The sequence below is a fragment of the Monodon monoceros genome, unplaced genomic scaffold, assembly GCF_005190385.1.
Source record: "Monodon monoceros isolate NGI ecotype Baffin Bay Population unplaced genomic scaffold, NGI_Narwhal_1 Super_Scaffold_18, whole genome shotgun sequence".
In the NCBI taxonomy this organism is placed as follows: Eukaryota; Metazoa; Chordata; class Mammalia; order Artiodactyla; family Monodontidae; genus Monodon; species Monodon monoceros.
The window spans coordinates 76,063,517-76,135,605 of NW_021703774.1; the positions used below are offsets into that span (position 1 = coordinate 76,063,517).

Consider the following 72,089-nt stretch of genomic DNA (forward strand, 5'->3'; position numbering starts at 1 on the left):
GGTGGAGAAAGGAAGAGAGTGGATCTGGAAGGTGCAAACACAACATTATCCAAAACATTTTCCCTCCAATGATAATATTTCTAAAAAACTCCTATTGACAGCCTGCCATTGATATGGGAAGGCAGGGAAATTATGTACTGATAATCCTGACTTAACTTCTTTTCCTGATCAACTAGTGTGTTTCTTCACCGCCTTGTCTTTGAGCACCCGGACTGAAAATAATCACCAGCAGGAGGATGGATAAACTACGGTGCTGTCACCCTATGGGATACTGCCCAGAAATGGAGAAGAATAGCATGCAGCAATAGAAAGAGGTGTCATTGAAAAAAAAAAAAAAAAAAAGAAAGAGGTGTCACTGGCATAACGTTGAGCAAAGTAAGCTGGACACTAAAAAATACATTCTGTCTGATTCCATTATATAAGTCAGAAAAGCAAACAGCTGATAAAGATCTGAATAGTGGGTACTTTGGGGGGATGGGGGTCTTGACTGAGAAGACTGCAAGAAAAATCTGTTTGGAGACAGAAAATACCTTGACTTTGGTGGTGATTTCATGAATGTATACATAAAATTTCATGTAAAATTTACTTAAGATTTGTGAACTTTACTAATGTGAGTTATACTTCAATAAAATGTATCTATAATACTGACAGAAATGTATAAACACCTAATATTGTAAATACTGTAGTGTATAACTATAATTTTATCTTTTAAAATTATAGTACATTAATATTTTTTCATATTTGTTTCAGATGTTCAAAAATGAGGTAATACAGGTGAGACTCCTATATCCTCCATTCCCCTCCCTTCCTTCCTCCCTCCTTCCTTTTCCAGTTATTTGCTTTCATAAATTTAATTGGTGGAGATTATTTTATGCTTAACAACATTGCTATTTGCAATAGGTGATCCATGAAGCAAATATATTTTCAAATTCAGTTGTATAAATTGTGAGACCACAGAATTGCAAAATTACTTAAAAGAGCAAGGCAAGCCAGCTATTGGCTAGCTGGGTAGGAGTTCTGGAGTCCAGCAGGATGGTCCCTACCTGTTTGGGCCCTGGCTGCTGTTTGGTACTACCTGGTGGCCCTTAGCTGCTTCAGCGTAAACATATTAGGATTGAGTCTGGGTTCTGTAATGAGACAGGGCTTGGCGAGCTCTTCATTGTAAATCATCACCTGCTTCTTCTGCCTATTTCAGACCGTTTAGACCAGCAAATACTGGGATGGAAGAACCCAGCTTGTGTCTTTCTGTAGTGGAATTGTCTCATTTTTCTCTCTCCCTCTCCTCAATCACCCCTTTCCCTTCACTCCGGGAAAAGATTTAAGAATAAGGATCTGGAAGACGATGGTCACCAACCAGTAATCATGTTACATCAGAATCTTGTTACTATGGTTATTGCAGGATTTTACATATAAGAATTGGAAAGGAGGAAGAGAAGATATCTTCATCTGAGATTAATAAGACTATATACCTGGACAACCCAAGAAAATATACTAAAAACCTACCCTAGGTTTCAGTAAATAAAACAATGTAAAATTACTTTATAGAAAAACTTTGTTATAAACAAAATCCAGTTTGGGGATGTAATGAAAGAGAAGAGCACATTTCATCTGATCATGCCTGCAACTTTGATAATATTCATTAAGATACTCAATTTTTTAAACCTCTCTCAATATCAACTAACACAAGTACAATCCCATAATAAGCCCTTCCTAACACTCACTTACTGAGATACCACATTTCCCCTTAGTGTGTAATTTTCCCTGCAGCAAAAAGCATCAGTGACTCCATTTTTGTTTGACTCACCAGGGTGCTCCTTGTGGTTTGACTAAAGGACATCAAGAGGCCTCCAAGACAGGAAGAATACCTTCTCAACACCCCGTTATATACAGAGCACTGACTTCACAATAACAGTTAATGAATTTTCCAAGAATATCTGGAACATTCATAAAAATTATACCTAGGTAAAGCCATCTTAAAATCTTAGTGTAGTTTCAAAGAATCAGTATCATATAGACAGTAATCTCTGAACATGGCACTATCAAATTAGAAACAAAAAATCTAACCAACACCCCTATATCTATGAAAAAAATTTAATGTATAAATGTCAGTTATTAATAAAATATGTTAGAAGATATTTAGTAACTATACAAAAATTCTTATCAAATGCTACCACTAATTTTGAAATAGTAATTATTAGAACTATGGAAAGCAACCAAAGTTTTTAAGTAGAAAAATTCTCGTCTAAATATTTATGCCACAGCAGACTGAATCAATAACATAAGCACTTAAAAATGTTTAATTGACATATAGTTAATTTACAATGTGTTGGTTTCAGGTATACAGCAAAGTGATTCAGTTATACATATATATATTCTTTTTCAGACTCTTTTCAATTATAGGTTATTACAAGGTATTGAATATAGTTCCCAGTGCTATACAATAGGTCTTGTTGTTTATCTATTTTATATTTAGTAGTGTGTGTATGTTAATCCCACAATCCTAATTTATCCTCCCCCACCCCTCTATCCTCCTTGGTAACCTTAAATTTGTTTTCTATGTCTGTGAGTCTATCTCTATTTTGTAAATAAGTTCATCTGTATCATTTTCTTAGATTCCACATATAAGCCATATCATATGATATTTGTCTTTCTCTGGCCTACTTCACTTAGTATGATAACATCTAGGTCCATCCATGATGCTGCAAATGGCATTATTTCATTCTTTCCTACGGCTGAGTAAAATTCCATTGTATGTATATACCACATCTTCTGTATCCATTCAACAGTCAATGGGCAGTTAGGTTGCTTCCATGTCTTGGGTATTATACATAATGCTGCTATGAACATTGCAGTGCATTATCTTTTAGAGTTTTCGCCAGATATATGCCCAGGAGTGGGATTGCAGGATCATATGGTAACTACTTTTTAGTTTTTTAAGGAACCTCCATATTGTTCTCAATAGTGGCTGTACCAATTTACATTCCCACCATCAGTGTAGGAGGGTTCCTATTTCTCAACACCCTATCCAGCATTTATTATTATTATTTTTAACATGTTTATTGGAGTATAATTGCTTTACAATGGTGTGTTAGTTTCTGCTTTATGACAAAGTGAATCAGTTATACATATATATATGTCCCCATATCTCTTCCCTCTTGCGTCTCCCTCCTTCCCACCCTCCCTATCCCACCCCTCTAGGTGGTCACAGAGCACCGAGCTGATCTCCCTGTGCTATGCGGCTGCTTTCCACTAGCTATCTATTTTACATTTGGTAGTGTATATATGTCCATGCCACTCTCTCACTTTGTCACAGCTTACCCTTCCCCCTCCCCATATCCTCAAGTCCATTCTGTAGTAGGTCTGCATCTTTATTCCCGTCTTGCCCCTAGGTTCTTTATGACCATTCTTTTTTTTTTAGATTCCATATATATGTTAGCACACGGTATTTCTTTTTCTCTTTCTGACTTACTTCACTCTGTATCACCGTCTCTAGGTCCATGCACCTCACTACAAATAACTCAGTTTCGTTCCTCTTTATGGCTGAGTAATATTCCATTGTATATATGTGCCACATCTTCTTTATCCATTCATCTGTTGACGGACACTTAGGTTGCTTCCAAGTACTGGCTATTGTAAATTGAGCTGCAATGAATATATTGGTACATGACTCTTTTTGAATTATGGTTTTCTCAGGGTATATGCCCAGTAGTGGGATTGCTGGGTCATATGGTAGTTCTTTTTGTAGTTTTTTAAGGAACCTCCATACTGTTCTCCATAGTGGCTGTATCAATTTACATTCCCACCAACAGTGCAAGACGGTTCCCTTTTCTCCACACCCTCTGCAGCATTTATTGTTTGTAGATTTTTTGATGATGGCCATTCTGACTGGTGTGAGGTAATTGTAGTTTTGATTTGCATTGTAGTTTTGATTTTCATTTCTCTAATGATTAACGATGTTGAGCATTCTTTCATGTGTTTGTTGGCAATCTGTATATGTTCTTTGGAGAAATGTCTATTTAGGTCTTCTGCCCATTTTTGGATTGGGTTGTTTGTTTTTTTGATATTGAGCTGCATGAGTTGCTTGTAAATTTTGGAGATTAATCCTTTGTCAGTTGCTTCATTTGCAAATATTTTCTCCCATTCTGAGGGTTGTCTTTTCATCTTGTTTATGGTTTCCTTTGCTGTGCAAAAGCTTTGAAGTTTCATTAGGTCCCATTTGTTTATTTTTGTTTTTATTTCCATTTCTCTAGGAGGTGGGTCAAAAAGGATCTTGCTGTGATTTATGTCATAGAGTGTTCTGCCTGTGTTTTCCTCTAAGAGTTTGATGGTGTCTGGCCTTACATTTAGGTCTTTAATCCACTTTGAGTTTATTTTTGTGTATGGTGTTAGGAAGTATTCTAATTTCATTCTTTTACATGTAGCTGTCCAGTTTCCCCAGCACCACTTATTGAAGAGGCTGTCTTTTCTCCACTGTATATTCTTGCCTCCTTTATCAAAGATAAGGTGACCATATGTGCATGGGTTTATCTCTGGGCTTTCTATCCTGTTCCATTGATCTATCTTTCTGTTTTTGTGCCAGTACCATACTGTCTTGATTACTGTAGCGTTGTAGTATAGTCTGAAGTCAGGGAGCCTGATTCCTCCAGCTCTGTTTTTCTTTCTCAAGATTGCTTTGGCTATTCAAGGTCTTTTGTGTTTCCATACGAATTGTGAAATTTTTTGTTCTAGTTCTGTGAAAAATGCCAGTGGTAGTTTGATAGGGATTGCATTGAATCTGTAGATTGCTTTGGGTAATAGAGTCATTTTCACAATGTTGATTCTTCCAATCCAAGAACATGGTATATCTCTCCATCTATTTGTATCATCTTTAATTTCTTTCATCAGTGTCTTATAATTTTCTGCATACAGGTTTTTTGTCTCCTTAGGTAGGTTTATTCCTAGGTATTTCATTCTTTTTGTTGCAATGGTAAATGGGAGTGTTTTATAAATTTCACTTTCAGATTTTTCATCATTAGTGTATAGGAATACAAGAGATTTCTGTGCATTAATTTTGTATCCTGCTACTTTACCAAATTCATTGATTAGCTCTACTATTTTTCTGGTAGCATCTTTATGATTCTCTATGTATAGTATCATGTCATCTGCAAACAGTGACAGCTTTACTTCTTTTCCAATGTGGATTCCTTTTATTCCTTTTTCTTCTCTGATTGCTGTGGCTAAAACTTCCACAACTATGTTGAATAAGAGTGGTGAGAGTGGGCAACCTTGTCTTGTTCCTGATCTTAGTGGAAATGCTTTCAGTTTTTCACAATTGAGGATGACGTTGGCTGTGGGTTTGTCATATATGGCCTTTATTATGTTGAGGAAAGTTTCCTCTATGCCTACTTTCTGGAGGGTTTTTATCATAAATGGGTGTTGAATTTTTTCGAAAACTTTCTCTGCATCTATTGAGATGATCATATGGTTTTTCTCCTTCAGTTTGTTAATATGGTTTATCACATTGATTGATTTGCATATATTAAAGAATCCTTGCCTTCCTGGAATAAACCCCACTTGATCATGGTGTATGATCCTTTTAATGTGCTGTTGGATTCTGTTTGCTAGTATTTTGTTGAGGATTTTAGCGTCTATGTTCATCAGTGATATTGGCCTGTAGTTTTCTTTCTTTGTGACATCCTTGTCTGGTTTTGGTATCAAGGTGATGGTGGCCTTTTAGAATGAGTTTGGGAGTTTTCCTCCCTCTGCTATATTTTGGAAGAGTTTGAGAAGGATAGGTGTTAGCTCTTCTCTAAATGTTTGATGGAATTCACCTGTGAAGCCATCTGTTCCTGGACTTTTGTTTGTTGGAAGATTTTTAATCACAGTTTCAATTTCAGTGCTTGTGATTGTTATGTTCATATTTTCTATTTCTTCCTGGGTCAGTCTCAGAAAGTTGTGCATTTCTAAGAATTTGTCCATTTCTTCCAGGTTGTCCATTTCATTGGCATATAGTTGCCTGTAGTAATCTCTCATGATACTTTGTATTTCTGCAGTGTCAGTTGTTACTTCTCCTTTTTCATTTCTAATTCTATTGATTTGAGTCTTCTCCCTTTTTTTCATGGTGATTCTGGCTAATGGTTTATCAATTTTGTTTATCTTCTCAAAGAATCAGCTTTTAGTTTTATTGATCTTTACTATCGTTTCCTTCATTTCTTTTTCATTTATTTCTGATCTGATCTTTATGATTTCTTTCCATCTGCTAGCTTTGGGGGTTTTTTGTTCTTCTTTCTCTAATTGCTTTAGGTGTAAGGTTATGTTTTTTATTTGAGATGTTTCTTGCTTCTTAAGGTAGGATTGTATTGCTATAAAATTCCCTCTTAGAACTGCTTCTGCTGCATCCCATAGGTTTTGGGTTGTTGTGTTTTCATTGTCATTTGTTTCTAGTTTTTTGTTTTTGTTTTTGTTTTTTTTTTGTGGTACGTGGGCATCTCACTGTTGTGGCCTCCCCCGTTGCAGAGCACAGGCCCCGGACGTGCAGGCTCATTGGCCATGGCTCACGGGCCTAGCCACTCTGCGGCATGTGGGATCTTCCCAGACTGGGGCATGAACCTGTGTCCCCTGCACTCAACCACTGTGCCACCAGGGAAGCCCATGTTTCTAGGTATTTTTAAATTTCCTCTTTGATTTCTTCAGTGATCTCTTGGTTATTAAGTAGTGTGTTGTTCAGCCTCCATATGTTTGTATTTCTTACAGATATTTTCCTGTAATTGATATCTAGTCTCATAGTGTTGTGGTCGGAAAAGATACTTGATATAATTTCGATTTTCTTACATTTACCAAGGCTTGATTTGTGACCCAAGATATGATCTATCCTGGAGAATGTTCCATGAGCACTTGAGAAGAATGTGTATTTTGTGTTTTTTTGGCTGGAAAGTCCTATAAATATCAATTAAGTCCATCATGTTTAATGTATCATTTAAAGCTTGTGTTTCCTTATTTATTTTCATTTTGGATGATCTGTCCATTGGTGAAAGTGGGGTGTTAAAGTCCCCTACTATGATTGTGTTACTGTCGATTTCCCCTTTTATGGCTGTTAGTATTTTCCTTATGTATTGAGGTGCTCCTATGTTGGGTGCAAAAATATTTACAATTGTTATATCTTCTTCTTGGATTGATCCCTTGATCATTATGTAGTGTCCTTCTTTGTCTCTTGTAATAGTCTTTATTTTAAAGTCTATTTTGTCTGATATGAGAATTGCTACTCCAGCTTTCTTTTGGTTTCCATTTGCATGGAATATCTTTTTCCATCCCCTCACTTTCAGTCTGTATGTGTCTCTAGGTCTGAAGTGGGTCTCTTGTAGACAGCATACATACGGGTCTTGTTTTTGTATCCATTCAGCCAGTCTATGTCTTTTGGTTGGAGCATTTAATTCATTTACATTTAAGGTAATCATCGATATGTATGTTCCTATTACCATTTTTTAATTGTTTTGGGTTTATTATAGTAGGTCTTTTCTTTCTCTTGTGTTTCCTGCCTAGAGAAGTTCCTGTAGCATTTGTTGTAAAGCTGGTTTTGTGGTGCTGAATTCTCTTTGCTTTTGCTTGTCTGTAGAGCTTTTAATTTCTCCATCAAATCTGAATGAGATCCTTGCTGGGTAGAGTAATCTTGGTTGTAGGTTTTTCTCCTTCATCACTTTAAATATGTCCTGCCACTCCCTTCTGGCTTCCAGAGTTTCTGCTGAAAGATCAGCTGTTAACCTTATGGGAATCCCTTATGTGTTATTTGTTGTCTTTCCCTGGCTGCTTTTAATATTTGTTCTTTGTATTTAATTTTTGATAGTTTGAGTAATATGTGTCTTGGCATGTTTCTCCTTGGATTTATCCTGTATGGGATTCTCTGTGCTTCCTGGACTTGATTAACTATTTCCTTTCTCATATTAAGGAAGTTTTCAACTATAATCTCTTCAAATATTCTCTCAATCCCTTTCTTTTTCTCTTCTTCCTCTGGGACCTCTATAATTTGAATGTTGGTGCATTTAATGTTGTCCCAGAAGCCTCTGAGATGGTCCTCAGTTCTTTTCATTCTTTTTTCTTTATTCTGCTCTGCAGTAGTTATTTCCACTATTTTATCTTCCAGGTCACTTATCCGTTCTTTTGCCTCAGTTATTCTGCTCTTGATTCCTTCTAGAGAATTTTATATTTCATTTATTGTGTTGTTCATCACTGTTTGTTTCCTCTTTAGCTCTTCAAGGTCCTTGTTAAACGTTTCTTGTATTTTGTCCATTCTATTTCGAAGATTTTGGATATCTTTAGTATCATTATTCTGAATACTTTTGCAGGTAGACTGCCTATTTCCTCTTCATTTGTTATGTCTGGTGGGTTTTTGCCTTGCTCCTTCATCTGCTGTGTGTTTCTCTGTCTTCTCATTTTGCTTAACTTACTGTGTTTGGGGTCTCCTTTTCACAGGCTGCAGTTCGTAGTTTCCATTGTTTTTGGTGTCTGTCCCCAGTGTCTAAGATTTGTTCAGTGGGTTGTGTAGGCTTCCTGGTGGAGGGAACTAGTGCCTGTGTTCTGGTGGATGATGCTGGATCTTGTCTTTCTGTTGGGCAGGTCCACGTCAGGTGGTGTGTTTTGGGGTGTCTGTGGCCTTATTATGATTTTAGGCAGCCTCTGTGTTCATGGATGGGGTTGTGTTCCTGTTTTGCTAGTTGTTTGGCATAGGGTGTCCAGCACTGTAGCTTGCTGGTCGTTGAGTGGAGCTGGGTCTTGGCGTTGAGATGGAGATCTTTGGGAGATTTTCGCCGTTTGATATTACGTGGAGCTGGGAGGTTTCTTGTGGACCAGTGTCCTGAACTTGGCTCTCCCACCTCAGTGGCACAGCCCTGACTCCTGGCTGGAGCACAAAGAGCCTGTCCTCCACACAGCTCAGGATAAAAGGGAGAAAAAAAAGAAAGAAAGAAGATAAAATAAAATTAAAAAAAATAAAAAATAATTATTAAGAAAAAAAATTTTTTTAAGTAATGAAAAAATTAAATGGGCAGACAGAACCCTAGGACAAATGGTAAAAGCAAAGCTATACAGACAAAATCACACACAGAAGCATACACATACACACTCACAAAAAGAGAAAAAGGGGAAAAAAAATATATCATTGCTCCCAAAATCCACCTCCTCAATTTGGGATGATTCGTTGTCTATTCAGGTATTCCACAGATGCAGGGTACATCAAGTTGATTGTGGAGGTTTAATCCGCTGCTTCTGAGGCTGCTGGGAGAAATTTCCCTTTCTGTTCTTTGTTCACACAGCTCCCGGGGTTCAGCTTTGGATTTGGCCACGCCTCTGCGTGTAGGTCGCCTGAGGGCGTCTGTTCTTTGCTCAGACAGGACGGGGTTAAAGGAGCCGCTGATTCGGGGGCTGTGGCTCACTCAGGCCGGGGGGAGGGAGGGGTATGGATGTGGGGCGAGCCTGAGGCTGCAGGGGCCGGCGTGACGTTGCACCAGCTTGAGGCGCGCCGTGCGTTCTCCCCGGGAAGTTGTCCCTGGATCACGGGACCCTGGCAGTGGCGGGCTGCACAGGCTCCCGGGAGGGGAGGTGTGGATAGTGACCTGTGCTTGCACACAGGCTTCTTGGTGGCGGCAGCAGCAGCCTTAGCGTCTCATGCCTGTCTCTGGGGTCCACGCTGATAGCCGCGGCTCGCGCCCGTCTCTGGAGCTCCTTTAAGCGGCGTTCTTAATCCCCTCTCCTCGCGTACCAGGAAACAAAGAGGCAAGAAAAAGTCTCTTGTCTCTTCGGCAGCTCCAGACTTTTTCCTGGACTCCCTCCCGGCTAGCCGTGGTGCACTAACCCCTTCAGGCTGTGTTCACGCAGCCAACCCCAGTCCTCTCTCTGTGGTCTGACCTCCGAAGCCCGAGCCTCAGCTCCCAGCCCCCGCCCGTCCCGGCAGGTGAGCAGACAAGCCTCTTGGGCTGGTGAGAGCTGGTCAGCACCGATCCTCTGTGCAGGAATCTCTCCGCTTTGCCCTCCGCACCCCTGTGGCTGCGCTCTCCTCCGTGGCTCCAAAGCTTCCCCCCTCCGCCCCCCGCAGTTTCTGCCCGAGAAGGGGCTTCCTAGTGTGTGGAAACCTTTCCTCCTTTACAGCTCCCTCCCACTGGTGCAGGTCCCGTCCCTATTCTTTTGTCTCTGTTTTTTCTTTTTCTTTTGCCCTACCCAGGTACATGGGAAGTTTCTTGCCTTTTGGGAGGTCTGAGGTCTTCTGCCAGCGTTCAGTAGGTGTTCTGTAGGAGTAGTTCCACATGTAGATGTATTTCTGATGTATTTGTGGGGAGGAAGGTGATCTCCGTGTCTTACTCTTCTGCCATCTTGAAGCTCCTCCCAGCATTTATTATTTGTAGACTTTTTAATGATGGCCATTCTGACTGGTGTGAAGTGAACCTCACTGCAGTTTTGATTTTCATTTCTCTAATAATTAGCGATATTGAGCATCTTTTCATGTGCCTATTGGCCATCTGAATGCCTTCTTTGGAGAAATGTATCCTGCCCATTTTTTGATTGGATTGCTTGTTTTTTTATATATATTAAGCTATATGAGCTGTCTGTATATTTTAAAGTTTAATCCCTTGTCCATAGCATCGTTTGTAAATATTTTGTCCCATCCCACAGGTTTTCTTTTGTTTATGTTTTTCTTTGCTGTGCAAGAGCTTTTAAGTTTAATCAGGTCCCATTTGTGTATTTTTGTTTTTATTTCCATTACTCTAGGAGATGGATCCAAAAACATACTGCTGTGATTTATGTCACAGTGTTCTGTCTATGTTTTCCTCTAGGAGTTTTACAGTATCTGGTCTTACATTTAGGTCTTTAATCCATTTTGAGTTTATTTTTGTATATGGTGTTAGAGAATGTTCTAATTTCATTCTTTCACATGTAGCTGTCCAGTTTTCCCAGCACCACTTATTGAAGAGACTGTCTTTTCTCCATTGAACTTTCTAGCCTCCTTTGTCATAGATTAATTGACCATAAGTACATGGGTATACTCCTGGGTTTTCTATCCTGTTCCATTGGTCTATATGTCTGTTTTTGTGCCAATACCATACTGTTTTGATTACTGTAGCTTCGCGGTATAGTCTGAAGTCAGGGAGCGTGATTCCTCCAGCTCCGTTCTTCTTTCTCAAGATTGTTTTGGCATAGCATTTTGTTTAAGAAATTAGACAAAGAACCACAGAATAAATCCAAAGAAATAGAAAGTAGGAAATAACCAAGACAAGCAGAAATTAATGAAATAACTAAAAGAAGGTAATAAAGATAGTTAAATTAAATAAAAATATAAAGAACGCACAACTAACAAGTATTAGGGAAATAAAAGTAGGATGTTTTGGCAGATACAGTAGATAAAAAATTATGAATGTAAACGAATTCGTTCTAATATGTTTGGGAAAAATCAGGCCTAGCTGCTATAATAATACACTGAAATTTAAAATAGCAGTCTATCATAAACCTTCCAGAGAATGAAAAATAAAACACTCCTCAACTCAATATATGCATCTAATTTGACTCTGATAGAAAAACCCTACAAGGATAATACAAGTAAGGAAAATTATAGATCTAACTTACCTAGAAACATAGAGGCAAAAATTGTAAATCAATTATTACCAAACTGAAACTAGAAGCAAGTTCATAATGATGAATACAAATACACTATGACTAATAATTTTCTCCTCATAAAAGAAAAGATGGTTAACAGTAAATCAATTACTAGATATCACACCTTAAGAAGACTCATACAATCATTTCAGTAGAATCAACAAAGTATTTGGGAAAATTACATCTTCATGTTAAAAATTATGAAATATAACAGCAGTTAGAAATAGAAAATTTCTAAAACTAATAAAGGGTATCTAATCTATAGAAAACATCATACTTAATAATAAACGTATAAATTTGTTTCCTTTAAAGCTAGGAATAATGCAGATGCCAGCTCTCATATATTCTCAATCTGAAGTTGATCTGGAAGTCCTAGTTCTAGCAAGGAGAGAAAAAAAAATAAATAGAAACACACAGTCATTGCTTGTAGACCAACTAATTATATGCATAAAAAGTCCAAAGGCTAATATAAACTTTTAGAGCTTGTTGCAATTAAAGAGGACAAGAGAACATTTTAAAGAAATTGGAAACTTTTCTATTAGTGATTAGTTGAATTCAACCAAATTGTGAAGGAAATTACATGTATTCTGGTCATAGGGTTCAGAAGTGTATCTACCCAAGTCAATTAAGAAAAACTGGATAATTGAGGGGTATGGGTTGGAAGACCTCTGTTGACCAAATGGAGAACATTGGTGGGGGAAATAAAACAGTTTGCCTATTCCATCTGTGCCTCAGGAAGAATCATCCTTTAAGGGTGCCATCCTCACACCTTGTTCCAGCCTCAAACATCTGGGTGAAAGAAAATAGAGCTCTAACTAGAATTCTTTGATCTTGCCTGTCCTGACTAGCAAATCTAGTCCCTCATAGCGGACTTAGTAGATTATCAATTTATGACCAGTTAGCTCTGAAATCACCCTTTCTGCCTGTGCAAATGAGTCTGGGCCCTTAAGCATCTTAGCTTTGTTAGCTGGCACTAAGTTAAGCTTTATCAGTAGAGGGTGCTGGAGAGAAATTTTAGGAGTAAGAGATTTGTTTTTCTTGTTCCAGTGACTCTCTAGACAGGCTTCTCCTGCAGTTGAAGTAACTTCCCCAGGTCAAACTTCTGAAGTGCAGGCAGCCTCTCTAGGGCCCCACATCTGCAGTGTAGGCAGCCAGAGGCACCCAGCAACCAGTAGCAATCCCAGGCACCCACTTTTCCCCAGGTGGTTCTGTAGTAGAGTGTATTAGAGTGCCCCGGTGACATACCTCCCCATGAACAACTTTCTCCAGTGCCCTGCAGTGCCTCAGTGAGACACATTCCTGTGAACAGTTTTCCCCAGGACATGAGAGGTTGGATTTCTGGCAAGACCTACCAGAGTGTACCTCAGTGATTTCTCTGCCATTCAGTGACCTAAAGCTGTGCCCTCCAACGAGATCTGGATCTCAGCCCTAGGAGGAGGTTAAGTCTTCCTGCCACAGATGCTCTAATTCACCCCTGGGAGTGGTGGCTATATCATATATCATATATTTTATCATATATGATATCATATATATCATGTCATCTATCATATCATATCTGCTTTATTATATATCCACTGTTTCAATATTCTTTAGAGTTCTCTTTATACATGTTAATAGCCAATCTCTAGTTATTCCATTCTCTTGTTACAGTTAATATTTGTTTTATATTACATTTTCCTGTTTCAATTACTGTAGGGTTTCTTTCTACTGACTGAACCCAAATGGATAGATTCAGAAGGTAACTTTAAAGAGAAATAAATGCTGTTCTTTGTTGTGCTTAGCTGTATCTTCATATGAATAATGCAGAGGCATTTTAGAATCCATATAATAACCATTTCATTAATTCACTAGCAAAAGGGATGTAATGAATCATAATGGCCATCTCAAAAAATTGAAACTATTTTTTTATCTTTTAGGAGAAAAAAATGGGAGGGACACAGTGCACCCGTGATAGTTTTTTCAATGTAAGTAAAAATACCAGCCATATTTAATCTACCAGCACTATCCCTTCAATGATATCTTTATGAGTCTATGCTAATCTGTCAACCTAAAGATTAATGATAAAAAAGCATATGTAATTGTCACATCTTAGAAAGAGACAAAAAATTTACAAAAACTTTTTTTTCACCATGAAATATAATATATACACAAAAGAGCTTGAAATCTCAGGAATGTTTTAACAAATATGTACAGGAAACAGTAGTACTGAAGAAATGTATTACCAACACCAGAGCTCCCTGGAAGCTACATGAACCATACCCTGCCCCTACCCCATTATTTCCTGATTAGAGCCCTTTCCCTTCACCCCAGAAGTAATAACTTTCCTGACAGTTCTGCTCATAATGTCCTTGATTTATTTTTATCAATTATGCATGTACACCTAAAATTAAAGTTCAGTTTTGCCTGATTTTGACTTATATGTTCATTTGTGTTTTGTTTGTAATATCAATGTTGTTGCATACAACTCAGATTCATTAGCTCCATTGCTGCAGTCACCACTGATGGAAATTAGGCTTCTTTTCAGTTTTGGGGAGTACTGTTACATCCATGTATCCTAGTGTACATATGTACACATTTCTGTAGGGTAGAGATGGAATTTCTGGATCATAGAGACTATTTTCAACTATATGAGATAATGTCAAACAGGTATCTAAAGTCATTTTATTGATTTATTGCCACTGAAGTGTAAGAGAGGTCTTATCATTCTATATCCTCACCAAAGCTTCATATTATTAATTTCTTGAATCATTGCTAAACCTGATGGGTGTAGCATCAGATAGCAGCTTTAATTTGCAGTATTCTGTTTAATAATATGATTGAAACCTTTCCATCTGTTTATTGGCTACCTGAATTTTCTCTTATATGATGTGCCTGTAGAAACCTTTTGCTCATTTTTCTATTAGATTATCTGTCTTTTTCTAATTGATGTGTTAAAAACATTTAGAGTGCCCTTTGTCAGTTATAGGATTATTCAGTACTTGATCCAATAATAAGACAGAACAGAATCATACCACACCTGGAAGACAGTATTGGGTTCCATACCAAAAAAAAAAAAAAATCAGAGATGTACTAAGAGAAATTTGTTAAAGCACATATTAGACAGACATTTTTACAATCATAGAATGAGGAAGAACAAAAGAATGGCATGAAACCCAGAAGGCAGAAGACCTTTAAATATTTCGTATGGTGAAAGACACTGTATAGGTTAATGACAAATAACAGATTGGCCAAATTAATTTGCAATATATTAGTAGCGCCCACAAATCAAAAAGCAGAGCAAAGCATGTAAGAGAAGAATGGGCAAAGGATACAAAGAGGCAAATGTAAGAATAATTTAATCGTGTATTGTACATTTGAAAGTGGCTAAGACAGTAAATCTTATAAGTTTTCATCACAGGAAAAAAAGTATAACTATGTGTAGTCATGCATGTTAGTTTGACTTATTGTTGTGATCATTTAGCAATACATAAATACAGTAGTCTTCCATTTTTCACAGTTTCACTTCCCATATTATTAGTTGCCTGCAGCCTACTGTAGTCCAAAAATATTACAGTTGTCCCTTAGTATCCACGGGGGGTTGTTTCCAGGATCCACCACAGACACCCAAAGCCTTGGACGCTCAAGTCCGTTAGTCTGCTCTCTGGATCCTCGGTTCTGCACCTGTGGATTCAACCGACCACAGATCATGTAGTACTGTATTTATTTTGCAGCAATCTTGTATTAGCCAATAGTTCAAACACGTGCTGTTCAAGGGTCAACTGTAAAGGAGAACTCCCTTCAGAGTGCCTACATCATTCACCTCACTTCATCTCATTGCATTGGTATTGCGTCATCTCAGAGGTTCACGAGATGAAGTAGGGTGAGAACAGGACAGTAAGATATTTTTATTTATTTATTTATTTATTTTTTGCGGTACGCGGGCCTCTCACTGTTGTGGCCTCTCCCGTCGCGGAGCACAGGCTCCGGACACGCAGGCTCAGCGGCCATGGCTCACGGGCCCAGCCGCCCCGCGGCATGTGGGATCTTTCCAGACCGGGACACGAACCCGCGTCCCCTGCATCGGCAGGCGGACTCTCAACCACTGCGCCACCAGGGAAGCCCGACAGATATTTTGAAAGAGAGAGAGGACCACATTCACATAACTTTCATAACAGTATATTCTTGTAATTATTGTATTTTAATATTAGTTGTTTTGGTTAATCTTTTATTGTGCCTAATTCATGACTTAAAATTTATCATAGGTATGTATGTATAGGGAAAAGCATAGTATATGCTCTACTACTACAAACCAACAAAATACCTCTGTGAGAAATCCAGAAACCAGTAAAAAGACAACCACACCCCACAGGAGCGTGAAGCCATCTTCATGAAAGTTGGCTACAGAATTTGCAGCTCTATCCACTTTCTCTCACCAGAGAACCTCTCCATCATCCCTGGATCCACAAATACACATATGCAGCACGTTTGGGAGGAAACACTCAACTCCCATCTTCTCCTTGGGAAGGGAAAGGAGTAGAATGTAAGTACAAATGACCTTTAGGGGACAGTCCAAGGCACAAGTGTCTGTCTTGCCTGTACTCCAGTACTGACAGGAACAAAGGTGCCATGTTGAGGCATTTCAGAGCAAAGATATAAACCATGTACCAGGGTGTGCAGCACTACAGACAGAAACTAGGTGGAGCCCCAGGATGGTGATTTACTACAACACCAGATAAGCTTCAACGTTGCAGTGGGAGCTTCTGAATAGAAACAGGCAAATCACTTCAAAAAAAATTGCATAAACAAGCCCAGAAAGGACACATAGACATTATACATTAAACACACACACACACACACACACACACGCAGAGAAAATACTTGAGACGTCTCCAGACTGTCTTGCCTGGCTGTGTGGAGAAAAACCGCCCTGTATGACACCAGACTGGGAGAGCTGACTGATGCTTTAGATGCCAAAATCTAAAATAGAACAACAACGATAGCAACAAAACAAGACATACAAACCGACAGGCAACCATGACATGTTTAAGGAAACAATTTCATCTCTAGATAATAAACCTAAAGAAAGGGAGATATATGAATTGCCAGACAAAAATTCAAACTTACAGATCAATGAATTAACGGAGAGCACAGATAGACAACTATACAAAATCAGGGAAATGATGCATGAACAAATGAGAATATCAACAAAGAGATAGAAACCACGAGGAAGAACCAAACGGAAATTCTGGAAATGAGGAATACAATACTTTATTTGAAAAGTTCACTGGAGGGACTCACCCAGGCAGAAGAAAATATCAGAAAATTAAAAGATAGGGCTTTCATCATTAGTGAAACAGAGGAAGAAAAAGTCAAAAGAATGAAGAAAAATGAAGAGAGTCTAAGGGAATTAGGGGATACGATCCACTGAAACAACATATACAAATGGGAATCCCAGAAAGTGAGGAACAGAGGAAGGATCAGAGAAACTGTTTGAAGAAAAAATGGCCAAAGGTGTCCCAAATCTGAGGAGAGAAATAGACATACAAATTTAAGAAGCTCAATAAACTCTAATGTGGATATATCTAAAGAGACCTACATTAAGATATATGATCATCAAACTGTCAAAAGTCACAAATCAAGAGGGACTCTTGAAAGCAGAGGGAGAAAAGTGAGTGTTACATACAAGGGAGCTCCCACTAGATTGGTCAGCAGATCTCTCAGCAGAAATCTCTGAGATATAGAGAGTGGAATGATATATTAAAGTTATTGAAAGAAAAAAGTGTCACCATGAATATTACACCTGCCCAAACTATCCTTAAAAACAGAGGAGAACTTAAGACTTTCCCAGATAAGCAAAACCTGAGGGAGTTCATCACCACTAGACATATCTTTTTTTTGTTTGTTTAGTTTTGTTTTGTTTTGTTTGTTTTTTGCGGTACGTGGGCCTCTCACTGTTGTGGTCTCTCCCGTTGCGAAGCACAGGGTCCGGACGCGCAGGCTCAGCGGCCATGGCTCACAGGCCCAGCCGCTCTGCAGCATGTGGGATCTTCCCGGACTGGGGCACGAACCCGTGTCCCCTGCATCGGCAGGCGGACTCTCAACCACTGCACCAGCAGGGAAGCCCTAGACATATCTTAAAAAAATTCTGAAAGACGTTCCACAAGTTGAAGTGAAAGGATGATAAATAGCAATACAAAAACATACAACAATATATAATTCCCTGACAAATGTAAATATTTAGACAAATAAAGAGTGCCATAGTATTGTGATGTAGGTGAGTTAACAACTTGTAAGTCTGGTATAGACTTTTCTTAAAAACAATTATAAATTTTTTTAAGGATAAGCAATATAAAAAGAGGTAATTTGTGTCATAAATAAGATAAAGTGAGAGGGGGTAGGGATGTAAAAGAGTAGAGTGCTTACATATGATTTTTTCTTCCATTTATATTTAGTAACATGGGGGCAGGAGAAGTGGCTTAGCTGCTCACACCAAGATTCCTTTTACAGAGACAGACTATCTGAGCAGAGCTCTGAGATGAAAGGGAATTTGAGCTGGGGAAGGCACCACTTCAGCTACTCCATACAGCAAAGGAGAGAGAGAGAACACCCGAATTACATTTAAGCCTGTCAAACTTACCTCCTTGATTAATTTACAAAGTATTTTTCCTCTAAGATTGTATATAATTTTATTACATACGATTGAATTTAAGTTGTTATTAGTTTAAAATAGGTTGTTACAGAGTGGGGGAATGAAGATGGCAGAGAAGAGGATGTGGAGCTCGCCTTCCCCAACACACCAAAAATATATATACATGTGGAACAATACTAATGGAAAACTAACTGGAAACTGGCAGAACTGGTCCTATATGACCAAGGCTGCAGGAAAAAATTCCCATGTAATCAGGTGGAAGAAAAGCATCGCATTGGGTTGAGACCTGTGCCCTTGGGAGGGGACTAAGAGGAAACGGGAGATCACAGGGGCAGGCATTTGCCCTGGGGAGTGAGTGGATTGAGCCATAGAGTGGGCATCTCAGTCCTGGGGTACTCCAGGGAGGAGACAAGCCCCCTTGGCTACTTGGAGAACTGCTGGGACAGGTAGAAAGGCTGGAGGAGCCTAGACTCTACTCGGGAGGAGTGTGCAGGTGCTGGCTTGCCACCAGACTGGGCGGAGAGAGGTCTGCCCTAGGGACTGCCCCCTCTCTGGACCCCTCAGTCTGAGCTGAGGGAACACGCTGGACCCACTCACTCCAAGCCACAGCTTGGCACTCGATCTGGGACAACAAGGTCCCGGGAAAAGACTCCATCTAAAAGACACAGAGGAGACTCACAGGCCCAGGGAGAGGTCCAGTTGTGATGGCAGCAGCCGTTGTTGGTGCTTTCTCAAACAGTGCCATAGAAGCAGCCCCGACTTCTGACAGCAACCCAGCTGCTTCCATTACCACAGCCACAACACTGGGATCCCAGGCCCAGGTGAAGAAATGCTCCAACCCTGCCCACCTCATGCCACAACCTTGCACTAAATCTGGGAAGACCACAACAGGGGAAAAGACTCGATCTTGGGTTTTGTCTGAACAGAGCTGTAGAAACCTGCACAGACAGCACATCAGACCTTGGTAAGTGCACAGGCACATGAAAAGAGACTCAATGTTGCTAATTATTATAGAAATGCAATTCAAAACAACGAGATACCACCTCACACCTATCAGAATGGCTATTATCAAAATGTCTACAAATAACAAGTGTTGGTGAAGATGTGAAGAAAAGGGAAATTTTATACACTGTTGGTGGGAATGTAAGTTAGTGCAGCCACTATGGAAAGCAGTATGGAGGTTCCTCGATAAACTAAAAATAGAACTACCATATGATCCAGCAATTCCACTCCTGGGTGTATATCTGGAATAAATGAAAATACTAATTCAAAAAGATACATGCACCTCAATGTTCACAGCTCCACTATGTACAATAGCCAAGGCATGGCAGCAACCCAAGTGCCCATAAACGGATGGTTGGCTTAAGATGTGGGATATGTATATGCAATGGAATATTACTCGGCTGTTAAGAGGAATGAAATCCTGCCATTTGCAACAATGTGGACGGACATAGAAAATATTATTCTTTGTGAAATAAGTTAAACAGAGAAAGATAAATACTGTATTCTATCACTTATATGTGGAATCTAAAATATAATACAAATGAATGTATGCTTAAAACAGAAACAGACTCATAGGTATAGAAAACAAGCTAGTGCTTACTGAAGAGGAGAGGGAAGGGAGGCGGGGTAAATTAGGCGTAGAGGGTTAAGAGATACAAACTACTATGTATAAAAGAGATAAGCAACAAAGATATATTGTACAGCACATGGAATTATAGCTCTTATCTTGTAATAAATTTCAATGGGATACATTGTGTAAAAACACTGAATCACCCACCATGCTGTACACCTGGAAATAATATAATATTGTAAATCAACTATACTTTTCAATTAAAAAATTTTTTTAAACTAGCTGAAGGAAAACAGAAAAATCCACAAAAATGTGGAATGAAACCATGTACTCTTTAAAAGCCAGTGTGTTAAAGAAAAAATTATAAGAGAATTTGGAAAATATCTTGAGATAAATGAAAATGAAGCCACAACATCCCATCTCATGGGATGTAGCAAAAGGAGCACAAAGAGAGAAATTTATAGAAGTGAACACTTACGTTAAAAAGGAAGCAAAATCTCAAATAAATAACTTTACCTTACATTTCAAGGAATTACAATAAGAAGAAAAAAAAACTAAACCCAAATTCAGCAGACAGAAGGGAAAAATAAAGATTAGAACAGAAATAAATGAAATAGAGAATCGAAAAATAGTAAAAAAAAAAAAAAGTCAATGAAACTGAGTTGGTTTTTTGAAAATATCAACAAAATTAACAAACCTTTAATGAGACATAGTAAGAAAAAAGAGAAGACTCAAATATCTAAAATACAAATGAATGAGGAAACATTACAACTAATGTCATATAAATAAAAAGAATTACAAAAGACTACCATGAATAATTATATGCTAGCAAATTGGATGACCTAAGAAATGGATACATTTCTAGAAATAAACAACCTACCAAAGATGAATCACAAAGAAATAAAAGATATAAATGGGCCTATAACTAGTGGGGAGATTGAAAATTAAAAGCCTGTCAACAAAGGAAAGTTCAGGATTAGATGGTTTCACTGGAGAATTCTACCAAATATTTAAAGAATAATTAACATCAAGACTTCTTAGACTCTTTCAAAGAATTAAAGAGGCAGGGACACTCTCAAACTCATTCTATGAGGCCAGCATTACCATAGTACCAAAACCAGATAAAAGGTAACAAGGAAAGAAGACCACAGAGCAATATCTCTCATAAATATTGATACAAAAATCCTAAAGAAAATACTAGCACACTGAATTCAACAACACATGAAAGGGATCATATTCCATGACCAAATGGGATTTATACTGAATGTAAGGATGGTCCAAAACGTGAAAAATCAATCCATGTACTAAACCTCATTAAGAGAACAGAGGACAAAAGCCATATGAGTATCTCAATTGATGCAAACAAAGCATTTGAAAATATTCAACACACTTTCATGACAAAAATGCCCCACAGACGAGGGAGGGAAGAAAACTACTTCAACATAATAAAATCCGTGAATAAAAAGCTAACAGTTAACATCATACTCAATGGGAAAGCTTTCCCTTTAAGGTCAAGAACAAGTGGACAAAGATGTTCACTCTTGTCATTACTATTCAACATAGTACAGAACCTTTAGCCAGAGCAATCAGACATGAAAAAGAAATAAAACACATATAAAATGGATAAGAAGAATTAAAATAATCTCTGTTTGCAGAAGATATGGCCTTATATACAGAAAATCCTAAGAATTCCACCCACACACACAAAAAAACCCAAACCCTGTTAGAACTAATAATGAATTCATCAAAGTTACAGCATACAAAATCAACACTCAAAAATCAGGGGCATTCTTATATGTTAATAATGAGCAAACTGAGATGGAAATTTGGGAAATATTCCCACTATACTACAATACTATAGCCTTAAAAAGTATAAAATTCTTAGGAATATACTTAACAAAGGAGGTGAAAGACTTAGACGTGGAAAACTGCAAAACATTGCTTAAAAAATTCCAGAGATGCTTCAGATTAATGGAATGACATCCCAGGGTCATGGAATGGAAGACTTAATATTGGTAAAATATAATAATTGATAGTCATTATGATGGTTTAGTACTGGCATAAAGATAGATATATAGACCAATGGTATAGAATTGAGAACCCAGAGATAAACCTTTCTATATATGGCCAAGTGATATTCAAAAAGAATGTCAAGACTACACAATAAGAAGAATACAGTCTCTTTAACAAATGTTATATGCTAACAAATATGTTAACATATGTTATGATATGTTAACAAATGTTATGATACCCATATGCAAAAGAATAAAGCTGGACACTTACCTTACACATGTACAAAAATTAACTCAAAATGGATTAAACAGCTAATTGTAAGAACAAAAACTATTAAATTCCTAGGGGTAAAGCTTCAGGACACTGGATTTGGGAATGATTTCTTGGATATGACACTAAAACCACAGGTAACAAAGTAAAAAATTGATTAAAAAGATGACAACAACAGGGCTTCCATGATGGCGCAGTGGTTAAGAATCCGCCTGCCAATGCAGGGGACAAGGGTTCGAGCCCTGGTCTGGGAAGGTTCCACAAGCCGCGGAGCAACTAAGCCCGTGCGCCACAACTACTGAGCCTGCGCACTAGAGCCCGCGAGCCACAACTGCTGAAGCCCGCATGCCTAGAGTCCGTGCTCCTCAACAAGAGAAGCCACCTCAATGAAAAGCCCGTGCACCGCAACGAAGAGAAGCCCCCGCTCACTGCAACTAGAGAAAGCCCGTGTGCAGCAACGAAGACCCAACGCAGCCAAAAATAAATAAATAAAATTAATTAATTAAAAAAAAAAACCCTAAAGGAGGAAGAAATACTACATATTACGCGATTTAAAAAAGAAAAAAGATGACAACAACACATTTTAAATCTGCACACCAAAAGATACACTCAAGAGAGTGAAAAGGCAATCTGCAGAATGGGAGAAAAATAATTGCAAATCATATATCTGAGACAGGGTAATATTCAGAATATCTAAGAAACTTCTTCAACTCAGCAATAAAAGTTAAATAATCTGGTTTAAAAATGGGCCAAGAGGTCGAATAGATATTTCTCCAAAGAAGATATACAAATGGCCAATAAGCATATAAAAGAATCTCAGTATAATCAGCAAGGAAATGCAGATCAAGCCACGATGATTTACCACCTCACACCCATCAGGATGGCCACTATTAAAAGTCCAGAAAATAAGCGTTGGTAAGGATGCAGAGACGTTGGAACCCTGTGAACAGTTAGTAGGAATGTAAAATCGTGCAGCTATTAAGGAAAGAAATATGGAATTCCTCAGAAAGTTAAAAATAGAATTACCATATATCTAGCAATTGAGTTTCTGGATGTATGTCCTAAAGAACTCAAAGCAGGATCTTCAGGAGATATTTGCACACCCATTTTCATTGCAGGATTATTCACAATAGTCAAGAGGTTGAAGCGACCCAAATGTCCACCAACAGATGAATGACTAAGGAAGTGTGGTATATACATATATGGAAGAGCATGCATGCTTAAGAAAGGAAAATCCTGTCACAGGCTACAACATGAAGAAACTTTAAGGATATTATGCTAAGTGAAATAAGCCAGTTACACAAAGACAAACACTGTATGATTCTACTCATACTCAATATTTTAAGTAATCAAAATCATAGAAATAGAAAGTAGAAAGATAGTTTCTATGTGTAGGGGACAGGGGGTAGAATTAGCGATTTTTAGGTATAGTTTTAGTGTTGCAAGATGGAAAAGTTCTAGAGATCTGTTGCACAAAAATGTGAATATAGTTAACACTATGGAAATGTACATTTTAAAATGGTTAAAACGGTAAAGTTAATGTTATGTTTTTTTAACCACAGTGTTTAAAACGTGTTATTGAACAAACTGTTTTACAAGAAAATTTGTAAACCAATACAGGATTTTTAGAGTTCTGTCTGATTTTTAGAGGGCTCAATCAATTTGAGCACCTGCATTTTCTTTGATCTAACACAATTCTAAGAATCCACCAGAAGTGGCAAAAAGGTGTGTATGTGCATCTATATATTTACATATAAATAAATAATATTTAATGTGTACATATATTTATCTTAATCACCATAATAGAACATATTTATCAACAAGAAAAATGTAAAAATTTGAAACAATGGTTATACCATGAATACATAAAGGAAATGTTTAAATAAAGAATTATGTGAATACTATAGAATATTATGTATCCGTTAGTAGGCAATGATCTACATCTGTTATTATCAATGGCCTAGAAAATTATTTACAATATATTGTGTACTGAAAAATGGCAGTGTCAAAAATATATGAATAGTATGTACTACTTTTAAATATGATATACTTTCTATATTTTAATGGCATGTCCTAAGATGGAAAAAGCATCATACCTAAGAATTCTGTCTAAGTGTTGGGAAGAGTTTATTGGAGACATATGCAGATTGAGGATAAAGGAAAGGCTTGCATTTTCTACTCTATGTAATTCAGGGTTATTTCCACCTTTTACAATATATGTGCATAATTTTTGTAAATAAGGGGAAATAGGTCAAAGCAGACTATTTCCACAAAGCTTTGTGTTAACAAACAGATGCTGTAGAGTTTAGCCCAAAGACAATTTTGTTGCAACAGGAGTTGCAGAATTAGTGTTTTAATCAAGAAATACTCCAGGGACCTAAAGGAAAATGGTATTGATGTGAAAATGATGATAAAATAGAATGAATACAGGAGATAGATCCCAACTGCCCTCCCCAGTTTAGGCTGCTGGGGGCTTGAGAAAATCACAGACTGAGGAAACTGTAATTTCTGATTTCCAATCTGAACTAGGAGCTCAACACATTTGGTGACACCTTCATTTGTCCCTAGTCAGCTCTCTGCTGAGTTCTTCTCTTCTTCATCTCCTTTACCTCCACTGTCCCTCACCTCAGCAGCTGACTTTACTGGGACCCTGAACCTTCAGACTGGCCCTGCCTTACTGGCTACTAACTACACTCACTGCTTCTCCTGCCTGCCAACCAGGTCATCTCCACTGTACACAGGCTCCTCCTTTGCTCCCCCCTGAGTGGGCCCCCTTTGAAGGACCCCCCCATCCTTTCCTGGAGGCTGAGCCAGGCTGTATATGGGGGTTTTCCTAACAGTGCTTGAGAATGGCCAGGACCCTTCCATCTAACAATCCTTCTTTTTTTTTTTAATTTATTTATTGAATTTTTTTTAACTTTTTATTTTATATTGGAGTATAGTTGATTAACAATGTTGTGTTAGTTTCAGGTGTATAGGAAAGTGATTCAGTTATACCTATTCATGTATCTATTATTTTTCAAATTCTTTTCCCATTTAGATTGTTACATAATATTGAGCAGAGTTCCTGGTGCTATACAGCAGGTTATCTATTTTATATATAGCAGTGTGTTCATGACAATCCGAAACTCCCTAGAACCCTCCAGCCACTGTTGTGTTTCTTCCCTCTCTTTCACATCCAACTTCTTGAACATGTGGTCTGGATTTGTGATCTCCCTTCTGAATCCCCCTTTCACATCACAACCTTCTGGCATGTGGCTCCTCAGCAGTTCCCCTAACCGTTCACACTAAAGTGACCAAGACCTCCTTTTGTTAAATTCAGCATTTATTGAACTCTGCTCGGTATTTCACCTGTTGACCACAGGTGCTGCCCGGGGTGGGGGTGGGGAGGTGGAGTCTCCTCCGATTTTCTCAGGCTCTGGTGATACTCTTGCTGGCTCCGGTGATCTTTCCGTTTGCCTCAAGCGAGCCCAGGAGAAAAGTGGAAATGATAAATGATGTTAACTGTGAAGTGGACACAGCGGGCTTTAAAATATCCCACTCAACCCATGGAAAAATCAGGTGTGTCCTAAGGCCTATAGAAACAGAAGAAATGGCTCAAGATACAGTAAGCCTTTAACAAGTGCTCTGTAGTTCCTCTTATTCTTTATTCCTTCTCCTTTTCCCCAACCGGTTCTCTGTCCTTCTCCACCCCTCGTGCAAATAGCCTCGCTTTTCATTTTATTCTCACGAACCTTCCCTGGATTCTTGCATGTGAGCCCAACGGCACCGCCCAGAAAACGAACTAGATGCGTTGGACAGGGCGTGCACCTGCTGTGGAAATCCGCTGGACTGAGCCTGACCCAGCTTGAACCGAGGCTGCCCTCCCACACAGGGGCTCAGGGAGCTCCGCACTCACTAGTCCCGCGCCTCTAGCGGCGGTCCCTGGAAGTCTTAGTCGCAAGGCCCCAGTGGCAGGGACTGACTCACTTGGGAACAGGCTCTGCCATGAGGTCAGTGAGGGCCCTCCTCTCCCCAGGCCGTTCGCTCCCCTTGCTAGTCCTGCCGGTGCTCCTGGTTGACTCTCTTGGCAAGGATTTAATTTTTCACCCCGAATGGGGCTTTGACTCCTATGAAATCACCATCCCCACGAAGCTGAGCTTCCGTGGAGGGGAGCAGGGTGTGGCCAAGCACGTGTCCTACCTCCTGCAGGTAAAAGGCAAGAACCACGTCCTCCACCTGTGGTCCAAGAGGTTTCTATTGCCCCGGAATCTACAGGTTTTCTCCTTCACAGAACACGGGAGGCTTTTGGAGGATCACCCTTATATACCCAGCGACTGCAACTATATGGGCTTGGTTGAAGGAAATCAGGATTCTAAAGCTATTTTAAGTACATGCATGGGGGGGTCTCCGAGGCATACTGAAAGTTGATGCCAACCATTACCAAATCGAGCCCCTCAGAGCCTCTTCCAATTTTGAACATGTCATATATCTCCTAAAGAAAGAGGAGGAATTTCCCAATCAGATCTGTGGCTTAACTGATGGTGAAACAGTAAAGCAGTTGGCCGAGCATAAGAACAGGGCTAGGATACATGACTTTAGTGAGGCATGTATGCACCCAAAGTACTTGGAATTAGCCCTGGTCTTTGATAACAGTAGGTATTTATATTTGAACTCCAAACTTACTCAAGTCATAAATGATGCCATTCTTCTGACTGCAATTGCAGACCCTTACTTTCAAGGTGTCCGTACGAGAATACAACTATTAGCTATGGAAGTATGGACAGACAGAGACAAAATAGCACTTAATGCCCCAGTGATATCACAAGTTTTAGGCCAGTTTGTGCAATACAGATCACGTGACCTGAGTCGTCGGATTCCAGCAGATCGGGCACACCTATACCTTAAAAAACAGTTTAGTGATGCGCTTTCACAGCACTGGGGAAGTGTATGTAGTACATTGCCTTCTGGATCTACAAGTTCTATTCTAGATAAAAATATCCTTGGACCTGCCACTTGGACTACTCATGCTCTGGGCCATAGTGTGGGAATGATGCACAGTTACAAATACTGCCAATGTAAGGGTAGGCATAGTTGCATCATGGGCACTGCACGAACCGGGTTTAGTAATTGTAGTTATGCCGAATTTTATTTGCATGTAAGTTCAGGATTAAACTGTCTAACGGATATCCCAGGATTAGGTTATGTGGTAAAGAGATGTGGAAACAAAATTGTGGAAGAGAATGAGGAATGTGATTGTGGTTCAAGAGAGGACTGTAAAGAAGACCAGTGTCGTCAGCCAGATTGTAAATTCAAAGAAGGTGCCAACTGTAGCACTGGACTTTGCTGTCATAACTGTCAATTTCGTCCATCTGGATATACGTGTCGGGGGGAAGAAAATGAACGTGACCTTGCAGAGTACTGCAGTGGGACCTCAGCATTCTGCCCAAGTGACGCATATAAGCAGGATGGAACCCCTTGCAAGTACAGAGCCCGTTGTGTCAGAAAGGGCTGCCAATCCAGAACTATGCAGTGTCAAAATATTTTTGGAGCTGCTGCCATGGGGGCTTTTCTTCAATGCTACGATGCAGTTAATGTAATAGGTGACCAATATGGGAGCTGTGGTATTTTAGGAGTTGGTCAGTATGAGAAGTGTCCCAGAGAAAAGGCATTATGTGGCAGGCTACAGTGTATAAATGTCGAAACCATCCCTGATATGCAAGGACATACTATTCTAATTTCCACTCACCTGCCTGAAGAAAGTCTCATGTGCTGGGGCATTGGCTATCATCTAGCCATGGTACCTATGGGGTTATCTGACATGGGTGTGATAAGTGATGGTACCTCCTGTGGTAAGGAGTGGATATGTTTTTAATAGAAATTGTGTGAATAGCTCAGTCCTGAATTTTGACTGTTTGCCTGAGAATTGCAGTGTCCGAGGCGTTTGCAACAGTAAAAAAACTGCCACTGCATGTATGGCTGGGCCCCTCCATTCTGTGAGGAGGTGGGGTATGGAGGGAGCATTGACAGTGGGCCTCCAGGACCCCTAAAGAGGGAGGTGCCCGCCTCACTTCAGGTTGTGTCCACTATGTTAATGCGCTTGATTTTCTTATTTATCTCAGTGATTGTTGTGCTTTTCAGGAAAATCATAGGAAGCTTATAAATCCAAAGAGAAAGAAACACCACCAATTAACACTGGAGCAGAACAATTCAAGGCAAAAATGATCAAGAAACCAAAAAAGCAATCAGGCAATCCACTGTCACTCTATTACACAGGGTCATAAATTGGACAAGCTTCTCATTTATCCAAACACTTCTTCTCCCTTCTTCCTTCAATTTAGTTTACCTAATGTTCTTTGAGGTTTTGATCAGTAAATAAAAGGTATTCTTGGTTTGGAAACAAATCAGTGCATTTTGCTTTCCTGCTTCACTTTCCCCTTGGTTTGTGATCAAGTTTTGGATATCCTTAAAAGAATGCCCTAACAGCTTTTCGAACACAGAATGCTGTGCGTTTCATAGAATTACAGTGGATTTCAGAGTAGAGTCCTGTCTCTCAGTTCCCAGCAAACAAAACCATTGTCTGCCTTTCCCTCTGCGTCCCTCATGAAATCCTCTGTGTCTCTGCCCCGTGCTGAACCATAAATGGTAACTACCACATTTTATATATAGAATGTGATAGTTTGCAAGGGGTGTGTGTCCCTCAGTTAAGTATCTCCTGCTGTTATAGTCACTGTATGGTTCACTGTATCTCCGTAGAAGTGTGGTCTCTGACTCAGTGTTTGGGTTGACCTCAGCTGGGTTGAGGACTCTAATCTACCATAACTCCTGCATTGCACCACAGTCTACAAATGATGACAAGGTCTGGCAGTGTCCTGAGGACAAGGCTCTTAACAGAATTCTGTGCTTTGGGTTTCTGCTTGCAGGGGCAAGTCTTCTGTGAATGTGTGCTGGGGGACATCTGGTCCCAGGTTTGCCACACCCCTAAGGAGAGCAGAGGGGAGTGAGGGATACCTTCCATCCCAAGTACACCCAGGTCTGCCTCCAAGTGTTCTCCCCCACCCTTTTGCCTGGGAGGAGAGGAGGACTGAGTGGCCCCTTCAGAGGAGTCAGTGGCCACTTCTTGCTCAGCGAGGGTCTCGTCACCCCAGACCTGTGTGAGCCCAAGTGTTTTGGTCTTGCTCTGGGCTGAGTCCTCCTGCTGTTCCCTCACCTTCCCCAGGCAGCACTGCAGGTCCACTGTACCCCACCCCAATCTCCTCTTTTCTTAGCCACATAGTTCTTCTAACTAAAGAAGGTGTGGGAGGCTCACGATAAAGAGTGGTCCCCTTGGACTACCTGGGGACTCTTATCACTCAGAGGAGTAACACCGAAATAACCCCATCTTTGTGGTGATCATAATTCTAACATTTTTCAAGCTTGGCCATCATCAGAAAATGTCCTAAAAAACAAGGACATGTGCTTATAGCCTCAATACTGATAATAGATTTGTCACTTCTCTTTTCTGCTCCCCTCCACTAAATTTCACGTTTATTGCTCAGAAGCAGAAATATTTAGATGCAGGCATACCTTGTTTTATTGAGCTTTGCAGTTATGTTTTTTTTTTTTTTTTTTTTTTACAGATTGGATGTAAAACCCTGCCTCGAGCTAATCTATTGGTGCAATTTTTCCAACAGCTATTGCTCACTTCATGTCTCTGCCACATTTTGGTAATTCTTGCAATATTTCAAACTTTTAAATTACTATTATATTTGTTATGGTTATCTGTGATCAGTGATCTTTGATGTTACTATTGTAATCGTTTTGTGGCACCACAAACTGTACCCGTATAAGACAGTGAACTTAGTAAATACTGTGTATGTCTGGCTACTCCACAGACCCACTGTTTCCCCAACTCTCTCCCTCTCCTCAGGGTTCCTTATTCCCTGAGACATAACAATATTGAAATTAGGCCAATTAATAACCCTACAATGACCTCTAAATATTCAAGTGAAAGGAAGAGTCACACATCTCTCACTTTATATCAAAAGCTAGAAGTGATTAAGTTTAGTGAGGAAGGCATGTCGAAAGTTGAGACAGGCTGAAAGCTGGGCCTCCTGCACCAAACAGTTAGTCAAATTATGAATGCAAAGGAAAAGTTCTTAAAGAAAATTAAAATTGCATCTCCAGTGGACACATAAATGATAAGATAGAGAAGCTACCTTATCGTGGATATGGAGAAAATTTTAGTAATTTGGGTAGAAGATCAAACCAGTCACAACATTTCCCTAAGTCAAAGCCTAATCCAGAGCAAGGCCCTAATCTCTTCAATTCTCCAAAGGCTGAGAGACGTGAGGAAGCTGCAGAAGAAAAGTTTGAAGCTAGCAGAGGTTGGTTCATGAAGTTTAAGGAAAGAAGCTGTCTTCATAACATTAAAGTGCAAGGTGAAGCAACAAGTACTGATGTAGAAGCTGCAGCAAGTTATCCAGAAGATCTAGCTAAGATAGGTAATAAAGGTGGCTACACCAAACAACAGATTTTCAATGTAGACAAAACAGCCTTCTGTTGGAAGAATATGCCACCTAGGACTTTCATAGCTACAGAGGAGAAGTCAATGCCTGCCTTCAAAGCTTCAACAGACAGGCTGAATTTTGTTAGGGGTTAATGTAGCTGGTGACCTTAAGTTGAAGCTAATACTCATGTACCATTCAAAAAGTCCTAGGGCCCTTAAGAATTATATTAAATCTATACTGCCTCTCCTCTATAAATGAAACAACAAAGCCTAGATGACAGCATATCTCTTTACAGTGTGGTTTACTGAATATTTAAGCCCACTGTTGAAAACTACTGCTCAGAAAAAAAGATTCCTTTCCAAATATTGCTGCTTATTGACAATGCACCTGGTCACCCAAGAGCTTTGCTGGAGATGTACAATGAGATAGATGATGTTTTCATGCCTGCTAACACAAAATCCATTCTGTAGCCCATTGAGCACAGGGGACTCTGCTCAATATTATGTAACAACCTAAATGGGAAAAGAATTTGAAAAAGAATAGATACATGTATACATATAACTGAATCACTTTGCGGTACAACTGAAACTAACACAGCATTGTTAATCAGCTATACTCCAACATAAAATAAAAAGTTAAAAAAGAAGTAATTTTAAGATTCAAGTCTTATTACTTAAGAAATGCATTTCATAAGGCTATAGCTGCCATATATATGGATCTGGGCAGAGTAAGTTGAAAATCTTCTGGAAAGGATTCACCATTCTAGATGCCATTTAAGAACATTTGTGATCCATGGGAAGAGGTCAAAATATCAATATTAACAGAAGTTTGAAAGAAGTTGATTCCAACCTTTATGGATGACTTTGAGAAGTTCAAGACTTCAGTGAAGGAAGTAACTGCCTATGTGGTGAAAATAGCACGAGAACTAGAATTAGAAGTGGAGCCTGAAGATGTGACTGAATTGTTGCAATTTCATGATAAAACTTAAATGGATGAGGAGTTGCTTCTTATGGATGAGCAAAGAAAGTAGTTTCTTAACATGGAATCTACTCTTGGAGATGATGCCATGAAGATTATTGAAATGACAACGGAAGATTCAGAATATTACATAGTCGACAAAGCAGTGGCAGAGTTTAAGACAATTGATTCCAATTTTGAAAGAAGATTTACTGTGGGTAAGATACTATCAAGCAGCATTACATGCTACAGAGAAATGATTGATGAAAGGAAGAGTCAATCAGTGTGGCAAAATTCATTCTTTCTTACTTTAAGAAATTGCCACAGCAGCCCCAGCCTTCAGCAGCCACTACCCTGATCAGTCAACTGCCATCAGCATTGAGGCAAGACCCTCCGCCAGCAAAAAGATTATGACTCGCTAAATGCTCAGATGCTGGTTAGCATTTTTTAGCAATAAAGTATTTTCTAATTAGGTTTGTACATAATAGACATAATGCTATTGCATACTTAATAGTGTAGTGTAAACATCACTTTTATATTCACTGGGAAACAAAAAAATTCATGTGACTTGCTTTATTGTAATATTTACTTTATTGCGGTGGTCTGGAACCGAACCCACAATATCTCCAAGGTGTGCCGTATATGTTTTATGCTTCCATCCTACTAATAAATGTTCTTAGGGTCTTTTCACTCCAGTTTGCTTATCAAGGTAATGTTTTTGAAGACAACCCCCTTAAAAATGAATTATAGTACTTGCTATTATTACAATCTTTTCACACCTCTACATATGCGTATTATTCAGAAAATACAGAAAATGGAAGCTAACATATATTGTGTATCTTCTATGTGTCAAGCACTGTCCTAGTGATTTTAATATATTGAGTTTGGTCCAGCAAGCACATTTTGAGCACCACCCAAGTGCCAAGTGCCCAAGATAGAGATTAAGTCACATCCCTGTTCTTGAGAGTGGCATCTGGCCCACGAACAAATAATTTCCACACAATGAGGGAAATGCTATTACAAAGGAGGGGCTGGTTTAGGGCAGGGTTCACGGATGAGATAAAGCCTGGGATGAATGCACTGAAGGATGAAGAAGAGAGCTAATCATGTACAGACTTTTCAATTTAAAATTCTGTGACATAACTTCCATTGTTCTTCTTAAGCAAATCACCTGAGGCTTTGTAGCTGGCAGAGCTTGTTACAGATATAGAGAATAGATTGCCCAGGAAATGTAGAGAAGGGGAGATTCCTCTATACCACCTGTCTCCTGCATTGGGGATGAGTGGGTGGCCATAAACTCTATTGTCGTCAAGATAAGTGTTTCTCCAGTCTGGCTGTAAAAGATAATGAACACCTCCTCGGTGACTCATTTCTTCTCTCACACTGATAGGATTTGTTCCAGTATCGTGGGATATTACAGGGCTTGCTTGCAACAGTACTCATGGTCAATATCTCCGTCAAATATAATACGACAATGTCCAAGGCTGTAAAAATTTGCACCCTTGGGGGGCAAGGAGGAACTCTTCTTAAAATAATGAGGGGTTTAGGCTGTTTTCTCAGGATTTAGGACTGGAAAACATTTCAAGACTCTCCTTCTCATTATATAATCACTTCAGATTTTTCCACATCCCTCTATCAGACTTTATTTTTCACATTCTCTTAAAGCACCTTTTTAAAAAATCTCTTTCTCTGATTATTCCGTTAGGTACTCCCCACTCCCCTGCCCCTGCCTGATTGAGGTTCTTTTTCCATGCCAGTCTAACAGTACTAAAATGTTTAGCTGTGAAAAAGTAATTGACTTTTTTTTTTGAATTTCCAAATTTTATTTTATTTATTTTTTTACACATCAGGTTCTTATTAGTTATGAATTTTAAACATATTAGTGTATATATGTCAGTCCCAATCTCCCAAATCATCACACCACCACCTCCCCTGCCACTTTCCCCCTTTGGTGTCCATACATTTGTCCTCTACATCTGTGTCTCTATTTCTGCCCTGCCAACTGGTTCATCTGTACCATTTTTGTAGGTTACACGTATATGCGTTAATATACGATACTTGTTTTTCTCTTTCTGGCTTACTTCACTCTATACAACAGTCTATAGATCCATTCATGTCTATACAAATGACCCAATTTCGTTCCTTTTTATGGCTGAGTAATATTCCTTTATATATATGTACCACGTCTTCTTTATCCATTCATCTGTCAATGGGCATTTAGGTTGCTTCCATGACCTGGCTATTGTAAATAGTGCTGCAATGAACATTAGGGTGCATGTGTTTTTTTGAATTATGGTTTTCTCTGGGTATACGCCCAGTAGTGGGATTGCTGGGTCATATGGTAATTCTACTTTTAGTTTTTTAAGGAACCTCCATATTGTTCTCCATAGTGGTTGTATCAATTTACATTCCCACCAACAGTGCAAGAGGGTTCCCTTTTCTGCATTTGTTGTTTGTAGATTTTCTAATGATGCCCATTCTAACTGGTGTGAGGTGATAGCTCATTGTAATTTTGATTTGCATTTCTCTAATAATTAGTGATGTTGAGCAGCTTTTCATGGGCTTCTTGGCCATCTGCATGCCTACTTTGGTGAAATGTCTATTTAGGTCTTCTGACCATTTTTGGATCAGGTTGTTTGTTTTTAAAATATTGAACAGCATGAGCTATTTATATATTTTGGAGATTAATCCTTTGTCTGTTGATTTGTTTGCAAATATTTTCTCCCATTCTGAGGGTTGTCTTTTTGTCTTGTTTATGGTTTCCCTTGCTGTGCAAAAGTTTTAAATTTCATTAGGTCCCATTTGTTTATTTTTGTTTTTATTTCCATTACTCAAGGAGCTAGATCAAAAAAAATCTTGCTGTGATTTATGTCAAAGAGTGTTCTTCTGGGCTTCCCTGGTGGCGCAGTGGTTGAGAGTCCGCCTGCCGATGCAGGGGACACAGGTTTGTGCCCCAGCCCGGGAAGATCCCACATGCCGCGGAGCGGCTGGGCCTGTGAGCCATGGCCGCTGAGCCTGTGCTCCGCAACGGGAGAGGCCACAACAGTGAGAGGCCCGCGTACCTCAAAAAAAAAAAAAAAAAAAGAGTGTTCTTCCTATGTTTTCCTCTAAGAGTTTTATAGTGTCCAGTCTTACATTTAGGTCTCTAATACGTGTTGACTTTATTTTTGTGTACGGTGTTAGGGAGTGTTCTAATTTCATTCTTTTACATGTAGCTGTCCAGTTTTCCCAGCACCACTTATTGAACAGGCTGTCTTTTCTCCATTGTATATTCTTGTCTCCTTTATCAAAGACAAGGTGACCATATGTGCGTGGGTTTATCTCTGGGCTTTCTATCCTGTTCCATTGATCTATATTTCTGTTTTTGTGCCAGTACCATACTGTCTTGGTTACCGTAGCTTTGTAGTATAGTCTGAAGGCTGGGCGCCTGATTCCTCCAGCTCCGTTTCTCTTTCTCAAGATTGCTTTGGCTATTCAGGGTCTTTTGTGTCTCCATACAAATTTTAAGATTTTTTTGTATAGTTCCACAAAAAATGCCATTGGTAATTTGATAGGGATTGCACTGAATCTGTAGATTGCTTTGGGTTGTATAGTCATTTTCAAAATGTTGATTCCTCCAATCCAAGAACATGTAAATCTCTCCATCTGTTTGTATCATCTTTAATTTCTTTCATCAGTGTCTTATAGTTTTCTGCATACAGGTCTTTTGTCTCCCTAGGTAGGTTTATTCCTAGGTATTTTATTCTTTTTGTTGCAGTGGTAAGCGGGAGTGTTTCCTTAATTTCTCTTTCGGATTTTTCAACGTTAGTGTATAGGAATGCAGGAGATTTCTGTGCATTAATTTTATATCCTGCTACTTTACCAAATTCATTGATTAGCTCTAATAGTTTTCTGGTGGCATCTTTAGGATTCTCTATGTATACTCTCATGTCATCTGCAAACAGTGACAGTTTTACTTCTACTTTTCCATTTTGTATTCCTTTTATTTCTTTTTCTTCTCTGATTGCCGTGGCTAGGAATTTCAAAATTATGCTGAATAACAGTGACAAGAGTGGACATCCTTGTCTTGTTCCCGATCTTAGAGGAAATGTTTTCAGTTTTTCACCATTGAGAATGATGTTTGCTGTGGGTTTGTCATATATGGCCTTTATTATGTTGAGGTGGTTTCCCTCTATGCCCACTTTCTGGAGAGTTTTTATGGTAAATGGGTGTTGAATTTTGTCAGAAGCTTTTTCTGCATCTATTGAGATGATCATATGGTTTTTATTCAATTTGTTAATATGGTGTATCACATTGATTGATTTGCATATATTGAAGAATCCTTGCATCCCTGGGATAAATCTCACTTGATTATGGTATATGATCCTTTTAGTGTGTTGTTGGATTCTGTTTTGTAGTATTTTGTTGAGGATTTTTGCATATATATTCATCAGTGATATTGGTCTGTAATTTTCTTTTTTTGTAGTATCTTTGTCTGGTTTTGGTATCAGGGTGATGGTGGCCTCATAGAATGAGTTTGGGAGTTTTCCTTCCTCTGAAATTTTTTGGAAGAGTCTGAGAAGGATGGGTGTTAGCTCTTCTCTAAATGTTTGATAGAATTTACCTGTGAAGCCGTCTGGTCCTGGACTTTTGTTTGTTGGAAGATTTTTAATCACAGTTTCAATTTCACTACTTGTGATTGGTCTGTTCATATTTTCTGTTTCTTCCTGGTTCAGTCTTGGAAGGTTATACCTTTCTAAGAATTTGTCCATTTCTTCCAGGTTGTCCATTTTATTGGCATAGAGTTGCTTGTAGTAGTCTCTTAGGATGCTTTGTATTTCTGTGGTGTCTGTTGTAACTTCTCCTACATGAATTCATTCTCCTAAATGAATATCTAATGAATTAGAAATTCATTTCTAATTTTATTGATTTGAGTCCTCTCCCCCTTTTTCTTGATGAGTCTGGCTAATGGTTTATCAATTTTGTTTATCTTCTCAATGAACCAGCTTTTAGTTTTATTGACCTTTGCTATTGTTTTCTTTGTTTCTATTTCATTTATTACAGTCTGATCTTTATAATTTCTTTCCTTCTACTAACTTTGGGTTTTGTTTGTTCTTCTTCCTCTAGTTCCATTAGGTGTAAAGTTAGATTGTTTATTTAAGATTTTTCTTGTTTCTTGAGGTAGGCTTGTATTGCTATAAACTTCCCTCTTAGAACTGTTTTTGCTGCATCCCATAGGTTTTGTATCATCGTGTTTTTGTTGTAATTTGTCTCTAGGTATTTTTTGACTTCCTCTTTGATTTCTTCAGTGATCTCTTGGTTATTTAGTAACGTATTGTTTAGCCTCCATGTGTTTGTGTTTTTTACATTTTTTTCCCTGTAATTGATTTCTAATCTCATAGTGTTGTGGTCAGAAAATGTGCTTGATATGATTTCAATTTTCTTAAATTTACTGAGGCTTGATTTGTGACCGAAGATGTGATCTATCTTGGAGAGTGTTATGTGTGCACTTGAGAAGGAAGTGTAATCTGCTGTTTTTGGATGGAATGTCCTATGAATATTAACCAAATCTAGCTGGTCTATTGTGTCATTTAAAGCTTGTCTTTCCTTATTAATTTTCTGTTTGGATGATCTGTCCATTGGTGTAAGTGAGGTGTTAAAGTCCCCCACTATTATTGTGTTACTGTCAATTTCCTCTTTTAGAGCTGTTTGCAGTTGCCTTATGTATTGAGGTGCTCCAATGTTGGGTGCATATATATTTATAATTGTTATATCTTCTTCTTGGATTGATCCCTTGGTCATTATGTAGTTTCCTTCCTTGTCTCTTGTAATGTTCTTTATTTTAATGTCTATTTTATCTGGTATAAGTATTGCTATTCCAGCTTTCTTTTGATTTCCATTTGCATAGAATATCTCTTTCCATCCCCTCACTTTCAGTCTGTATGTGTCCCTAGGTCTGAAGTGGGTCTCTTGTAGACAGCATATATATGGGTCTTGTTTTTGTATCCATTCAGTGAGCCTGCGTATTTTGGTTGGAGCATTTTTTCCATTCACGTTTAAGGTAATTATTGATATGTATGTTCCTATTACCATTTTCTTAATTGTTAGGGGTATGTATTTGTAGGTCCTTTTCTTCTCTTGTGTTGTAGAGCTGGTGTGGTGGTGCTGAATTCTCTTAGCTTTTGCTTGTCTGTAAAGCTTTTGATTTCTCCATCAGTCTGAATGAGATCCTTGCCAGGTAGAGTAATCTTGGTTGTAGGTTCTTCCCTTTCATCACTTTAAATATATTGTGCCACTCCCTTCTGGCTTGTAGAGTTTCCACTGAGAAATCAGTTGCTAGCCTTATGGGGGTTCCCTTGTATGGAATTTACCATTTTTCCCCTATTGCTTTCAATACTTTTTCTTTAGTTTTTGCCTGTTTGATTACTATGTGTCTCAGTGTGTTTCTCCTTGGGTTCATCCTGCCTGGGACTCTCTGTGCTTCCTGGACTTGGGTGGCTATTTCCTTTCCCATGTTAGGGAAGTTTTTGACTATAATCTCTTCAGATATTTTCTCAGGTCCTTCCTCTCTCTCTTCTCCTTCTGGAACCCCTATAATGTGAATATTGTTGTGTTTAATGCTGTTCCAGAAGTCTCTTAGGCTGTCTTCATTTCTTTCCATTCTTTTTTCTTTATTCTGTCCCATGGCAGTGAATTCTACCATTCTGTCTTCCAGGTCACTTATCCATTCCTCTTTTTTTTTAATTTTAGAATTTTATTTATTGTTTTATACAGCAGGTTCTTATTAGGTATCCATTTTATACATATTAGTGTATATATGTCAATCTCAATCTCCCAATTCATCACACCACCACCACCCCACCCCTGTCACTTTCTCCCCTTGGTGTCCATACATTTTTCCTCTATATCTGTGTCTCCATTCTTATGCCTCAGTTATTCTGCTATTGATTCCTTCTAGTGTATTTTTCATTTCAGTTATTGTATTGTTCATCTCTGTTTGTTTGTTCTTTAATTCCTCTAGGTGTTTGTTCTTTAATTCTTCTAGGTTTTTGTTAAACATTTCTTGCATATTCTCGATCTTTGCCTTCATTCTTTTTCTGAGGTCTTGGATCATCCTCACTAACATTATTCTGAATTCTTTTTCTGGAAGGTTGCCTATCTCTGCTTCATTTAGTTGTTTTTTCTGGGGTTTTATCTTGTTCCTTCATCTGGTACATAGCCCTCTGTCTTTTCATCTTGTCTATCTTCTGTGAATGTGGTTTTTGTTCCCCAGGCTGCAAGATTGTAGTTCTTCTTGCTTCTGCTGTCTGCCCTCTCACAAAGTAACTGACTTTTTCAATAAACTTCCAGTAGGCACCAAGGGTAAAGTATGAAACTCCTTATTAGTTAAAATGGGTAGTAGGTGAGTTCCTGTCATCCTAAAGCTGGAGACAATTTTTGCTTGACCTCAAATGATGAAGCAGTGAAAAGCTCTACTATTCAACTCAAAATGGAGTTCATTGGTCATTTGAAGAAGAAGACAAAGGATCACTGCCATCCAAGGTTCAATCAGGGAAACTGGAGTCAGAAAACATCCTGCAGATATGATGAAGATTTCTAACTGAAGTGTAACCTAGGTGTCAGCTTGGTGATCTAATTAAATTTGACTCAAATCCAAGTTCTATAGCTTTCCTCCAATACTTCTCACATTTCCTTCAAGTTCTCAGGACTTACTTCTACAAAGTTGCACTCCGTTTCTAAGCTCCCTCAAAAATAAGAACAAATTCTCTTTTGTTTCATATCAATCTGCTTCTGTAAGAAATCCACTCCCATCCTCTTGGTCTTTCCTATCCAGTGTGGTAGCCACTAACCACATGTAGCTGTTTAAATTTAAATTTAATTGACAAAATTAAATAAAATTAAAAATTCAACTCTTCATTTTCACTAGCCATATTCCAAGTGCTCAATGGCCATATGTGGTTAGTGGCTACTGCACTGATAGCACACTTTAGGACATATCAATCATCACAGAAAATCTTATGGGGCATTTGTACTAGTGTGTCATGAATTGATGTGTGCTTACTGAATATTTGTGGATATATGTCAAGAGGTCATATTTCTACTTTCCATCAGAAAATTCACTTTGATCTAAACATTTTTAACCACATTTCTCTTTTCAGCAATGTACCATCCATCTATAGAGATATATCTGTGTACATGTTTCCACTTGAAGGAGTTTCTTAGGAAGCAAAGTAGAATCATCACATAGATGACAATAAGATGCTTTCAAGTGGGTTTAGAGCATGAATTTTTCCAAGAGAAGAAGTAAAACATTTCTCCCTGAGAAAGTGGTGAATGTCAAAAAAACAACAAAAAACAAGCAACAAAAAAAAGTTAAGTGAAGCTTTTGTCTGGGAAAAAGAAAGATATGAGTGAGCTTGTTTGTTCTCTAGAAGAAAACATCTAAGAAGAAAAGGGGCAGGTTTGGAAGCAACTACTCTTTCTTAGGTCACTGGTCAGATTAGCACTAAAACCTCCTCAGCATAAGGTTATAGAGATGAGGTAGGCATGATCCCAGACCTGAAGTAGCTAAAAGATTTATTATGAATGAGGCAGAAAACAGAATTTAAATACAGGTATGTGCTCTTCAATAAGTGGTGCTGGGAAAACTGGGCAGCTACATGTAAAAGAATGAAATTAGAACACTCCCTAACACCATACACAAAAATAAACTCAGAGTGGATTAAAGACCTAAATGTAAGGTCAGGCACTATAAAATTCTTAGAGGAAAACATAGGCAGAACACTCTATGACATAAATCACAGCAAGATCCTTTATGACCCACCTCCTAGAGAAATGGAAATAAAAACAAAAATAAACAAATGGGACCTAATGAAACTTCAAAGCTTTTGCACAGCAAAGGAAACCATAAACAAGACAAAAAGACAACCCTTAGAATGGGAGAAAATACTTGCAAATGAAGCAACTGACAAAGGATTAATCTCCAAAATATACAAGCAGTTCATGCAGCTCAATATCAAAAAACCAAACAACCCAATCCAAAAATGGGCAGAAGACCTAAATAGACATTTCTCCAAAGAAGATATACAGACTGCCAACAAACACATGAAAGGATGCTTAACATCACTAATCATTAGAGAAATGCAAATCAAAACTACAATGAGGTATCACCTCACACCAGTCAGAATGGCCATCACCAAGAAATCTACAAACAATGAATTCTGGAGAGGGTGTGGAGAAAAGGGAACCGTCTTGCACTGTTGGTGGGAATGTAACTTGATACAGCCACTATGGAGAACAGTATAGAGGTTACTTAAAAAACTAAAAATAGAACTACCATACGACCCAGCAATCCCACCACTGGGCATATACCCAGAGGAAACCATAATTCAAAAAGAGTCATGTACCACAATGTTCATTGCAGCTCTATTTATAACAGCCAGGACATGGAAGCAAGCTGAGTGTCCACCGACAGATGAATGGATAAAGAAGATGTGGCACATATATACAATGGAATATTACTCAGCCATAAAAAGAAACAAAATTTAGTTATTTGTAGTGAGGTGGATGGACCTAGAGTCTGTCATACAGAGTGAAGTAAGTCAGAAAGAGAAAAACAAATACTGTATGCTAACACATATATACGGAATCTTAAAAAAAAAAATGGTTCTGAAGAACCTAGTGGCAGGACAGGAATAAAGACACAGACGTAGACAGTGGACTTGAGGACACGGGGAGGGGGAAAGGTAAGCTGGGACGAAGTGAGAGAGTGGCATGGACATATACACACTACCAAATGTAAAATAGATAGCTAGTGGGAAGCAGCTGCATAGCACAGGGAGATCAGCTCGGTGCTTTGTGACCACCTAGAGGGGTGGGATAGGGAGGGTGGGAGGGAGATGCAAGCGGGAGGACATATAGTGATATATGTATATGTATAGCTGATTCACTTTGTTATAAAGCAGAAACACAGCATTGTAAAGCAATTATACTCCAATAAAGATGTTTAAAAAAAAGATAAATACGTAGTATGAATAAACTGCTTATCATAGTGCCTGACAGCAAGAAAGCACTTTGTACATGGAAGCTGGTGGTAGTGGTAGCAGAAGTACCAACAGTGGCATTGTTACTGACCAGGGTTCTTGGCTTCCTTAATCAATAGAAATTCATCAGAGGCCAGACAAGAAATTCAGGCAAGGCTTTATTAGGGGCCCTGCTGCAGCAGGGGGAGCAGAGAACAAACAGCAGTTTCCCTTGCTTGCTTGCTCCCTGAGTGGGGGCGAGCTTGTTCCTTATATGGGGTGAGGGTAGGGGTGTGTCCAGGGGTTGGGCTAGAGGGGTGGCTTAGGTGTTTTGCTCACCCCTTAGGTGGTGTTGTGTACAGGGGCCATGTGCAGTACGCTGCTTTTGCTCCTGACATCCTGCTTTTGCTCCAGGCTCTTCAAAAGTGGCAGTTGGGTTTTTGGTCTCTTTGTATCTTTTGTCCATAATTTGCACCAGCTGAGCATGCACGCAGTTATGTTTAGTCCCATACAGCAGTTTTGTATTTTGTTGCTTGAGGAGAGGTGTGTCCAGGTGCAAGCATTGCAGCACCGCAGCAAAGGGTCCCAGATCCCAGCCTGTCTCAGCATAAAGGCGTTCTTTTTATTTAACATCAAATGATGTTTGTATTTCTGAAGGTAGTAGAAGATGAGGTATTTAAGCACATGAGTGTCTATGTTGTTTGTTCCTAGTACATTTGATGTACCACTTTGTTACCAAACCCAGGTTTGGTTGCTTCTTGCACAGGAGCCAATAATTCGAGAGGCAAGCGTCAGTAGAAAGGAAAGGTGCTTTAACCAGAAAAGCCAGTAATCTAGGGAGAAGGTGGACTTGTGTCCAGAGACCAACTCTGAAGATTCTGCTCAGCCATGACAGTTTTTAAAGGAGGAAAAGGAGGAAGAATCTCAATGAATCGTCGACACAGGAAGTTGGATTCTGCATCATTCCCCATTGCTTGCAGACTGGCTGACTCTTCAGATGTTACCTTGCCTGCGTGGTCAGACTGCAGGATTGCTAAGGGGACTGTTGAGAATAGAGAGCTTGTCATTTTTTAACTGCTTCCTTACTTCTTACTTCTTTTTATCTAGGAAAAGAATCAGCAAGTTAGACAAGACACGGTGTGCATTCAAGAGAGCATAAGTCAGGAGTTAGGTTAAATTGCCTAGTGAGCTCATTCCTCTAATTAAGTTCTTTTAAGGTTAAAGGGGAACAGAAATGGGCAAACAGGAAAGGGGCAAAAGAGCTGTTTTCACCTTGAAACCTTGCCTGCTGTGCCTCAGCTGGGTTAGTCAATGTCCACCATTCACAGGTACAAAGCATAGCACAAGCAAAGGATCTATGTCAGTGATGAGCGTCGTGTTCCAAGATGGAGCTGAGGCTTCTGCACCGGAAGCTGCGTCTCAATAGGGCCATAAGACCAGGTTGTGAGCGCTTTTAAATGTCAAACTGGGCGGAGAGCTTATCTGAGAGCAACAGGAAGCCCCTGGAGATTTATAGGCAAGGAATGAAGTAGAACAGAAGAGTGGGGCAAGCAAGTGACAACAGTGTCATCTCAGTAGGGAGAGGGGAAATGCTATGTGACCACAAAAATGTCTGTGAACATGCACTGGGGGTGGAAAGACCCCTGTACCCACCAAGAGCATTGGAGTGCAGTCACACTGGCACAAAGTCCAAATTTCCTAGCTTGGCATCCCCTTCATCATCTGGGCCCTCTGTGTTTCCAGACATCGCTTCTTCAGAAACCTCAGTTTCAGTGATGTGGCCCATTCACCAACCCACTAGCCAGAGGAGCTTGTGCCTTTCTTGATCATAGCTTCTCTGGCTTCTGGGCCCTGAATGTCTCCTTCTCTTCTACAGTGCTGGCTTGCCAGATGCCCTACAGTTAAGGCAAACGTAAGTGCTTGCTCTTGCTGCCACCATTCCTCTGCTCATCCGCCCCCTTCGCCTAAAATGTCCCCCTCCCCTTGCTACTGACTTTCAGCCCCCCATTCTCAAGTTCCAGCCAAGTTGCCATCTAACCTGTCCTGCGTCCCCCTAGCCAAAACACCACTCCCTCCCTGTAATACCTAAAACTACCAATTTATGCCCCTCATCCACTCTTGTGAGGTCTTGAATTATAGCTGTTTGATCTTGCTACCAGGGTGGGAATTCTGCTAGTTGCTGAGGATGTCTGTTCCAATTATGTATTCCATAACCGGGAAGATTACCGCAGGATGGGCTTGGGGACCCACTGGGTCCACTGTGAAGTAGTCCTGAGCTAAAGCACCATTGATCACCCGACCTCCATAAACCCCTACCCTGACTGGCAGACCACAGTGATGTTTGGGGTCTCCTGGAATTAGTGTCAGTTCAGAGCCAGTGTCCAGTAATCCTCAAAGAGCTGATTACCTCCTTTCCCCCAATGCACAGTTACTCTGGCAAAAGCCCACAGTCCTCTTTGGAGAAGGCTACGAGAGAGATTAACAGTATAAAGATAGCCTTCCCTCCGTTCAAGGGGAGCCAGGTCTTAAACTGGCTCAAGTGTGGGAATTGCTTCTTTTTGCCATCATAACTTGTAATTGCCCTTTGCTTGTGTGCAGCCATCATCCTGGGACATAGCTGTGCTACTGGGTGGTTTTACTACAAGTCCTGTTGCTATAGGGATACTTCCAGAAGCTGAAGAACTGGTCTGATGCTGAGGTAAGAAATCTGGCCCTTGCTTGGAGAGGCTTCTCTAAAGCAAGGGGCCACCCAAAGCTCCAGGTATCATTCAACTCAGAGCCAAGGGTCCTTCCTTGGCATCCTGAGAAGTAACCTGGCTGGTGAAATGGAGAGTAGAGGGTTATGTGCTCAACTCCTTTAATTGTGTAAGCATTGGTGGAGCATGTGCTATAGGCCCAGACCCTGGATGGGCTGCAAAGACATGAGGATGAGCAAGGAACAGCCTGCCCTCAAGGAGTTCACTGTCAGGGAGAAAGACAGAAATACGTAAATCCAAGGATGATGAGATGAGGAAATTACAGAAAGAACAACTGGATTGCCATACAAGATCTACCAGCAAGAGAGCCGTGTGTAGACAGCCTCAGAGCCACCTGACGGAGAGCGAAGCATTCCAGACAAATGCAAGGCCTCACTCTCTCCATAACCCAACAAATGTACTGGTTTTATTTCACTGAGGCTTTTCTAAGAGATACCCACATAGCCAGTCAGAATAAGTTACCTCAGAGTGTTGGGAGTCGTGCTGCTGTGTCTCTGAATTGTGGTTGTTAAACTGAAGTGACTGACCGGGGAGCTGTGTGGGGAAAAGGGGTGTGATCTGGGCCCAGAATGGCCTCAGAATCCCTGTAAATCAATAACTCAGAATGAGAAAGCACCTATCATGTGATAGCTACTGAGGATGCAAAGATCTTTCCTGGCCTTAAAAAGTGCAGAACTGGGCTTCCCTGGTGGCGCAGTGGTTGAGAATCTGCCTGCCAATGCAGGGGACACAGGTTCGAGCCCTGGTCTGGGAAGATCCCACATGCCACGGAGCAACTAGGCCCGTGAGCCACAACTACTGAGCCTGCGCATCTGGAGCTTGTGCTCCGTAACAAGAGAGGCTGCGACAGTGAGAGGCCCGCGCACCGCGATGAGGAGTGGCCCCCGCTCGCCGCAACTGGAGAAAGCCCTCGCACAGAAACAAAGACACAACACAGCCAAAAATAACTAAATAAAATAAGTAAATAAATAAAATTAAATTAAAAAGTGCAGAACTGATGCAAGATTGTGACATTTAAACAAAAAATTGCAATGCAGTATGAGCATAAGCGACTTTCCCAAGATTACACTGAGAATAACCAGCAGAGCAAACCCAGGGAAGTTGGCCCCAATGCAATGCTTTCCTAAGCAGGTGTGAACGATAGCAAAAAATAAAAAAAGAGCCAAACACAGAAAGGGCCTCCCGGATTCCGTCCACTGAAGGAAGAAAAAGCTCGTGGACAGCGGTGGACTTCTCCTCAGTTCTTGGGAAGCAACTTGGAGAAATCCTGGACAGAGGTTTGTACTGCCTGTCCCTGGAGAGTCCAACACTAATTCTACCAAAACAAAGAGGAAGACATCTGGGGGGCTGTGGAATAACACAGACCTGAATTTAAATCACGCTCTGCCACACATTAGTTGCAGCTATACCTCGCTTTACCAGTTTTCTTCTGTAAAATGGGAATAACACTTTTTTCCCATGGGGTTGTTGGGAGGATTCATGAAAAGAACTTGCAAAAAGCCTGTGGCACACGGTGGATGCTCAATTCAGGTTTTCAAGGCAAAAACGATCCACATGATTGATACCAAGCCTTAGCAGAGTTAACCACTCCTGAACCAGAGTGCAGAGAAGGTGCCAGGAAGGACCAGAGAAATTGACACCACGGCTGCTGTGCTCCTTGGTTCCTAGCTGGCATCTTAGTTCACAGGACTCCTGGAGGTGATGGAGGTGACAGTTAAAAGATCAGGAAGACCTGATCTTGAACCGAAGAGGCAGCGCTCTTAGTTCTAACTGTGTGAACTGACAGGAAAGGGAAACATCATTTAAACAGAAGGAGCCTGTTGCCTCTTCTGTCCCAGGAATCTTTTGTAACTGGTACACTCACTACACGGTGACTGGTAATCCAGCTTCTGTGCGTCACAAATTTAAAAGAAATTACGGGTATATGGATGGACCTAGAGTCTGTCATACAGAGTGAAGTAAGTCAGAAGGAGAAAAACAAATACCGTATGCTAACACATATATATGGAATCTTAAAAAAAAAAAAAAAAGAAAGGTTCTGAAGAACCTAGGGGCAGGACAGGAAGAAAGATGCAGACATAGAGAGTGGACTTGAGGACACAGGGAGGGGGAAGGGTAAGCTGGGACGAAGTGAGAAAGTGGCATTGATATATATACATTACCAAGTGTAAAATAGATAGCTAGTAGGAAGCAGCCGCATAGCACAGGGAGATCAGGTCAGTGCTTTGTGACCACCTAGAGGCCTGGGATAGGGAGGGTGGGAGGGAGACTCAAGAGGGAGGAGATATGGTGATATATGTATACATACAGCTGATTCACTTTGTTATACAGCAGAAACTAACACAACACTGTAAAGCAATTATACTCCAATAAAGATGTTAAAAAATAAAATTAAAATTAAAAAAAGAAATTATGGGTATAAAAACATTCTGGTATTATCAACTGGTTGGTAAATTATCATTAAGCAGTCACCACATCTAATCCTGAGCAAGTTCAAAGGCAAGCATGAGAGTAGCAACCACAGCCAAAACCTGTTTTTATTAAATTAATTTGTTTTATTATGTAGGCAGATCCTGTAACACAACCCCAAAAGAGCATAAAGTATATATCTCTGTCTAGCTATAAAATGTGCATATATAAAATGATTTCTTTATTTGGGCAGTCAGTGTCTTGTTAGAGAACAGCACATTTTACAGTCAGTGGTTTCTTAGGTTTGTTGAAGTGCAGTATTATAATATAAAATTATAACAATTCTATCCTCCAAACAACTCCCTTGTGTAGCCCTAATTATCTCCTCCATTTACAGATAAGGAAGAGAGGTGAAGTGACCTGTCAAGGTCACATACACTAAAAACAGGCAAGACCAGGACCCCAGGCACTTCCACTGACCCTAAAGCTCATGCCCTTGCCTCAAGCTGGCTCCCCCTCTGAGGCCTGACACCTGTGACAGTTGTGTTTTCTCCCAAGGTGACAGGAAGTCTTCTGTGGGGCTTAGATCCCAAGGGGAGACAGGGGCTGTGTGTGCCCATGCTGCCTGGTGCTCTAGGGTTCTGAAGTGAGGGCCGTGCTTTTCTTTTTTTTCTAATTTTTATTGAAATACAGTTGATTTACAATGTTGTGTTAGTTTCAGGTGTACAGCAAAGTGATTCAGTTATACATATATATATTCTTTTTTAGATTCTTTTTTCTCATAAGTTATTACAAGATATTGAGCTCCCTGTGCTATACAGTAGGTCCTTGTTGGTTATCTATTTTACATATAGTAGTGTGTATATATTAATCCCAAGTTCCTAACTTATCCCTCCCCCACCCTTTCCCCTTTGGTAACCATAAGTATGTTTTCTAACTCTGTGAGTCTATCTCTGTTTTGTAAATAAGTTCATTTGTATAATTTTTTACGTTCCACATACAAGTGATATCATATGATATTTGTCTTTGTCTGACTTACTTCGGTTAGTATGATAATCTCTAGGTCCACCCATGTTGCTGCAAATGGTACTATTTCATTCTTTTTTACGGCTGAGTAATATTCCATTGTGTATACGTACCACATCTTCTTTATCCATTCCTCTGTCGATGGATATTTAGGTTGTGGGCTGTGCTTTTAAATTTCACATCTCCTCCTTGCCCTCAGCTCGAGTGTCAGTCGTATGGAAACGGAACCCACCTGGCATCTATCCTGAATTTAAAGGAAGCCAACACCATAGCAACGTACATAGGTGGCTGTCAAAGAAACAAGCCCGTATGGATCTGCCTGCATGACCTGCAGAAGGTAACCTCAGACTTGGCCCACAAATGCCCCTTGGGAAAGCCAGATAGATAGCCCCTCTCTGGGAAACAGCCCCAGGCCTACTGACACACAACAGGTTTTCTTCAGTCACCTGCCTGCGATTGATAGAGGCCAAAGCTTCAAGGTTAGGGAGGAAACAATTTCCTCCACTTACAGACCTATCTAATTAAAGTTCTCCCACATCTTTGAATACAAAATCACCAGCTCTTCAGAGCCTTTAAAAAGAAGTTTGTGGGGCTTCCCTGGTGCCGCTAGTGGTTGAGAATCCGCCTGCCGATGCAGGGGACGTGGGTTCGTGCCCCGGGCCGGGAAGATCCCACATGCCACAGGGCGGCTGGGCCTGTGAGCCACGGCCACTGAGCCTGCGCGTCCGGAGCCTGTTGCTCGGCAACGGGAGAGGCCACAACAGTGAGAGACCCGCGTACTGCAAAAAAAAATAAAATAAATAAGTTTGTGTAACTATATACGGGTATATACAAATAAACACACACACACACAGACCCGTTATGAGACCAAGCTTAGTTAAACCCCTATTAGATCTTGAGTTAAAGTTGGAAACTTTCAGCTAAGCTTTTTGCTAGATGCTATCATGTTTTTTATGTTATCCTGAACTTTCTTCACTGGTCCCTCATTTTACCCGCCTCAATACCTCATAGTAAGAAATGACATGTGAGGTTGCTGAGGTCTCTATGTGGGGTCTGCAGTTTACAGATTTTTTGTGGGGCTTCTATGTTAACCCCAAAAAACACAAAGAATACAAGGAGAAAAACCCCAGACTTTCTGTTTCTTGATAAACTTTGCCATAGATGTTACATATATTTTATACAACGAATTTTACATTTTTATATATTCACATTGCTATCAATCAGAGCTCTCTCATTCAGAGATAGGATAAATACTTACATCAATTTCTACCAGATTTTTTTTGTAATTTAATTTTTTTACCTTCATGACTGAGGCCAATAAACAGTCTAACAAATTGTGCAATGTCTCTAGTTATCAAAGAAATGCAAATTAGAATAACAATATAATTTGACATCAGATTATTAGACTTTTGCTTTGTCTTAATGAATAATATTTTTAAGGACAAGGAGAAATTTCCCAGTAAATGAGGATGTAAATTCCTACAACTGAACTGTTTTTGGAATGCAGTTTGGCAATAAATATCAATAACCTCAAAATATTCATACCCTTTGGCCATTAATTCTACTTCTGGGATGCTAGCTTTAAAGAATAATTTTAAGTACAGAAACAGCTTTGCAAATAAAGTGGTTCATAGCAGTATTCTTAGCAATAATTGTAAATTGGAAACAATGTAAACATCAATCAATAAGAGAATTAGTAAGGTAAATTATGGTGCATTCTTACCATTAAAAAATGTTTGGAATGCAAGATGCTACACAATTGAATATATATTTTAAAGGCCACCACATTTTTCAGTCTATAAAAAATTGTGATAGACAAAAATGGTTGCACCAAAAGTAAATATACTAAAATATTAGTAATGTTTTCCTCCTAGAGATTAAACGGAGTGACTTTCTTATTTTCCCGTCTTTACACATTTCTGTGCTTTCCCAGTTTTTACAATGAGAACCATGTTTTACATGGGTCTGGGCTGTGAGCAGGTGGGCAGGCTGATGTGTACATGTCTCCTGTCATTTGCAGGGGCAACAGTGGACGTGGCTCGATGGGGCCACGTATATTTACAGAACTATGTCTGGCAAGTCCGTGGGTGGGAACAAGTACTATGCTGAGATGAACGCCATGAACAGTAAGTTCTATTGCATCTCTTGCCAAATCGCAGCTCCTTCCCTTTCCCATTAAGAGCAAAGATGCATATTGACTCCTCTTTGCTCCATTTCACACCAGCAACTCTTTTTTCCTACAAGGCAACGGCCTTGTCGCAGACATTTACCGACCATTTTACAATCTTTGCCATATCACCGTACCAGCGGTTCAGTTATCAATATATTCTTTAAATCCACTCACTTTTTTCTTTCTTTTCTTTTGAATTTTAATAACTCATTTTTAAATTGAAGTATAGTTGATTTACAATGCTGTGTTAATTACTCCTGTGCAGCAAAGTAATTACATTCACTTTTCTTCTTAAATATGTTTATCTTAAAATTCTGTTACATACCATGAGGGGGAAATATGTCACATTTGGGGAAAACCAGGCTACAGGGAGCAAATATATGTGACTCCTTTCGGGCTTCTTTATAGTTAGGGTTCCGCATGAGCCCTGGAAACCTCGCCTTTGCCTGGGTTATTTCCTCATTTGTTTCTCTGAGGATGCAGTGCCCGGAACCTCAGCTGCAGGCTGCACACAATCACTCCTCATTTCTCTTGCCTGCCTTCATTCTTTGCTTCTGTTTTGTTTTTTTTTAAGTCTTTGCTTTTTTAATGCTAATAAGCTAGGGTTTTCAGCCTTGGTACAAATGACATTTGGGGGTGGATAATGCTTTGTCTTGGGGCCTGTCCTCTGCATTGTAGGTTGAGCATACCCTAGTCACTAACCAGCAGATGCCAGTAGCATCCACACAGACACAGGTTGTTACAACAAAAAGTGTCTTCAGACTTTGCTAAATGTCCCCTAGGGGGACAAAATCACTCCTATTTGAGAACCACAGCTAATAAGTGATATGAAAAGAAAACAGAATGTCAAAGATCAAAAGCACACTTGATATGAAAGAGAACATCCCAGTGGGTTTAAAAAGTCATCATGCTGTCACTAAGACTCCCCCACTAGCCAGGGGGTGGGTCAGGGACACAGCCCGGACTAAGGACTCAGATACTGGGGCTCAGGTGGAAAGGGACGTGGAACAAGGTTTACTGTTGTCTAAGGAATAAAGCTTATACGCACAAAAGAGTGTGAAAACTTTCTGACGGCAAAGGATGAATGATGGCCATGTGGAGACAAACTCTGAGGCAGATCTCTAGGTAAACCCTCAGGGGTAAGTTGGTCATATCACAGACCAAGGAAGGACTTTCCACAGTCTTTCAGAGACTACAGCTGCTGCTGTTAAAGGAATAATTCATCTCAGATGGAAGGAACACACCAAGACCAATAGGTAGAAGCTACCAAAATGTGGATTTCTATCCAAACTAAGGAAAAAGATTTTGAACAATCAGCCCTGTCCAAAAACATAATGGGCTACCCCAGGAAGTAGTGAGAAACCCATCACTAGAGTGAACCAAGCAAAAGTGGACATTGTAGTTGTTGTTGCAGCGTTAAAAGTGTTAAAAGAGGCTCACAGCACATGAGAATCAACTGAGGAACATTTTAAAAATATGAATTCCAGGGATTGCTTCAGACCAACGACATGAGAATCTCTAGGGCTGGATGCCCGACCGAGCTTCAGGGAAGCAATGGACCAGATGCCTCCCAAAGTCCCTCCCATGATCCTAAGATTTCACTTGGACAAAGTTCTCAGACAAAAATCTTTCCCCTGTCAGTCTGTGTTTACATCAGCAAATTTCCCAACGACGAAGTTTCCTGTGTGGGACTCAGAAGCCAGACGTCCACCTGAGAATGCCAGGACATTGGACGCTACCCTTCCCTTTCGCCCAGCGCAGCTCTCCACTCTCAGAATACAGGCTCTCATGGCAGAAAAGTACAAGGAATGAAGCAAGGATTAGAAACTGGTGAAGGTAGAATGTAAAAGGACATTCCCTCAGCCTCGTCAATGTCACTTTATATTTGTATAACAGATTTAGCCTCACCAACTCAGTGGCTAAATTGTTTTTCTAAGATTCACAAGGTTTTTTTAGACCTCACACTCACATCCTGTGTGTGTGCCTGTCTGTGTGACTGGCCTTGTTCCTTTTTTCTATGTATTTAGAAAGACTCTGACCCTCTGGAAAACTGTATTTCATGGTGCCTCCTGACTTATCTACTGGTCCATCTTGAGATATTGAATAATGATAACTAGGGTTCTATAACTGAAAAATAAATTTCATATTCAGTATAGTTTAGGTCAAAACCCTGGGCTTGGGGCTTCGCTGGTGGCGCAGTGGTTGAGAGTCCGCCTGCCGATGCAGGGGACACGGGTTCGTGCCCCGGTCCGGGAAGATCCCACATGCCACGGAGCGGCTGGGCCCGTGAGCCGTGGCCGCTGAGCCTGCGCGTCCGGAGCCTGTGCTCTGCAACGGGAGAGGCCACAACAGTGAGAGGCCCGCGTACCGCAAAAGAAAAGAAAACAAAACAAAACAAAAACAACACTGGGCTCTGCATTCTGAATGCCTGGGGTTAGGAGTCCAGCTCCTGCTCTCAGCTGTGTGACCTTGACCAGATTTTTTAATTCTCTGTGCCTCAGATGCCACTCTGTAAAGGGGAAAAAATACTACTACTAATCATCGTAATATATGTCAAGTGCTTATCACGGTGCAAGCTTGGCTCGTGGCTCTCGTGGCCTGGAGGGGAGAGTGCATCCCTGCACTTGCCCCTCTGGTGTTGAGGAATGGAAGAAGAGAGTGAAAAGAGACACCTCCCTAAATTAGTGCCCACAGGGGAGCTTGCTAACCCTTGGTTGTGTGATGCCTCATGCCATGTTCTCTTTGCCCCACACCATGACAGTGCCCAGAATGCTTGTATCTCCATCTCATTTACACTCTGTGGCCCCGCTCTGGGGCCCATGGCTGCAATAATGAGCCGGACCCATCCTCTATACCTCTTGAGAACCAGGCACATGAGGGGGTGTGCCTCACCCCGCCTTGTCTGGCTGTGCCCCCATGCCCTCTCTCTCAGGGCTCTCATCCCAGCGACCTGGCACACACTGGTACTGGTGTCAGGGCCAGATCTGCAAGTCAGAGCCAGGCAGACATCCAGCTGGGGAAAAACTCATCACTCTATGGCAGACGCCCCAGAATGACAAGTGATTCTGTGGAGCTTGGTTTCTGGAAGGGAAATAATTGGACCTCTCTTCAAAAATACTTCAGTCCTTCAAAAGTCCTTCCTCTCAGTCCTTCTTTATAAATCAGTGGCCAGATGGGACACGGCTGGCTTCAGCAGCTTCCAATTCTTTGAACTTCAGATGGGATCTTTGTAGCTCCTCAGCTGTGGACGTCAGGAAAGATCACTGTCTGTTCCTTACAGCATCCTGTTTCAAACATGAAAGAGCCTCTTGTTTTCGGTTGGTTTATGTCAAGCCCTGCCTTCCCTCAAAAGCAGTGCTGGTGTAGGGTGTCTGCAATTGTGTGACATTTAAATTATTTTTCTTTCTTTCTTTCCATTAGTACCTGTTTTAGTCAGGATTCTCCGGAGAAATGGAAGAAATAGAAGGGAGAGAGAGAGAGAGATTGATTTATCTTAAGGAATTGGTTCATGCGATTGTGGGGCTGGCAAATCTGAGGTGCACAGAGCAGGTCAGCAGGCTGGACGTTCCTGTGAGTTGATGCTGCAGTCTTGAGGCTGAGGGTAGCCTGAAGGCAGAATTCCTCCCTCTTTTCCGTGGACCTCAGTCTTTTCTCTTAAGGCCTTCACTGATTGGATGGTTACTACATTATGGAGGGTAATCGGCTTTACACAAAGTCTGTTGATTTAAATGCTCATCACATCTAAAAAGAAAAATACCTTCACAGCAAAACGTAGACTGGTGTTTGACCAAACAACTGGGCACCACATCCTAGCCAAGCTGACCGGTAAAAGTATGTACCTTATCCATGGGTCCAAGCAAAACACCCCGAGGTCACTGATAAGCTCAATACACAATCAGACAGATTTAAAGGTCTGTTTATTTTCTTATAGATTTTTTGACTTTCCAACACTTCCTATGCAAGTACCGACCATAGAGAAAGAATCAAGATCCTGCCAACCCTTGCTCAAGCCCCTTTCCTCTTCCTTCTCTGCCATGCTGGCAATCTGATCGTTGTCTCGGAGAGTATACAGAGCAGCTAAGACCGACGAGGCCCTTACTGCACTGACATTTTTAAGCTCAGGGACAGGGACGTCAACATTGGTATGACAGTGTCTTCTAGCTCTAAATGTTCACCCCATAACCCCTTTCCATGGTACTCTCCTCCCCACCTCTAGCTGCCCTCAGCAGACGAGGGGTATGCATCTCCCACCGATGAAAGAGCCAGGTCTTTGGCCATCGGGGAGAAAGAAACTCAGGAAAGAGCCTCTAGCCCTCTTCTGCTTCTGCATCCCTCTGCCCTCTCTCTATTGCCCTCATTCTCCTCAGCCACCTGCTTATTGTTCCATTTGCCATGGGGAACATTTACCAGCAGAGTCTCTACTAGGGTGATGTGGACCATAAATTCCAGGGCCACCTTTTAACAGATGGTTGCATGCATAGAAGGCTGCTCTGTTGCACTTCAGTAGCGATGAGAGTGAAAAGGTGAAATACGACTCAGAAAACACACCCAAGTGTTTCTCCATTTCCTTCCTTCCAGTCTCTGCCTCCCGCCCTCCCCCCCCTCAGAAGAGCTCCTCCCCGGCTGCAGCCCTGGTGTGATAAAGGAGAGATGGAGGTGACGTGCCTGGCCAACCTCGAAGCAGGCTTGAGTGGGTGGCAGTTTATTTCATTGTAAGCTCTGCAGCTCCTGAGGGGAGATGACAGGCACAGCAGGTGCAGTGGAGCTGGCCTGGCCTTGGGTGCTCTTCCCTCTCCTGCTGCTGGCAGCTCACGTGGTCTTGCTCGAGTCTCTTTGCCTTCCGAGGTTTGTGATTCTTTATGAGGTGGTGGCTCCAATACCGAGGAGGTCATTTTTTTCCTCCCTAGGTCAGGAATCTACTTGGCAATGTAAGACAAAACAATATGGACCTTGACAATTACAGAAAACATAGCTTTGGTGTGATCCCATGCCTGTTTCTTAGCAGAAAACGTCGCCAGAGAGGAGAGGACACGTGGCTTGGCCGTGCAGACCAGGCTATGCAGATGGCCACTCACTTCACCCACATGGCACTGCTGACTAGTAAACACAAAATCTTATACCCCAACCTGAAGATGATCCTCTATCACCTAGGCAGCCTAAGACTAGCTACCGATCGCCGGCTGAAAGAAGAGAGGGGAAATGAAACAGAACATTGGCCCTACCCACCTCCCCCTTCTTCTGTCCTTCGTTTCTTCTTCCTTCCTCACATCACAACCTTGTCACCATTTTGGTTGTCAAAGAAAAACATCAGAAATAATGTGTTGCTCCCCTGAAGCGTTAAATAGCTTGTTAACCCGAAGGATAAATCTCTTAACAGTGAGGGTTCAGATAAGGTGACAGGCAGATGGAAAAGGGTCATTCTTACAAGCATACGGTTAGGTTCGCAAAAAGCAACCACCAACTCCCAGGAGGGCTCTGGGGCAAATCACTGTCAGAGAATCAAACAATGATGGAGATGGTAAATAAACGGGGATTACCAGACTGACAGGAGCCATGTAAACCTTATTAGATTAAGTGACAGATTCTGTGGTATTACCTGTAAGAAGTGAAAGGATGTAAATGAAATGTGGATGACAATCCCCCCAAAAGGTAGAGGTTCTCAGTTTTTTTCTGACTATGACACATATGAGAGATAAAAGACACCATGGCTCACCTATCTCCCCTAATTCAGTTACACTTTCCAAAGGAAAAATAATACATCATGATAGTAAAGAAGTAGAGATGAACAAAATAAGAATCCAAAAAGTAAAAAACAGCAGATACACCAACACAAAACAAAAACTAAAACCTGACAGTCATTCTATAAATATATTAAAAGTATTTTAAATGTACTTAGAAAGAGTTCCAATTGAAAAGCCTCACCAACTGAAAACAATCTTGGTGATGTAACAATAACTAAGCCCCCTCCCTGAAATTGCTGAAATGCCAACAATCTGCATGTACACGTGCACAGTGCAAGCTTTATTACCTTCCCATTGTCTTATTAGAAGGCTGATATGGTCCTTGGTCAACTCTAGAACTGTGCTGATTTTCATTTATGCATCTGGAATTTTAGTAATCCTTAATAATTCACTGAGTAGGGGTATATCATTCAACAAAATATTATTGAATGCATGCTATGTGCTAAGAACTCATTTCAGGAACTGGGAATCCATCAGTGAACAAAGAAGATAAAATTCCTTGCCATTTAGAGCATACACTTCAGCAGGGGTGAGGAGTGGATGTAGGAAAACAATTAACTAAATACGTAAATAAAGTACTATGAGATAGCGACAGACGCTGTGATGAAAATATAAAGCCAGGACGTGGTATAGGGAACAGGCATGTGTGCAGGTGTGTATGGAATAGTTAGTGTGCTTCTGGTCACAACTGACAGCCAGACTGTCTCAAGCAAAAAAAGAGAATTTATTGGTTTATGTTATTCCACAGTCCATAAGTAGATTTGGGCTTCAGGCATAACTTGACCAAAGGTTCAACAATGTCACCAGGATAAGGTTTTCTCTCTCTCGATATTTTTTGACCTTTTCTGGGAATTAACTTCATTATCAAGCCCCACCTGGTTGCAAGATGGCTGCAGCAGCTCCAGTCCTCACCTTATCAGGCGAGAACCACAGCCCTCAAACAAAAGCCTCCAAATCAAGCCTCACTGGCCAAGAGTCTCCTGCATGAGTTATGTGCTCATTCCTCAACCAATCACTATGGCCAGGAGGATAGAATGTGATGATTAACTTAGCTAAGCTATATTACATGTAACTTCTCTAGAGCCCAGGGGTTTAGTCAGCTTCACCTAAAGGACAGGGCCACTGCTAGCAGATATGGTGCCTTTGTAGGGATTATAAAAGGATGATGCCCCTCTGGGAAGACACTGCCCCATGGACACACAGGACCAAAGCAGACGGGATTCTAACCCCCACTTGCCCCCTTAGCCATATACCTTTGTGCGGTGCACAAGCTACACTGCCCTCATCTATGTGACCCTGCTGACACATGTGGGCTGAGCACGGGAAAGGTGGTTCTCTACCTGGGGGCTAAGGGCCACCCTGTGGAAAACTCTGTCCTAAGATCCCACGGCAGGACCTCAGAATCAGATGTCTGAACTTCAATGCATCTGGACATGCATCTGATGTAAGAAGAAGAAAAATCAGGTCTATGTTGTTTCCCAAAATGTGCTCACTTATATAAGACTCCAGCCACAGCCTATGGTAGTTTTTATAGTGGGAAGAGCAAAGGCTTTGGAATTAAGCCTCTCTGGATCTGACTGACTGCCTCAAACTGGCTGTATGAGATGGAGCCTGGAGTCTCTGAGCCGTCGTTTACTTTCTGTGGGGTTTGAGGATCAAACTAGTTAAAATGTGTAAAGAGTTTATGATGGGGCCTGGCATAAGCATTAACAAATATAGTTGTCCTCGATGAAAGTCACGTGAGCTATCATAATTAGCTGCTTGACTACCATGACAGAAACTAACATCCTCTGCTGGAACACGGGAGGACAGCCATCTGGGAGAAACCTTGGGTCCCAGAAAACTCCGTGTTATGGGTCTGCCTGGCATGTGCATGACCACATAGGAGGCAGTACAGTTGGCCTTCAGTATCTGCGGGTTCCACATCCATAGATTCAACCAACCATGGATTAAAAATATTTGAAAAGAAATTCAGAAATTTCCAAAAAGCAAAACTCCAATTTGCCGTGCACCACCAACTATTTACATAGCATTTACATTGTATTAGGTGTTATAAATAATCTAGAGAGGATTTAAAGTATACGGGGAGGATGTGCATAGGTTATATGCAAATAATACACCATTTTATATAAAGGACTTGAGCATCCACAGATTTTGGTATCTGGGGGTAGGGGTGGGGATCCTGGAACCAATACCCATGGATACTGAGGGATGACTGTACAGACACAGGATAGTGAAGAAGGCACATACCAAGCATTAATTTTTAAATGCAATACACATTTCCATCAGACTTACTATATGTGAAGTCTGTAGTCACTGCATGAATAAAAACAGAGGAGAGTAATCTGAGAACATGAAGACTAAGCCAGAAGCCATTTATTTTAAGATTGAATATAGGTGAAAATCTCTGTGATCTTGGGTAAGATGTCTTAGGACACAAAAAACAAGAACAATAAAAGAAAAAAATTATAAATTGTACTTCAAATGTTCAAATTTTGTCCTTAAAAATACTATTAAAAAGCTAAAAAACATGCCACAGACTGGAATAAAATATTTGTTTAGCATATATCTGAGAAAAGACTTGCAAATCAATAAGACAAACAACTCAGTATTTTTAAATGAGCAAAAGATGTGAACAGATCCTTCACCAAAGAAGATATACAGATGGCTGAAAGCACATAAATAGATATTCAACATTACTAGTCATTAGAGCTCTGCAAATTAAAACCAAATGTGATTATCCCAGGAATATAAATGTGATTCAACACAAGAAAATCAATGTAATACATCACTCTGAGAGAATGAAGGAAAAAACCCAAATGGTGATCTCAATTGATGAAGGAAAAACATTTGACAAAGTCCATTGCCCTTTCATAATAAAAAAATCTCAGACACTAGGATGAAAAAGAAACTTCTGAAACACGATAAAAGGCTTTTTTGAAAAACCTACAGCTAACATCATACTCAATGGTGAAGGACTAAACACTTTCCTCCAAAATCAGGCATGAGACAAGAATTCCTGCTTTCACAATATTCAACGTTGTAAGAAGTTCTATCTGGATGAGTTAGACAATAAAAAGAAATATAAAGCATCCAAATTGGAAAGGAAGAAGTAAAACTATCTCTGTTCATGATTCTATATATGGAAAGCTATTAGAAAGTTATTAGAGTGAATAAGCAAATTCAGAAAAACTTCACAGTACCAAATCAACATGCAAAAATCACATGTGTTTTCATACACAATCCAAATAAACAATGAACAATCCAAAAGGGAGATTAAGAAAGCAATTCCATCTTAAATAACAGCTAAAAGAATAAAATACTTGGGAATACATTTCACTAAGGAGTTGAAGAATATGTACACTGAGAACTAAAAACTATTGCTGAAAGAAGTGAAAAAAAGATCTAAATGAATGGAAAGGCATCCTGTGTTCATGGATATGAAGATTTAATATTGTTAAGATGTCAATACTACCCAAAGCAATGTATAGATTCAATGTAATTCCTATCAAAATTCCAACAGTGTTTTTTGCAGAAATAGAAAAGCCAATGCTCAAATTCACATGAAATTGCAAGGGGTCCTGAATAGCCAAAACAATCTTGAAAAAGAAGAGCAAAGTTAGAGTATTCACATTCTCCAATTTCAAAACTTCTGCAAAGCTACAGTAATCAAAACAGTATGACATTGGCATAGAGATAAACATTCAAACCAGTAGAATAGAATTGAGAATCCAGAGATAAACCCATACATCTATGGTCAATTAATTTTAACAAGAGTGCCAAGACCATTCAATAGAGAAAAGACAGTACCTTCAATAGATGATGTTGGGACAAGTGGATTTCCACATGGAAAAGAATTCAGTTGGACCCCTACCTCACACCAAACAAAAATAAACTCAAAATGTGTGAATGACCTAAATATAAAAGGGAAACCATAAAACTCTTAGAAGAAAATATGGCATAAATCCTCATGTCCTTGGATTTGGCAGTGGATTCTTAGATACGACATCAAAAGCACAAGCAACAAAAGAAAAAAATGATTAATTAGACTTCATCAAAATTAAGAACTTTTGTGCATCAAACATTTCAAGAAAGTGAAAAAAATCCTACATAATATGAGACAATATTTACAAATCATATATATGATAAGGGTTTAATTTCCAGAATATACAAAAGAACTCCTACAACTCAGCAACAAAAAGACAAACAACCCAATTGAAAAAATGGGCAAAGGACTCAAATAGACATTTCTCCAAAGTGATACACAATGGTCAGTAAGTACATGAGAATATATCAATACAATTAATCATTAAATAAGTGCAAATCAAACCACAACAAGATACTACCTCACACCTACTAGACTGGCTATGATCTAAAAAAACACAAATAAGTGTTGGTGAGGATGTGGAAAATTGTACATTACTGGTTAGAATGTAAAATGGTGCAACTGCTATGGAAAACAGTTTGGCAATTCCTCAAAAAGCTAAGCATAGAATTATCAAATGACCCAGAAATTCTGCTCCTAGGTATAAACCCAAAAGAACAAAAAACAGGGGCTTGAACAGATGCTCGTACACTGACGTTTATTGTGGCATTATTCACTATAGCCAAAATGTGGAAACAACCAAAGTGTCCATCAACAGATGAATGGGTAAAAAAATATTTTATATACATATAGTGGAATATTATTCAGCCATAAAAAGTGATGAAGTTTTGGTACATGCTACAACATGGATGAAACTTGAAAACTAAGCAAAGTAAGTCAGCCACAAAAGGACAAATATTATATGATTCCACTTACATGAAATATCAGAATAAGGAAATTCTTAAAGATAGAAAGTAGGTTAGAGGTTACCAGAGCCTAGGGAATCAAGGGAACAGGGATTTATTGCCTAATGGTTACATAGGCTCTGTTTGGGGTAATGAAAAAGTTTTGGAAACAGTGGTGATGATTGTACAACACTGTAGATATAATAATGCCACTGAATTGTACATTTTTAAATTATTAAAATGGCCAATTTTATGCTATATGTATTTTGCCAAAAACTGTAGTGATGTAATATGCCCAGACCACTGAATTGTACACTTTAAATGTATGAACTACAAGGTATGTGAATTATATCTCAAGAAAGCTGTTTTTAAAAATCCAAAACAGGGCTTCCCTGGTGGCGCAGTGGTTGAGAGTCCACCTGCCGATGCAGGGGACACGGGTTCGTGCCCCGGTCCGGGAAGATCCCACATGCCGCAGAGTGGCTGGGCCCGTGAGCCATGGCCGCTGAGCCTGCGCGTCCGGAGCTTGTGCTCCGCAACGGGAGAGGACACAACAGTGAGAGGCCCGCGTACGGCAAAAAAAAAAAAAAAAAAAATCCAAAACAACAGCAATGACAAAACCAAACGTGACACCACTACACATCTACTAGAATGGCTAAAGTTTAAAAGACTGTTAATATCAAGTGTTGGTGAAGATGCACAGCAACCATAACCCTCAAAGATTGTTGTGGAAATGCAAAATGGTGCTGCCACTTTGGAAAAAACGTTTGGAGGTTTCTTATAACATACTAACAAAATGACTCAAAGATCCTTTCCTGGCTATTTACATATAACTCATTGAATCCTCGAAACAAAAACATACCACCTTACAGAAATAGTCTCTGAGATGGCAAGTTAGCTGCCCTTGATAATAAGTGGTAGAGCCAGGATTCAAACACAGGAGTGTCTGACTCCAAAGTCCATGCTTTCAAACACTATACTGCAGATTAAACACATTCAATACTTCTTTCTCTGGCCCAGCCTTAGGAACATAGTCTACAGTCAGGTCTGCAGAGGCTGACCACTGAGCCAAGAACAGCACCGCACTGAAGGTACAGCATTGTTTGCTCAGGGTGGCTGGGATCTATTCCCAGCGATGCTACTGCTGGCATAGAGCTGCGTGTGTGGTCACAAACAGCAGAGACAGCAGAACTGGTCAGCACAGCTTCCCGTGATACAGTCACAAACAGGGATCAAGATGTCATATGCGGACATGTCTGGCAGAGCTACTTTCAGCAAACAGAAGTCAGAGTGACACATGAGGCAGAATATGGGACCCAAGTCTCGACAGCATCGGGGACGATTCCTATGAGAGGCTAAGGCTTAAACAGGACAGTGTAAAGCACTGCTGGTCATTTTTTTAAAGATTTTTTTTGATGGGGACCATTTTTTAAACTCTTTATTGAATTTGTTACAATATTGCTTCTTAGGACAAAACTAATCTTTTCCTTAGCAAACTAATATGTGCAGAGTTGTATTTCCCTGAAATTATTGTTCCTAAATAGTTTCATTCACATATACTAATCATAACTTTTAACTGAAGTAATTTCTATTTCACAGAAAAAACTTGGGGTAGACAACTGGGGTTACAAACCAGCGTCTTCGCTGTCCTGCAGAGCTCATAAATACAATACAACTTTCTATAGCCATACTTTATACAACTTCTCAAATGGCAAAAATGAACACATTCTTTAATAGACCCAAAGATAGTCTATTAAAGTCTCTATATAGTTTCTCTGTGGCATATGAGAAGAAGCAAAAACATAGAAAGTTAAAATAATGCTTAGTAATTAATGTTTCAGTGCTCTGCCTTACTTAGAAATTATGCAGGTATCCAATGAAATTTCATTTATTAATTCAACTTAATCCTAGTCTAAGGTTTTAACTTACCTAAACATTTTGGAAATTATCCTAAAGTTGACGTACTACAAAACATAATTGTTAAAATAAAATTTTATCGGAATAATGAGTCAATTTGGTGAAACACATTTTTCATATTTTTACATTTTTCATAACTGTAAGTATTAAGTAGAAATAATGATGACTTATTTGATCAGTAAATATGCCTAAGTCTGGCAACAATGTACCTACAACAGAATAAAATCTACATTTATACTCATCTGTGATAAATCAGTGAAGACTTAGCTATTTTTAGTAACTAAAATTATTAAACTAGCTTCACTTGCCAAATATTTACCTAAATTGTGTGAACTTGAATTCTTAAAACACTTCTGAGTTATTCTGTGTAAGCATACTTTTTAAGTCTAATACATTGAAAACATTAAAAGTTCAATTTCCTTATTTTCTTGGAATTTTAGAAATATTCAATTTATGTAAGTGCTTATTTATCTCATTAGCTAATCAGAATAGAGATCCTTTAACTTAAGATAATTTATGATCTAATTTGTTAACACCAACCGGCAAGTAGGATAATATTACACCCTCACGCAACTAGACGTAAAGATCTTTTGAATCAGATACATAGACATCCAGACTGAAACAAAGGGAGTTTACAACTTCAATTCTGGAATTTCAGCTATGAGTCAGAATAAACACATAATTACAAAACTCACGGGTCCATTTCAGAGAGCTATTCTCTTCTGCAAAATTCTTAATTACTTTGAGCTCCAGAGAGTCACCAGACGAACAGAAAAGACAAACAAACCAGATTCTCTGTCACCTCTCACCCAGTGAAATAAGATCTATCAACTAGTAATCCATTTATAGAGGTCATCAAATGAACAGACCATAAAACCAAACTCCTGATGGAAAAGGCCAATAAACTAGATTCTCTGTGAAGAAATGACCTGGGATACCCAACAGAAACAAAAATCTCTTTAAACCATTAATTTATTTACAGAGATCATTAAATAGTCAGACCATAAATCCAAATTCCCAATAAGGAATAATTCACCCCATCCCTCAAATATTGGTGACCTGTGCTCTGATTGCTGACCGCTGCTCCTCACCACAAAGGTGCAAACACAGAGGCCATTGTCCTCATACCTCGCTCCGTTTTTGCAACACCTCCCCTTTCAGCTGCAGTGACTTCCCAAAAATTTAAAGAGCAGGAACCCTTTCCCCCATCCCCCTTCATTTTTCTCTTTTTCCACTCTTGGGAGCCAGACATCAAAGACTAGGACATTCAAAAGCAACCATGTATGTGGGGAAAATTATTCATAGAAAGTGACTGTGCATGCCCAGGGAAAGGCAAAGTCTCAGAAAACACCTGAGAAAACCTTAAGTTTACACCTCAGGCTGGTCTTTAGCACAGAGATAGCCTACAACAGTCAAAAAAAAAAAAAAAAAAAAAGCAAAAACAATAAAAAAACACAGCAAAACCTGGAGAAGGAGAAGGGACAGAATCCAATTTCCAGAGCCACTGCATCGTCCAGTTTCAACCAAACAATCACAAGGCTTACAAAAGGAGCCTGGTATGTTTTGCTATGGTTCAGATTCTTTTGGCATTCCACAGTTACTTTGTGACTCAAATATCACTGTAGCTTTTCTCCTTCCAAACTAGAACAAGGCCTTCATTCTTTGACAGCCCTGCAACACTCAGCCTCAACTCCACACCATGTTACACAGAAAGTCAGCCTGTGTTCTCTCCCATTCACTCATAATTAACGAAGTACTACTTGGTGCCAATGACTTTTACCATAAATGCAAATGCAGCATGCAAATCTCAAGGCATTACTCAGAAAGTAATTAAGCATATTATACAGAAAATCTTTTTCCCCACATTATCAGCAAAATGAAAATACACTTTTAGAAGTTTTTTCAGAGAACGAGCAAACTCCCTAAATTAGTCCTATAAGGTACCTGGGGTACATGACTCTAGCTTAAGAAACACCTTTCAGTGTTTAGGTTCATAAGGCAAGTCTTTATATTCCCCCATCAGCCCAGGAGTTCTCTTCCTTCTTGTCAGAAGACAAGAACAAAACATTTATTTTGTTGTCAAACGCACTTGAGTTCTAATCCCAGGTATGTCAATTAATAGCTGCGTGACCTTGAACAGCTCATTCAACCTCTCTGAGGTTGTTTTTCTATCTGTAAAATAGAAAAAAAAAAAGACTTTTTTTAGGATCATTGAGTAGATTTAATGAAATTGTTTGTCAAGGAAGGTATTAAATTGGGAGCACAGTGACATGTGTCCTATACTCCTGTAGCAAATCGTCTAAAGAAATAACACACTTGAATTGCTACTCTCAGTAATATTATAACTATATCGCCTGAGGCAGTCATTGTCCTGGGATAAGAATCTAACAAAAAGTTTTGGCACTTGATTAAAGTTCCTGAGATTCATGGTGAGCAAAGTTGTCACAGGGGAAGAGGTGGATCTTCTGCATGAGCAGTTCTAGAACGAGGGAGACACGCTGTGCTCTGGAGAATGAGGGGATGGCCCAGCCTGTGGCTGACTCTATAAACTCCTGGAAGCAGCTCTCCCAACACAGTGGTTGTTCTTTGGGGAACACTGGCTGAGCATAAGAGGGGGACATGAGGCAGTGGTGAGCTGAGAGCCCAATCATGGGCCAACACCTGGACCAGAAGTGCTTTTCCTGTAGCAGTGGTCAAATACATCAACTGAACATACCTGACCACTCTCTAACAATCAGAACAGTAGGGAGACCAAGAGCTGTAGCAGTAGACCAGTATCTGAGAGAGCTGTCTGCTCCTGTGAAGGATCCATGGACACCGGTGGCCTGGATGTTCAGAACCTCTGCTGATTTTTGAAATAGACTGAGTTTGAAAGGATCCTACTTGAAGAATTTTTTTTTAATGGGAGCAAATATAAAGTGGCTTGCAAAATTTTTCACAGGAGAAGAGAGAGTAAATACAGCTTTATTAGGATTAAATTTTTCTGACTTCCAGTGTGATAACAGAGCAGGGAAATACTTTTAATGTGATTTTTTAAGATTCTGCCTTTGTCTCAATGTCTCAAAAGGCTAATCCTCTTCTTAGGACACAAGTGAACACAGTAGAGCTTGGGTTACAAAAACATGCCTATTCCCCACACTGGGGCCAACCAACAGAGATGAGGACTGACATGTGGAGCAGTCAGTGGAAAGCTCCATTTGGCTGGACTGAAATGTGAGATGCTACAGACATAGAGAATAGACATGGGGGTGCGGGGTGGGGGTGGCGCGGTTGGGTTGGGATTTGTGGATTAACAGATGCAAACTATTATATAGAGAATGGATAAACAACAAGGTCTTACTGTGTAGCACAGGGAACTACATTCAATATTATGTGATAAACCATAATGAAAAAGAATATATATATATATATACACACACAACTGAATCACTTTGTTGTACAACAGAAATTAACACAACATTGTAAATCAACTATACTTCAATAAAATAAAATAATGTGCGATGCTGAAAGAATCTTCCCCATAACTCCCACTTGCACCCCATCTCCAGGGAAGAAATATTTAAATGTTGAGTGGAAATAGTACTGAAATGCTAGATAAAGCAGATATCAGAAAGTAAGAACAGAGGAGGCTAAGCTGGCTCTGCTCCAAAGCTGTAGGGAAATTCTTGGAAGCCCGTCAAACAATACTTGAAAATATAGACAGCTGCCAAATAATGTTGTAAAATTTCTCAGAACTTCTCAGAGAACAGAAGGGAGAGCCTCAACCTTATAGCAGTTTAGAGGACTGCCCTAATTCATAAGTCAAGTTGCTGACATACACAGGAAGAAGAAAAGAACTTTACGTATCCTGTTACAACCCAGCAGACTTTTGAAATGAGCCATGGAACAAGGTCCTGCGAGCCTGGACCTGGTCCTGACCTTGGAAAGATCAGGCTCTTCTGGATCAAGTTCTCCAGAAGGAATTCAGAGAGAGGCATTATTGAAGAAATGTGCATTTACCGGAGAATTGGTGGACCAACCAAATAGTCACTTTTAGTGAAAACTCAGGAGGAACAAGAAAAAGTGTCAATCCTGACTGTTCTTAGATAACAAATCAAAGAGCAAAGTTGGACCCGGAGGCACTTGAGGTTGAATTCCTGCCAACAAGGTCCTAAGGAATGGGAGAAACACGTCCCAACCTCAGGTCAATAATTTCCACAGAGAATGCAGTCATTTTCTACTGCTTAACAATTTATCACAAACTTAGCGGCTTAAAACAACACATTTGTTATCTCAGAATATCCGTGGGTCAAGGGCTTTCACATAGCTTAGCTGAGTCCTCTTGCTTGTCCAGAGGCAACACCCAGATCATAGGGGCCACCACAGCTCTCTGTCTTCTGACCCCCACAGACACTTCAAACATGGTGGTCTGCTTCTTTGAAACTGACTAGAGAATCTCTCTCTTATAATGTAATATAAGCCCTGGAGTGACAATTCCATCACTATTCATCCTATTTGGTTGGCTAGAAGTAAGTCCCAGGTTCCATTTACATTCAAGAGGAAGGGATTATGGGGTGTGACTCATTAGAGGTCACCTTAGGGTGTGTCTGCCATACACTAATACAATTCATTGCTGTGTATGTTTGTGTACATGTGCACATGGGCATGTCCACCTTGGTCTGTGTTGCCCCAGACTCAGACACTGAGACAAGGGTTCACATGGAATTGGGAGAAGATCCTAGGAAACCTGCAGGGGTGTGAGGAACTGAGATACGGAAGGGAGGCAGCTAATAAAGGGTGTGTGAATAAATTACGAACTATGGGCAATTTGAGCCTTAATCCCTCTGAGGAACTCTGGAAGCCCGCCTGCTACACATACCTCAAACTTATCACACGTTGGGGCAAGGGAATTGAGGTATTTATACACCAATAGCAGGCACTGAAAATGGTGAAGCCTGAGAGGATACAGGCAGAGCCAGACTTCAACTTTACAATCCCTAACGTCACAAGTGTGATCACTAGACTTCCACCCTTGGTACTTAGCATCTAATTACCCTAAGAAAAAGCAAACAGAGAGGAGAAGAAGATGAAGGAATATGTCTGAACTGGTAAGTTAGTGGAATACCAGGTCTCTTCTTGTCTATCCCCTGGGGACAGAATTTGTGAATCCAAAATTGTAAATATTTGTGTTACCGACCAGGGTTCTTGGCCTTCCCCAGTCAATAGAAATTGACTAGAGGCCAGGCAAGAAATTCAGGCAAGTCTTTAAATTGGGGCCCCTGCTGCAGCAGGGGGGAGCAGAGAACAAACAACAGGTCCCCTTGCTTGCTTGCTCCCTGAGGGAGGGCAAGCTTGCTCCTTATATGGGGTGAGGGTAGGGGTGTGTCCAGGGGTTGGGCCGGAGAGGTGGCTGAGGTGTTTTGCCCACTGCTTAGGTGGGGTTGTATGCAGGGGGCATGTGCAGTACCCTGCTTTTGCTCCCAACACCCTGTTTTTGCTCCAGGCTCTTAAAAAGTGGCAGTTGGGTTTTTTGGTCTCTTTGTATCTTTTGGGTACAGAATTTGCCTCAACTGTGGCATGCACGCAGTTATTTTTAGTCCCATGCAGTTTCTTTGTATCTCGTTGCTAGAGGAGAGGTGTGTCCAGATGCAAGCATTGCAGCACTGCAGCAAGGGGTTCCAGGTCCCAACAAAGGGTCCCAGGTCCCAGCCTGTCTCATTTGCAAATATTTTCTCAGGTGAAAATACAATGGGATGAGAACATTTTATTCACTATTCACAAGAACTTCTGGAAGAACTATTGAAGGCCAGAAATTCAGGCAGGACCATTCTCTGAGAGGGAAGCAGATAGAGCAAAAAACTATCCCTTCCAGGGAGCCATGCCAAACAGGGAAGGGAACTTGTTTGGAGCAGGAGCTGAAAAGATCCCTGGGCTTCCCTGGTGGTGCAGTGGTTGAGAGTCCGCCTGCCGATGCAGGGGACACAGGTTCGTGCTCTGGGCCGGGAAGATCCCACATGCCGCAGAGTGGCTGGGCCCGTGAGCCATGGCCGCTGAACCTGTGCGTCCGGAGCCTGTGCTGCGCAACGGGAGAGGCCACAACAGTGAGAGGCCCACGTACCGCTAAAAAAAAAAAAAAAAAAAAAAAAGAAGATCCCTGAGCATGAGAGGTAGAGCAGGGACACAGCTGAGAGGGGAGACAGAGAGGACCCCTGGTTGGCCAAGCAGGCAAGGAGGGCCTTTGGGAAGAACAGGAATGTCTACTAAGATTTCTTTAACTTATTTTTGTAGTATATAATATACACAAAAAAGTCTGCTTATCAAAAGTGCACACCTCAATGACTTTTCACAAACAGAACACACCTATGAAACCAACACCCAGACCAAGAAACAAAGCATGACCAGCACCCTAGAAGCTGCCCTTGCACTCTGCTTCGTGGTCCGAATGCGGGTTGGAAAAGAATTTCCAGACACAAGGCGGAATGTAAAGAGGACACTTTATTAGAGGGAAGGGTCGCTGCCAGAGCAACAGGCCAACCTCTTGATACGGAGAGTCGGCCCCAGCAAGGGTTTCTGGTCTGTTTTTAAAGCCAGGGAACCTGCGAGTCATCTGCTGACTGGGAAGAGTATGTATACTTTCAGTTTGCTGAGCTGGAGAACAACGGGGCGTGCTGCCTAGGAGGGCTCTGGGACATTGCAATGGTCGCAATGTGACAGAGTCCTGTAACTCTTTGTTCCAGCAATGTTGGCCCTTTGAGTTTATCTTGTTCTTTGTCCTTGGAGCACCACACTCTGTTCCAGTCATGACCCCTCCCCAAAAAGGTAACCGCCAGCCTGACCTTGAACAATATGACCAGCGTTGCCTGTTTCATAGTTTAAATGGAATTCTACAATCTGTACTCATTTCTGTCTGGCTTCTTTCACTCAGCATTGTGTATGTGAGGCCGTTCATGTCATGCATAGCTGCATATCACTCATTCTCATGCTGTGTAGTAGTGCATTCTGCAAATATGCCACGTTTCATGTGCCCATTCTACTGATGACGGACACTTGGGTAGTTTCTTGAAATGATTTAGTTCACGGTTTTGTGGTGCACAATGCAACCTTCTCCTCTGTCTCAGCACAAAATCTTTAATCAATGATGTGTGATATAAGGGGATTCTTTAAAGTGAATGCAGAGAACTGCCAGGTGCAGTGTCAGGGACAGTGTGGGGTAGAACGGAAGCCACATGAGAACCAGCCACATCAGGTTGACTTTTTTTTTTTTTTTTGATATCTTGAATAACTTATTTAGAATTCATTCAACAAAAGTACATTCAAGTCACCTAGTCAGGCCGACTAGAACCAGGCAGATCTAGAGAGAGGTCTCTAGTGGAAATCTGTTGTATTTTTTCTTCTTTCTTTCCTTCTTGAGAAATTCCATATAGTTTGGAGCTGGTGATTATAAATCTCCACTTACGTATCAAGGGAATAGATATGTGACCCAATAAAAACAGTTTAAAGTTTCTTTCTCTGGAATTTGAATCTTGAGAATTGAAATGTGTTTGGAATTGAGTTACCTAATGTACACCCTAACAGAAAGTTTGTGAATTCAAGCTTCTGTGATTCCCAGAACGTCCCCAGTTCCTCTCCTTCTCAAGGCTATAAATATTCCTTCTTTCTAGTGTGCTTAGGGTTCTTTTGTTTGCCACCAAAGAACCTGAACTGTTGAAGCTCTTGTGACCTAAAATCTCTCCCCCATATGCCTACCTAAATTGTTTTGGAAATTTTCACGTTAGTGATTCCTTGAGGGTCTACAGTGAAAATAGATGCAATACTACAGCTATTGTATGAAAGTATTGGGGAGGGAATCTCTAGTAAGCTAAAATTAATTACTGAAACATTAGTTGTCATAGATTTATCAGCTCTCATTTATCATTCCTTCATGAAGGGATAGAATATAGAATGGATAGTTTGGGGTTAGAATGAGGCAGTTTTGCACATGACACCCCTCCAGGTGAAAATCTCTGGGCAACTGGGAGAAGGGTACGAGGGCGTAGGTAGTCGTCAGCTCAGTGGAAGGAGGCTGTTGGAGACAACTACCAATGGTCCTCTATATCCAGAGGCTCCACATCCACAAATTCAACCAAGCTTGGACCAAAAATATTCAGAAAACAAAAATCCAGAAAGTTCCAAAAAGCAAAACTTGAATTTCCCAGGCTCTGGCAAATTTATACATAGTGTTTACATTGTATTTATAGCTATTGACATAGCATTTACATTTTATCAGGTATTACAATAATCTAGAGACGATTTAAAGTATATAAGAGGATTGCATAAGTTATATACAAACACTATGCCATTTTATGTAAGGGACTCAAGCACCTGCAGATTCTGGTATTCATGGGGTTCCTGGAATCAGTCCCTTGAGGATATCAAGGGACCACTGCATTGTCAACACCACTGGTTAGGCCAGTTTAACTTATTTTATGTGGCCAGTAGTATGGCCTCCTATCCAGAACAAATGGCTCAGAAAGAGTGTTTTCTGATTTTGTTTTTGTTTTATTTCCCCCCCAGTGATTCTCATGTCCAGCAGGTTTGGGAACCACGGAGTTAAATGTAACTTTGCATTAGATTTTACCTCGATACGTTTTTATTGCTCATTTTTATGTGACATTAGTTTCCTGAGCTTTTAAAAGGTAGTGTGGTTCAGGGTAGATTTTCTAACTTTACTGAGCTCTCTCTTTTGTTTTCGTGCTGTGTTCAGAAATATGGCAGCTAGCTGTCTGAGATTTCCTGGCTCTGTTCCACGCCCCCGTGTTTACCTCGACCTTCTCTTTCCTTTGTAGCTGTTGTTCTTGTCCTACTCAATTTTGATTCCAGTCCCAGCAGTTTCTATTCAGTGTCCCTCCAATCCTGGAAAAGAACTCTGGTTCTTACCAGAGTTCACATCCGGCTCCCACTTGGTAAGAATCAACTGTTCGTATCTCTTCCCAACTTCGTACTCATGTTAGTAGCTTGCAGTTGGCCATGGCAGGAGTATTTATACCATGGAAATCAGCAAGCACCACAAATTGGACTGTTAAACAATTACCAGCACATCACTGGCTATGCCGCTCTGGCTCTTGAGATGTTACTGGGGAGTTGGGAAGTGGAGCTTGTACTCACTGGCACTGGGGCGGACAAAACTACTCCCATTTTAAGCTAATGCCCCTGAATTAGTCTGTCTGCTCTCTGGCAGTTTCTCATTGGCTGTTTAGAGGTTCTCTGGTTCTCCAGGTCCTCAGACACACCACTGCTGCCCACTGCTTTCTCCCTCACAGATGCCACAGCAGGTTTTATGACTGTTGGTTTATCCTCATCCACTTGTACTTTGGGGGTCACAGGGATTCGCTATCACTTAGTTTTATTGCAAATGTGTAAGAGATTTTGGTTTTCTTCTACCTGTTTTTATGTGAGGATTCAGAAATTCAAAGACAATGCCACCACTATATTCCCAGAATCTACAAGTTGGATGACTTCCAAGATTCGTTCTAGCTTTGAAATTGTCTGGGCTCAAATCACTGAAAACTCTTTTGTGAAACAGTGAATTGGACCCAGATCTGTCACTGGCCTTCCATGAAACCCCCAAAGGCCTCCTGGGGCAAGAGCTGGAGGGCTGTTGATCAGTCTCAGCAAAAGCTTTCATAGAAGATCCTTCTTGGCTACCAAGCCAAGCTTCCCCCTTTGAGCTTGATGACCTTTTACCTGCTTCACACAGACTCTGAATTTCCATCAGCTTCCTGGTCACCATTTAACTCATCAGATACTAAAGTAACA

At 40.3% G+C, this 72,089-nt stretch overlaps 3 protein-coding genes across 3 annotated transcripts in view; all 3 read left to right on the forward strand.

Moving 5' to 3' along the window:
* The first annotated feature begins 26,087 nt into the window (after nt 1-26,087).
* On the forward strand, nt 26,088-28,242 carry ADAM30 (ADAM metallopeptidase domain 30). The gene is given in 4 exon segments (XM_029226955.1): nt 26,088-26,480; nt 26,482-27,948; nt 27,950-28,031; nt 28,034-28,242. Coding segments are annotated over 4 exon segments (2,151 nt in total).
* A 3,365-nt stretch (nt 28,243-31,607) lies between these two features.
* On the forward strand, nt 31,608-52,950 carry REG4 (regenerating family member 4). Its single transcript, XM_029226956.1, is given in 6 exon segments — nt 31,608-31,743; nt 44,125-44,183; nt 44,186-44,224; nt 47,917-48,054; nt 49,738-49,843; nt 52,820-52,950. Coding segments are annotated over 6 exon segments (609 nt in total).
* Nucleotides 52,951-68,688: 15,738 nt separating this feature from the next.
* The window catches only part of HMGCS2 (3-hydroxy-3-methylglutaryl-CoA synthase 2), a 30,999-nt gene continuing 27,598 nt past the window's right edge, over nt 68,689-72,089 (forward strand). The window contains 2 exon segments of the mRNA XM_029226957.1: nt 68,689-68,775; nt 71,120-71,236. Coding sequence (XP_029082790.1) covers nt 68,689-68,775; nt 71,120-71,236 — 204 coding nt within the window.